General features: G+C 38.8%; 9 protein-coding genes and 2 long non-coding RNA genes across 13 annotated transcripts; 7 read left to right on the top strand and 4 right to left on the bottom strand.

The window, feature by feature from the left end:
• Positions 1 to 12,257: 12,257 nt before the first annotated feature.
• Positions 12,258 to 38,204, bottom strand: LOC135440832 (uncharacterized). Its single transcript, XR_010438360.1, has 3 exons — positions 38,092 to 38,204; positions 12,719 to 12,957; positions 12,258 to 12,624 (listed from the first exon to the last, which is right to left on the bottom strand). It is a non-coding gene; the product is annotated as an uncharacterized LOC135440832 (long non-coding RNA).
• Positions 30,939 to 32,185, bottom strand: LOC135440835 (casein kinase I-like). Its single transcript, XM_064700210.1, has one exon. The coding sequence runs from the start codon at positions 32,005 to 32,007 to the stop codon at positions 31,018 to 31,020; it is 990 nt and encodes a 329-aa protein (XP_064556280.1). The 5' UTR covers positions 32,008 to 32,185; the 3' UTR covers positions 30,939 to 31,017.
• LOC135440844 (uncharacterized) lies at positions 32,099 to 36,977 on the top strand. The gene is made up of 2 exons (XM_064700222.1): positions 32,099 to 32,473; positions 36,399 to 36,977. The coding sequence occupies exons 1-2, from the start codon at positions 32,209 to 32,211 to the stop codon at positions 36,455 to 36,457; spliced, it is 324 nt and encodes a 107-aa protein (XP_064556292.1). The 5' UTR covers positions 32,099 to 32,208; the 3' UTR covers positions 36,458 to 36,977.
• Positions 32,608 to 36,290, bottom strand: LOC135440853 (uncharacterized). 2 transcript variants are annotated; one of them, XR_010438361.1, is made up of 3 exons: positions 35,962 to 36,257; positions 34,294 to 35,903; positions 32,608 to 34,228 (listed from the first exon to the last, which is right to left on the bottom strand). It is a non-coding gene; the product is annotated as an uncharacterized LOC135440853 (long non-coding RNA). The 2 variants fall into 2 exon arrangements; XR_010438362.1 differs by having other exon boundaries at positions 32,608 to 35,915; positions 35,962 to 36,290.
• On the top strand, positions 37,897 to 38,967 carry LOC135440821 (probable proteasome subunit beta type-2). Its single transcript, XM_064700189.1, has 2 exons — positions 37,897 to 38,076; positions 38,139 to 38,967. Exons 1-2 carry the CDS (start codon positions 37,986 to 37,988, stop codon positions 38,735 to 38,737), a joined length of 690 nt encoding a protein of 229 aa, XP_064556259.1. The 5' UTR covers positions 37,897 to 37,985; the 3' UTR covers positions 38,738 to 38,967.
• Positions 38,968 to 39,418: 451 nt separating this feature from the next.
• Positions 39,419 to 40,628, top strand: Or23a (Odorant receptor 23a). Its single transcript, XM_064700313.1, has 2 exons — positions 39,419 to 40,149; positions 40,208 to 40,628. Exons 1-2 carry the CDS (start codon positions 39,419 to 39,421, stop codon positions 40,626 to 40,628), a joined length of 1,152 nt encoding a protein of 383 aa, XP_064556383.1.
• A 554-nt stretch (positions 40,629 to 41,182) lies between these two features.
• On the top strand, positions 41,183 to 42,032 carry LOC135440886 (probable proteasome subunit beta type-2). Its single transcript, XM_064700288.1, has 2 exons — positions 41,183 to 41,357; positions 41,424 to 42,032. Exons 1-2 carry the CDS (start codon positions 41,261 to 41,263, stop codon positions 41,996 to 41,998), a joined length of 672 nt encoding a protein of 223 aa, XP_064556358.1. The 5' UTR covers positions 41,183 to 41,260; the 3' UTR covers positions 41,999 to 42,032.
• A 10,923-nt stretch (positions 42,033 to 52,955) lies between these two features.
• On the top strand, positions 52,956 to 54,706 carry LOC135440812 (uncharacterized). The gene is made up of 2 exons (XM_064700178.1): positions 52,956 to 53,099; positions 53,152 to 54,706. Exons 1-2 carry the CDS (start codon positions 53,080 to 53,082, stop codon positions 54,689 to 54,691), a joined length of 1,560 nt encoding a protein of 519 aa, XP_064556248.1. The 5' UTR covers positions 52,956 to 53,079; the 3' UTR covers positions 54,692 to 54,706.
• Positions 54,707 to 61,444: 6,738 nt separating this feature from the next.
• On the top strand, positions 61,445 to 64,869 carry LOC135440893 (gustatory receptor 23a-like). Its single transcript, XM_064700301.1, has 3 exons — positions 61,445 to 62,317; positions 64,542 to 64,700; positions 64,762 to 64,869. The coding sequence occupies exons 1-3, from the start codon at positions 61,445 to 61,447 to the stop codon at positions 64,867 to 64,869; spliced, it is 1,140 nt and encodes a 379-aa protein (XP_064556371.1).
• A 1,951-nt stretch (positions 64,870 to 66,820) lies between these two features.
• LOC135440873 (uncharacterized) lies at positions 66,821 to 67,373 on the top strand. 2 transcript variants are annotated; one of them, XM_064700257.1, is made up of 2 exons: positions 66,821 to 66,980; positions 67,043 to 67,370. In XM_064700257.1, the coding sequence occupies exons 1-2, from the start codon at positions 66,939 to 66,941 to the stop codon at positions 67,337 to 67,339; spliced, it is 339 nt and encodes a 112-aa protein (XP_064556327.1). In that variant the 5' UTR covers positions 66,821 to 66,938; the 3' UTR covers positions 67,340 to 67,370. The 2 variants fall into 2 exon arrangements, with proteins under 2 accessions (XP_064556327.1, XP_064556337.1); XM_064700267.1 differs by having other exon boundaries at positions 66,826 to 66,980; positions 67,031 to 67,373.
• Positions 67,368 to 67,992, bottom strand: LOC135440864 (uncharacterized). Its single transcript, XM_064700245.1, has 2 exons — positions 67,813 to 67,992; positions 67,368 to 67,758 (listed from the first exon to the last, which is right to left on the bottom strand). Exons 1-2 carry the CDS (start codon positions 67,946 to 67,948, stop codon positions 67,421 to 67,423), a joined length of 474 nt encoding a protein of 157 aa, XP_064556315.1. The 5' UTR covers positions 67,949 to 67,992; the 3' UTR covers positions 67,368 to 67,420.
• Between the last annotated feature and the right edge of the window lie 2,425 nt (positions 67,993 to 70,417).

Here is a 70,417-nt window from a genome sequence, read left to right as displayed (position 1 = left end):
AATCGGGGTCGGTTCGAAAATCAAAACTTTTTTGATGATTTTTGTTCAATATTTCGGGTAAATATATTCTGATTTTGAAATATTATACCTTGTTAAATTCGTACGGATCTCGACTATCAACTGGCATTCAAACAAATTTAAAACCGAGGGGTGAAAAAAAGTGGTTGACCAAAAACCGATTCGTTTGTAAACTCAACCGTTTTTGATGATTTTTTAGAATATCTCGGCCAAAAAATGTCCGATTTGGGAATTTTATACCATTTTGGACTCGTGAGGATCAGTACTATCGATTGGCATCAAAAAAAAGAAAATCTAATTTTTGACCCAAAATCGTCAAAATGGCAAGGGGTTACATCATGTTGTTTCTAAAAATCGGGGTCGGTTCGAAAATTAAAACTTTTTTGATGATTTTTGTTCAATATTTCGGGTAAATATTGTCTGATTTTGAAATATTATACCTTTTTAAATTCGTACGGATCTCGACTATCAATTGGCATTCAAACAAATTAAAAATCGATGGGTGAAAAAAAGTGGTTGACCAAAAACCGATTCGTTTGTAAACTCAACCTTTTGTGATGATTTTTTAGAATATCTCGGCCAAAAAATGTCCGATTTGGGAATTTTATACCATTTTGGACTCGTAAGGATCAGTACTATCGATTGGCATCAGAAAAATGAAAATCTAAATTTTCACCCAAAATCGACAAAATGGCAACGGGTTACATCATGTTGTTTTTTTCTAAAAATCGGGGTCGGTTCGAAAATCAAAACTTTTCGATGATTTTTGTTCAATATTTCGGGTAAATATTGTCTGATTTTGAAATATTATACCTTGTTAAATTCGTACGGATCCGACTATCAACTGGCATTCAAACAAATTTAAAACCGAGGGGTGACAACATGTGGTTGACCAAAAACCGATTCGTTTGTAAACTCAACCTTTTCGATGATTTTTTACAATATTTCGGGTAAATATATTCTGATTTTGAAATATTATACCTTGTTAAATTCGTACGGATCTCGACTATCAACTGGCATTCAAACAAATTTAAAACCGAGGGGTGAAAAAAAGTGGTTGACCAAAAACCGATTCTGTTTGTAAACTCAACCGTTTTTGATGATTTTTTAGAATATCTCGGCCAAAAAATGTCCGATTTGGGAATTTTATACCATTTTGGACTCGTGAGGATCAGTACTATCGATTGGCATCAAAAAAAAGAAAATCTAATTTTGGACCCAAAATCGTCAAAATGGCAAGTAGTTACATCATGTTTTTTCTAAAAATCGGGGTCGGTTCGAAAATTAAAACTTTTTTGATGATTTTTGTTCAATATTTCGGGTAAATATTGTCTGATTTTGAAATATTATACCTTTTTAAATTTGTACGGATCCCTACTATCAATTGGCATTCAAACAAATTAAAAATCGATGGGTGAAAAAAAGTGGTTGACCAAAAACCGATTCGTTTGTAAACTCAACCGTTTTTGATGATTTTTTAGAATATCTCGGCCAAAAAATGTCCGATTTGGGAATTTTATACCATTTTGGACTCGTGAGGATCAGTACTATCGATTGGCATCAAAAAAAAGAAAATCTAATTTTTGACCCAAAATCGTCAAAATGGCAAGGGGTTACATCATGTTGTTTCTAAAAATTGGGGTCGGTTCGAAAATTAAAACTTTTTTGATGATTTTTGTTCAATATTTCGGGTAAATATTGTCTGATTTTGAAATATTATACCTTTTTAAATTCGTACGGATCTCGACTATCAATTGGCATTCAAACAAATTAAAAATCGATTGGTGAAAAAAAGTGGTTGACCAAAAACCGATTCGTTTGTAAACTTAACCTTTTGTGATAATTTTTTAGAATATCTCGGCCAAATAATATCCGATTTGGGAATTTTATACCATTTTGGACTCGTCAAGGATCAGTACTATCGATTGGCATCAAAAAAAAGAAAATCTAATTTTGGACCCAAAATCGTCAAAATGGCAAGGGGTTACATCATGTTGTTTCTAAAAATTGGGGTCGGTTCGAAAATTAAAACTTTTTTGATGATTTTTGTTCAATATTTCGGGTAAATATTGTCTGATTTTGAAATATTTTACCTTTTTAAATTCGTACGGATCTCGACTATCAATTGGCATTCAAACAAATTAAAAATCGATGGGTGAAAAAAAGTGGTTGACCAAAAACCGATTCGTTTGTAAACTCAACCGTTTTTGATGATTTTTTAGAATATCTCGGCCAAAAAATGTCCGATTTGGGAATTTTATACCATTTTGGACTCGTGAGGATCAGTACTATCGATTGGCATCAGAAAAATGAAAATCTAAATTTTCACCCAAAATCGACAAAATGGCAACGGGTTACATCATGTTTTTTTCTAAAAATCGGGGTCGGTTCGAAAATCAAAACTTTTCGATGATTTTTGTTCAATATTTCGGGTAAATATTGTCTGATTTTGAAATATTACCATATTACCTTTTTAAATTCGTACGGATCTCGACTATCAACTGGCATTCAAACAAATTTAAAACCGAGGGGTGAAAAAAAGTGGTTGACCAAAAACCGATTCGTTTGTAAACTCAACCGTTTTTGATGATTTTTTAGAATATCTCGGCCAAAAAATGTCCGATTTGGGAATTTTGTACCATTTTGGACTCGTGAGGATCAGTACTATCGATTGGCATCAAAAAAAAAGAAAATATAATTTTTGACCCAAAATCGTCAAAATGGCAAGGGGTTACATCATGTTGTTTCTAAAAATTGGGGTCTGTTCGAAAATCAAAACTTTTTTGATGATTTTTGTTCAATATTTCGGGTAAATATTGTCTGATTTTGAAATATTATACCTTTTTAAATTCGTACGGATCTCGACTATCAATTGGCATTCAAACAAATTAAAAATCGATGGGTGAAAAAAAGTGGTTGACCAAAAACCGATTCGTTTGTAAACTCAACCTTTTGTGATGATTTTTTAGAATATCTCGGCCAAATAATATCCGATTTGGGAATTTTATACCATTTTGGACTCGTAAGGATCAGTACTATCGATTGGCATCAAAAAAAAAGAAAATCTAATTTTTGACCCAAAATCGTCAAAATGGCAAGTAGTTACATCATGTTTTTTCTAAAAATCGGGGTCGGTTCGAAAATCAAAACTTTTTTGATGATTTTTGTTCAATATTTCGGGTAAATATTGTCTGATTTTGAAATATTATACCTTTTTAATTGTGTACGGATCCCTACTATCAATTGGCATTCAAACAAATTAAAAATCGATTGGTGAAAAAAAGTGGTTGACCAAAAACCGATTCGTTTGTAAACTCAACCTTTTGTGATGATTTTTTAGAATATCTCGGCCAAAAAATGTCCGATTTGGGAATTTTATACCATTTTGGACTCGTAAGGATCAGTACTATCGATTGGCATCAAAAAAAAGAAAATCTAATTTTTGACCCAAAATCGTCAAAATGGCAAGTGGTTACATCATGTTTTTTCTAAAAATCGGGGTCGGTTCGAAAATCAAAACTTTTTTGATGATTTTTGTTCAATATTTCGGGTAAATATTGTCTGATTTTGAAATATTATACCTTTTTAAATTTGTACGGATCCCTACTATCAATTGGCATTCAAACAAATTAAAAATCGATGGGTGAAAAAAAGTGGTTGACCAAAAACCGATTCGTTTGTAAACTCAACCTTTTGTGATGATTTTTTAGAATATCTCGGCCAAAAAATGTCCGATTTGGGAATTTTATACCATTTTGGACTCGTAAGGAGCAGTACTATCGATTGGCATCAAAAAAAAAGAAAATCTAATTTTTGACCCAAAATCGTCAAAATGGCAAGGGGTTACATCATGTTGTTTCTAAAAATTGGGGTCGGTTCGAAAATTAAAACTTTTTTGATGATTTTTGTTCAATATTTCGGGTAAATATTGTCTGATTTTGAAATATTTTACCTTTTTAAATTCGTACGGATCTCGACTATCAATTGGCATTCAAACAAATTAAAAATCGATGGGTGAAAAAAAGTGGTTGACCAAAAACCGATTCGTTTGTAAACTCAACCTTTTTTGATGATTTTTTAGAATATCTCGGCCAAATAAAGTCCGATTTGGGAATTTTATACCATTTTGGCCTCGTGGGGATCAGTACTATCGATTGGCATCAGAAAAATGAAAATCTAAATTTTCACCCAAAATCGACAAAATGGCAAGGGGTTACATCATGTTTTTTTCTAAAAATCGGGGTCGGTTCGAAAATCAAAACTTTTCGATGATTTTTGTTCAATATTTCGGGTAAATATATTCTGATTTTGAAATATTATACCTTGTTAAATTCGTACGGATCCCTACTATCAGTACGGATCCCTACTATCAACTGGCATTCAAACAAATTTAGAACCGAGGGGTGAAAAAAAGTGGTTGACCAAAAACCGATTCGTTTGTAAACTCAACCGTTTTTGATGATTTTTTAGAATATCTCGGCCAAAAAATGTCCGATTTGGGAATTTTATACCATTTTGGACTCGTAAGGATCAGTACTATCGATTGGCATCAAAAAAAAGAAAATCTAATTTTTGACCCAAAATCGTCAAAATGGCAAGTGGTTACATCATGTTTTTTCTAAAAATCGGGGTCTGTTCGAAAATCAAAACTTTTTCGATGATTTTTGTTCAATATTTCGGGTAAATATTGTCTGATTTTGAAATATTATACCTTTTTAAATTCGTACGGATCTCGACTATCAATTGGCATTCAAACAAATTTAAAACCGAGGGGTGAAAAAAAATGGTTGACCAAAAACCGATTCGTTTGTAAACTCAACCGTTTTTGATGATTTTTTAGAATATCTCGGCCAAAAAATGTCCGATTTGGGAATTTTGTACCATTTTGGACTCGTCAAGGATCAGTACTATCGATTGGCATCAAAAAAAAGAAAATCTAATTTTCGACCCAAAATCGTCAAAATGGCAAGTGGTTACATCATGTTTTTTCTAAAAATCGGGGTCTGTTCGAAAATCAAAACTTTTTCGATGATTTTTGTTCAATATTTCGGGTAAATATTGTCTGATTTTGAAATATTATACCTTTTTAAATTCGTACGGATCTCGACTATCAATTGGCATTCAAACAAATTTAAAACCGAGGGGTGAAAAAAAATGGTTGACCAAAAACCGATTCGTTTGTAAACTCAACCGTTTTTGATGATTTTTTAGAATATCTCGGCCAAAAAATGTCCGATTTGGGAATTTTGTACCATTTTGGACTCGTCAAGGATCAGTACTATCGATTGGCATCAAAAAAAAGAAAATCTAATTTTCGACCCAAAATCGTCAAAATGGCAAGTGGTTACATCATGTTTTTTCTAAAAATCGGGGTCGGTTCGAAAATTAAAACTTTTTTGATGATTTTTGTTCAATATTTCGGGTAAATATTGTCTGATTTTGAAATATTATACCTTTTTAAATTCGTACGGATCTCGACTATCAATTGGCATTCAAACAAATTAAAAATCGATGGGTGAAAAAAAGTGGTTGACCAAAAACCGATTCGTTTGTAAACTCAACCTTTTTTGATGATTTTTTAGAATATCTCGGCCAAAAAATGTCCGATTTGGGAATTTTGTACCATTTTGGACTCGTAAGGACCAGTACTATCGATTGGCATCAAAAAAAAGAAAATCTAATTTTTAACCCAAAATCGTCAAAATGGCAAGTGGTTACATCATGTTTTTTCTAAAAATCGGGGTCGGTTCGAAAATTAAAACTTTTTTGATGATTTTTGTTCAATATTTCGGGTAAATATTGTCTGATTTTGAAATATTATACCTTTTTAAATTCGTACGGATCTCGACTATCAATTGGCATTCAAACAAATTAAAAATCGATGGGTGAAAAAAAGTGGTTGACCAAAAACCGATTCGTTTGTAAACTCAACCTTTTTTGATGTTTTTTTTATAATATCTCGGCCAAATAATGTCCGATTTGGGAATTTTATACCATTTTGGACTCGTAAAGATCAGTACTATCGATTGGCATCAAAAAAAAGAAAATCTAATTTTTGAAAATCGTCGAAAACCAAAATCGTCAAAATGGCAAGGGGTTACATCATGTTTTTTTCTAAAAATCGGGGTCGGTTCGAAAATTAAACCTTTTTTCATGATTTTTGTTCAATATTTCGGGTAAATATTGTCTGATTTTGAAATATTATACCTTTTTAAATTCGTACGGATCTCGACTATCAATTGGCATTCAAACAAACTAAAAATCGATGGGTGTAAAAAAAGTGGTTGACCAAAAACCGATTCGTTTGTAAACTCAACCTTTTTTAATGTTTTTTTAGAATATCTCGGCCAAATAATGTCCGATTTGGGAATTTTATACCATATTGGACTTGTAAGGATCAGTACTATCGATTGGCATCAAAAAAAAAGAAAATCTAATATTTGACCCAAAATCGTCAAAATGGCAAGTAGTTACATCATGTTTTTTCTAAAAATCGGGGTCGGTTCGAAAATCAAAACTTTTTTGATGATTTTTGTTCAATATTTCGTGTAAATATTGTATGATTTTTAAATATTATACCTTTTTAAAATCGTACGGATTCCTACTATCAATTGGCATTCAAACAAATTAAAAATCGATGAGTGAAAAAAAGTGGTTGACCAAAAACCGATTCGTTTGTAAACTCAACCGTTTTTGATGATTTTTTAGAATATCTCTGCCAAATAATGTCCGATTTGGGAATTTTATACCATTTTGGACTCGTGAGGATCAGTACTATCGATTGGCATCAATAAAAAGAAAATCTAATTTTTGAAAATCGTCGAAAACCAAAATCGTCAAAATGGCAAGGGGTTACATCATGTTTTTTCGATTCGAAAATTAAAACTTTTTTGATGATTTTTGTTCAATATTTCGGGTAAATATTGTCTGATTTTGAAATATTATACCTTTTTAAATTCGTACGGATTCCTACTATCAATTAGCATTCAAACAAATTTAAAACCGATGGGTGAAAAAAAGTGGTTGACCAAAAACCGATTCGTTTGTAAACTCAACCTTTTTTGATGATTTTTTAGAATATCTCGGCCAAAAAATGTCCGATTTGGGAATTTTATACCATTTTGGACTCGTAAGGATCAGTACTATCGATTGGCAACAGAAAAATGAAAATCTAATTTTTGACCCAAAATCGACAAAATGGCAAGTAGTTACATCATGTTTTTTCTAAAAATCGGGGTCGGTTCGAAAATCAAAACTTTTTTGATGATTTTTGTTCAATATTTCGGGTAAATATTGTCTGATTTTGAAATATTTTACCTTTTTAAATTCGTACGGATCCCCTCTATCAATTGGCATTCAAACAAATTAAAAATCGATGGGTGAAAATAAGTGGTTGACCAAAAACCGATTCGTTTGTAAACTCAACCGTTTTTGATGATTTTTTAGAATATCTCGGCCAAATAATGTCAGATTTGGGAATTTTATACCATTTTGGACTCGTAAGGATCAGTACTATCGATTGGCATCAATAAAAAGAAAATCTAATTTTTGAAAATCGTCGAAAACCAAAATCGTCAAAATGGCAAGGGGTTACATCATGTTTTTTCTAAAAATCGGGGTCGGTTCGAAAATTAAAACTTTTTTGATGATTTTTGTTCAATATTTCGGGTAAATATTGTCTGATTTTGAAATATTATACCTTTTTAAATTCGTACGGATTCCTACTATCAATTAGCATTCAAACAAATTTAAAACCGATGGGTGAAAAAAAGTGGTTGACCAAAAACCGATTCGTTTGTAAACTCAACCTTTTTTGATGATTTTTTAGAATATCTCGGCCAAAAAATGTCCGATTTGGGAATTTTATACCATTTTGGACTCGTAAGGATCAGTACTATCGATTGGCATCAATAAAAAGAAAATCTAATTTTTGAAAATCGTTGAAAACCAAAATCGTCAAAATGGCAAGGGGTTACATCATGTTTATTCTAAAAATCGGGGTCGGTTCGAAAATCAAAACTTTTTTGATGATTTTTGTTCAATATTTCGGGTAAATATTGTCTGATTTTGAAATATTATACCTTTTTAAATTCGAACGGATCCCTACTATCAATTGGCATTCAAACAAATTAAAAATCGATGGGTGAAAAAAAGTGGTTGACCAAAAACCGATTCGTTTGTAAACTCAACCTTTCTTGATGATTTTTTGGAATATCTCGGCCAAATAATATCCGATTTGGGAATTTTATACAATTTTGGACTCGTTAGGATCAGTACTATCGATTGGTATCAAAACAATGAAATTCTAAATTTTGACATGGGGTATAATTTATATGTGCAAATGTATGTAACAGCCAGAAGGTAGCATCTCCAACCCTATAAAGTATATATATATTCTTGATCAGCAACAATAGCCAAGTCAATCTAGCATTTGTATTGCCTACCAATTAAGGCCACAATTTTAATGCAATTAATATTTTTAAAATGTACAAATTTTCTATAGCACAATAAGATCTGCTGTTGAAAATTTCTTCAAGTTCGGTTAAGCAACACAAAAGTTATTAAAGAGAAGTGTGTTGTATATATAAATATTTGCCGCAGCTTGGGCAAATTGCAAGAATTTCTGTATACATGTACACATGAATTTTATCAACAACAGCATTACAATTGCGTTGGTATTGTTTTCTGTGCTGGGTGTATGTGCTGCTATTTAAATTGTTTTTTTTTTTTTTCAGTAGTGATCAGTTGGGTAGAGGCGGCGGCAAGTAGCGTGGTATTTTACGAGTTCGAGCCCCATCGAGGGAACTATATTTGAATATTATTGTTATTATCCCCTAGTCGGGAACTCCCGAATAGAGCCTCTTACTTGTTAAGCTTGAGTCCTTATAATTATTTGCTAAGATCAACTGATTTCGATAGATATTTGTTCTTGACTGGCGTCTACTATCAGGGTTCTTTTCTAAACATTTGGGATAAACATTAAATTAATATTCGAGTGCATAAAATGTACGTGACAGGTACAATATTCATATTTTTAAGACTTCACAATAGGTTGAACGGTTGATTCCATCTCACACATTATTGGATTCGAATCGAATGATTTACCCCTGATACGCTGATGGCAAACAGTTTCAATATGAGTTCCTCAACACTGAGAGGAATACTGAAATATACACGCATACATACACACACACACACACACACACCAATAGATAGGAGTGGGTTCATTGTCGAATATTTCACGAATTGAGCTGTCATGCAAATGTGCCATTTCTGTTTTTGAAGTTGACAGCGTCAAAATTGCTGGATACATCGGCATGGAAAGGCTTTGAGGGGTTGGCCATAGAAAGGGAGAGTGGATGTGGCAATGGGTTTTTCGGTTGTGGAGATTGATTTGTCATGGTTGCGTTGCGCTGTGCTGCGTTGCGTTGCGCTTTCCCTGGCTCATTGTTGTGCGGATGTTGCCGCAATTGTCAGTTGCATCAATCATTACCACATGACAGTGACTGGAGCGAGCCATAGATGAGTTGCATGCCCCAGCATGGAGCTACAAACTGCGTGGTGCGGCAAATGTATAACTGTGTGTGTGGGTGTGTGTGTGTAGCTATTGAGACAGTATATTTTTACACATAATACGCTAATAACTCAACTGTCCGGGCGAACAGCTGAAAGCATAAGAAATGGCAAAAGTTTTATTGAAAGTGCCACACAATTTGTTTGTATATTAAAATTATCATATAATTCTCAAAAAGTTTTCTTGAAAATGAGCTCAAGCCCCCCCCATTATGGGCCACTCGCCCTCTGCTCACTTCTGTCTGGTGCCTTCTGCGTGACTTTTGCCTTTTCTGGGGGCCTTCGCTTTCGTGTCGACCGCCCCGATGGCATTTGAATTACATTTGTGTAATTTTGCGGAAAAAAACTTTTTTATTTGCTAATTTTGTTAAATTAGAACAGAAAATAAAAGAGAATTGTGAATGACTTTATGAAGTGCACCCAAAAGTATCTATAACAGAAACGAAGCTTGCGGCAAAAATAATTACAGGGACACATGTAATATGCAATTCTCTTTAGTTAGGCAAGAACAAAGTGGAAACACAATATGCTATGACATAATGAAAATCGAGTTAATATTCTTTTTATAATGCTAGTCAAATAGAACTTGTTGGCCAGAAATAGCAGAAAATATTTAACTTTAAGTATAACAGCAACAAACAGCAGGGAAGGGGAACCACAGCGAGGAGGCCCTGATGAACAACAGAGTAAAAGCTAAAATATTAAATATTAAGTGTACACAGTCACTTAAATAAATCATATTCTATGTCTTAACTTGCTTCTTCAGCCTTTAATTAAGTATACGAAGTGTTTCCTACAAATCGAAAAAATCTAATAAAGCCTATACTATAATAGTAACAACTTGTTTTTAAATTATTAAATTAAAATAGTTTCAACTTCTGTAAGATTTAAGGACAGCTCAATCTTAAAAAATTTTACGTTCACAAATGTGGAAATCCAAGTTCAAGAATCGCATGGGAGGCACTGGTTGAGAAGGTGAATCCAAGAACCGAAATTTTTGTTGGGTGTGCAGCCAAGGTCTACACAATTGATCATATTGCATGTCCTTTCTTTCTATAATAATATGCATTTTCGTTTTTATTTTAAACAAAGCTATATTTACACGGTCACAGTTCTCAGCCGAATTGTGCTTTTATTTCCACTCAAAGTACATATATGTATTTCTGATTATTGTAATTATCTGCTTTGGGGGCTTAAGCGTTGTTCAACATGGTCGTGGACGTCTTTCAACCTTTGGTGTTGACCTTACAGGTTTCCAGACGAAGTATCTTTAAGAGACAGATTCCCTTAACAAATGATTTCTATTAATAGCCATTTTTATGCTTATTTGTATTTCCCAATCACTTGTCAGCTTGCTGTCCGAATTTCATCTACTCAGAGTATCCAGTACACATGCGGTCAGGCCATAAGCGGATTTATCTTATGGCATCGCACTCTCCTTATGAGGTTTTCTATCTGCTACCCATAAATAGCCAATGGCAGAGTGGACCATTCGTGGGCGGGGAAGCATTTACCCCACAATTTGCGGTGGCGAATTTAATTGCAATTAACTAAATACCCACAAACTGTACTTTGCTGGAGCACAATGAATATGTATTCCATTAAATCAACATTAATTTATATAATGTATTGTGCCCCAACTATTGTTATGGGTTTCTTTTTTCTTCACAGCTCCCATGTAAATGACATGGGGTGGGCTTTTGTTATTCTCCGTGTTTGTACCCTCTAGCCGAAAAGTGTGTGTAAAAAGGGAGGCATGACGTTTTGTAATTGTACTTAATAAGCAGCGAATGCATTGGACACATCTAGGAAACTTAAAAAGCTTAGACTAAAAAGATGATTGAATAAAAAGCTACACCTTTTGTTTATTATTATTATTCAGATGTTTGATTCTTCTTTTAACAACCTAAGAGATCAATAAAAGCACAACTTTGTAAAACACTAATTACTATAACACAGGGTGTCTGCTTGTCGATTATTCTAGCCTTAAGCTTTCTTGTATTGTTTTTTTTTTCCTTTTTGTCGGCTTTCAGTTGTGCGTAAATTGTAATAAACACATGTACGGCAACTAATACATTGGCATATGGTGGGGCCTTCGAATAATTGATATTGATGGTTGTAATCTTAGTTAATCCCTAATTACAAACAAATGAATACATTCGAAATGTGCGTGTGGAGGTATTTCTACCCACACACAAGCACAAACACATTTGCTTGTACATATTTAAATGGGGCGTCCCACTCATCTGATATAAAGCGAATATTATGCTGAAATAATTCTTATATCAAATAGCGAAGGCAGCATGCGCAGAACCTAACCTCTGACCTAGGAGTTCATCGACCCACACACTTTTATAAATCGCTAAAAACTCCCTCGTATGCCTTTCTCTGCTGCCCCTCGTGAGAACACAAATCGCAGAGGCGAATGAATATAATTTCCTAATTAGTCCGATTGCAACGAATACTCAGGAATGTCGTGTGTGCGACAGAGTTAATGATGATGCTGTCTATCCATTAATTAGTCACTGGCATCGGCTTTTGCTCTAATTGAACAAACATTGGCTATGAATAATTAAATAAGCCGGAGTGTTCAAATTAATACGACACTTCCAGAAATTCCCCTGGATCGAGGAATACAAAATACATAATTCGTTCAAGTATCTAAGTGGGAACATGCTTTAATTCAAGTTCAGATTAGTTTCATCAATTGTAGGTGACCTTTGTGTAGAACTATGTCAGATCCATGTTGACTTTCTCTTTTATTATGTATTTTAAACTCGAATTTCAAAAATAAAGGAATGTGCGAATAGGTAAGAGTATCGCTTAAATTGTAGAATGGGTCTGATACCTCGATATTAGATAAATATTCCAATATTGAGCAGTTATCGGGCGAACTGTCGCTGTCTCTCGTCCATTTGAGCAGCTCAAAAAAACTTGACTTCTTGAAAGATGTGAGAAACCATCCCGTTTTAATTGGAGATCTAATTGCAGTCTCTCGGCCATACAGTAAGCAAATTAACGATCTGGACCTATCTGTAAGGAAAGTGGAAACTTATTATTTTAGTGTTGGCGAAGAATACTACAATAAAGAAAAGTTTATAAGAAACAAATAGAACAGATAAATTACCGTTTATAGGTAGAACTGTCCACTAATTTTCCTTTTGTTCCAAACGGCAGCAAAACGTAGAAGAAAATCCAGTTTTGTTATTAAGTTGTGAAATCCATTCTTTAGCCAACATGGGTGTTATCGGTTTTAAATATTGTTACATGTCGTTAAATGGTTCAAAATTATCGAATAATATTGTTGCCAGTGATTTCGATAGACGAGGGTTTACACAAACGGTATATTCGTTGAATTATTAATTCCTAAAATAAAGAATTAGGTCTTATAATCTCGTTTATTCAAATTTAAAAATTAAAGGTTTCATATATATAACAATGCTCTTTGTGATTTATTTATTATATTTATGATAATACTGCCAAGTTTGACAAGTTCTCATCAGGGCAAATTCGACACTTGTGTCCTATCTATCTATATGGATATGGGAGCCTAAATCTATATATAGAGCTGCCAGATACTTGCCGATAAAAAGGTGCTAATCGTTTATGATAAACTACTAAGAATCAAGTTCTCAATATTCTATACACTTGTCAAACCATAAAGTAAGAGGAAAGGTCTCGGCTCTGTCATGGAGGGTGTGCTGGGGGAGGGGTCATCAATAAAACAATCAATATACTGACAGCAGACAATCCCCTCGGTCAAATAGACAAGCGGTCGCCAATGGGGCCATTCATAAATTGACACATTATCAAAATTTATGGAAGCGGCGGCGCAGATACAAAGGCGTGATATGAGTTACATTCCAAAAGGGGTGGCCATAGGGGCTAGGGGTGGCTGCAAACAAATAACAGTAGAAAATTAATGATGCGACACATTGCAACAACAGCAGCAGCAGCAGTAGAAATGGCAAAAACAATGGCCAGCAACAGAAGCAACAGTTGCTAAACAAAAACAAAAAGAAAACCCAAAGAAAAGGCAATAAACGGTTGCGGCAGGGGGGTGGCATAACGGATGCAACCCCCCGGCGGGCAACACATTGAGGGATGTCGAGCCACGGTTCAACGTGTGGCCTGGCAAGTGCTCGAAAAAAAATATATGTACACATACATATAACGCCCGCTTGGGCATCCGGGCATCCGGTGCGTCATAGCACAGTCTCTCTGACCGCCGGGCGGGGGATGCTGGCCTGGCCAACGAGTGGTGGCTTTTTTTTTTTATGGCGGGTGGTGAAAGTACGAATTTTGCGCGTCAAGTGTTGTGATTTCTTGCGACGTCGTTTGCTGATGTTTTTATTAAATTTTGGGCACAAATTTTTTAATAAACTGGCATTCAGTAATGAAACGCAACGGCAAAACAGTAGCAACCCCTAAAGAGGACGCCTCCCCCTGGAGTGGTATGGCGAAACGCCCCAGCAATTGCGCCTGATGGAAATTATTTGTTTTGGCTTTGTTGTGGTCCAAGGGATGGTTATCGCTGTTTGATGTATTCATTCAGTGTGCGTGTGTCTGTGTGTAGGTGTATGTGTGTGAATTCGGGCAAAAGTTTTGTGGGTATAAATTTCAACTTGCTGCAAATAATTGCGACGTGAGCGGCACAAGTCACCAGAAGTCACTTTGGCAGACGGATGACGTGATGCGGCGAGAGGGAGTGTGGGGTACTGTAAAAGGTATGCCGCTGTGTGGGGGAGCGGGTGGGAAGGGTGGTAAGGGGGTTCGGATGCCGTGTGAAATGTCACTTCAATTGCGAGTCTACAAATGTTGTTCACCTTTTTACACGTAGAGAGCATCAACGTCAACAACTTTTTAACAATGAAGGGCTGTTGCAGCAGGGATATGCGGGAGCGGGCAGAGGAGCAGAGGTGGTCCCAGACAATGGTTTACTTATTCATGCTGCAAAGTTGTAGATGGCTGCGAGGAGCCGAGAATGCCAACAACTTCCGCAAAAATCATCCTTAGACGACGCTGTTTGACATTTCGGCCTGAATTATTTAAACGCTGCACTCTGGCAGGTTTCAACTCTAGCTCTGTATTTCGACCATCCTCTATCCCTCTCACTCTCTCTCTCTTTCTTTCTCTCGCAAACACCCTTTCGTCCTCTCTCCTATTGTATTTGTTGCAGTGCACTAAAAAATGCCCTGGGAATCGATGTTAAAAGTAAACTTTTTTCTAGTTCAGTTTTCATTTTGCATTTGCCTTTGTTCAGCATAGTTTTTTCCCCTGCTTTATTTTATCATTTTTATTTTTTGGGATGGTTCTTCTTTTATTTAATCAACAACTGACATCGCTACTGTCGTTGTCCGCTCGTGTGACAGTCCCCCTAGCGGGCTTGCCCCCGCCTCAGGCTTTTCAATGCTAGTGACAGTTGCACAACCGTTGAGCACATAATCCCCGCTGGCCGAATCGTAAAAGCTCCGCAGATTCACATGCATATTATACGTAGATTTGTCGCATTTATATATATTTATATACATATAAATATATTTGAATATGTGTGTATGTATATAATGCCTACATATATGCATTTGGCAGGCGTTCGAAATCAGTGTGCACAGGTTTGAAAGTGATTTGGGAACTGGGAGCGGAGCTTTGAATGGGGATCTACTGTTGGTCCACACTAAGTCCACATTCGCTGCGATTCGACGTTGACAATCGGAAATCCTTGTGGCCTTAAGGACACTTAAGCAAAGTGCATTTTGCCAACTAGTTTCACAGTTCATTTCAATTGCTCAGGTTGATGTAAGTAAGTGCAACTTTAAATATGAAAAATAATTAAAATGCCCGGCAGTAAGAATCAAGAATGGATTATTTCTGTTATTGAATATGAAAGAGATTAATTATAATTAATTAAACAACAAGGTTAGCCTGTTGGCATACAAATGTCTTAATCGCTATCAATATCCTACCGATATTTAATACAATGTTCAATCAATCAAATTGAAATTCCCTTCGGTGCACACAGCTTTCTCACTTATGGATCAGGAACATGTTAGAAAATAGAAGGTGCTCCCTTGAAACTTAAGCAGCATACTTTGATGTATCATATATGCTTTCTTAAAATTACAAACATTCACGATTTCTTTGCTAATGCTATAGCAGAATTTGCAAACATTTTACCTCAATTCCACCTGTATTTCTGGGTCGCCTTCAAAACCGTAATCAAATTAAATAACAAAATATGAAGATCTTTATATTATCCACTCTCATTTTAGCAACTACTCCGACTCCTAATTGAGCTTTATGTATTCATTTCTTGTGCTCGTCTCCCGCAGGCATTGTGCTCAGGTTCATCAGCGCAAAAGAACTCGAGCAACTCAACAGCTAGAGACTCCCCGTGGGTGTCCATTCTGAGCAGGTCCTTAAAGCCCTCATCCCTAGCGTAATTAGTTGGCAAAATGTTAGAGATCTCGAAAATGTACGTAAATTGTTTAATTGTTGCGCAAAAGGAACTGAATAATCTGCTCAAATTTCATTCATTACTTGTCTTCGCATCGGCTTCTTTTGTTTTTTACTCCAGAGCAGCCAACCCCTTAGCTCTGGCCTGGGCTTGGCGGTTGGGCTCTTGTGCATGCTGAGAGTCGGCGTCATAGAAGCCACTTCATTTGCATAAATGAATTCTGCAAATTTTGAGTAGCACTCGACGTGCTTCACGCCCCCCTCCAGCACTTGGCCACAATCTCAAATGTATTGAAATTGCTGTTCCCTATTTTCCCACAGCCTATCTGTGTATCTGTCGGATGCCTGTGCAGTGGCTGCTGTTGATGTTGCTGTTGCTCTACTCATCTTGTGCTTATCCATAAACCGCAATTCAATGCGTAGGCCAAACAAATTGATATGAAAGGCAGCGTTTCCTCCTTTTGTTCTCATCTGCTCTCGACTCGACTCGACTCAACTTGAGTTTGTTTACGAGTGGCTCGCATCACGCATACGCAGTGTTGTGCGGCTGCTGTTTGGGCTTTCTATTTAATTAACATGTGAACTTCGGATCGTATGCGTATTCAATGTTGCCAATCAAGTGTGCACTGCTCTTCAGCATCATTTTCGCCCCTTCTCTGTATTTTGTATGTGCTTTTACTGCGCTGCCACTTGCTATTCAGAATTCACAATTTGCGAAAGACAGCAAAAGTCCATTGAAATTCTCCGTGCATGGATTCAGCCCTTTTAAATTAATCCACAATTTGTCTCATCGATTCGACTGCATTAATCAACTGCGCAATGCGCTTTATGACTACGTGGATATTTTTAACTTCAACTCGGACTATTTTCATTTACCCCACGTGGCAACACCTTTCGCATGGCCGCGGGATACCCAACTTTTATCATTATGATGCGCAAATGGGCCAAACTTTGCATCATGTACCGCAGCGTAAATTAGTTACGTTCTAAGCGATTTAGTTTTGTTGATTAAACTTTTTGCATAAACGTTTTGACCGTGCCCGGGGGTGCACCCATAAATAAATTATCAAACATTTTGCATGTTTTTAAATATCCCTCATACGACGAGTTTAACACGTGTTTTGACTAAGCTTAGACTATTTAATTATTGTAAATGATTTAATTTATGGGAAAAGCCCTTATCCGCAAAAGTCTTATTGCCTTATATATCTAATGCTTGATGCATTCAGAAATTTGGCCTAGGAGAAGAATTCTTAGTCTAGACAAAGTTCGGGTAAGAATAACGCACAATTTCCCAAGCCAATTAACTTCAGTTGAGCTGATACCATATGCAGCTGAGCTCATATCTAGTAAGCTACAATCCATTGTTGGCCTTAATTGCTGCTGATTCAGGAGCCTTTTTAATAACGCTTCGCTGGAGAAGAATTACATATTTGTGTGGAAACCGCGAGGCTAACCTCAAGCAAAGTTTCGCAGCAATTAAACATTAATTACGAAACCTCAAAGAGGCACATTAGTGGCCGCTGTTGCAACGAGGAAACGAGCAAAGGACTCCAAGCCCAAACCTGAACCGAGTCAACTGCAGAGGCGCCTCGAATTATGCTACATAATATAAGCACGAGTTTGAGTACCGGCATGAGCATGGGTATGAGTATGAGTATAAGCACGTGTACGAGTACCCGGTATTATATTATTTGGGTGTGTGCGGCTGTGTGTAGCACTCGTCGGTGCAGCGGCAAACTAATTACGCGCCTCTTTAAGAAATTAAATGCATTTGGGCCTTGTCAACATGCAACACCAACTGGCAACACCAGCAGCCAACAGCCAACAACCGACGACCGACGACCGACAACAACAATCAAGGAGCGTTCCTTTTGCCAATTTGAGTGCACACTCAGCGACTGGGTGAGGACATAATTGCCACTTGGCACTGGTCCTTGAGGAATGTTTCTTTGGTGTGCTGAAAAATCAAAAGAGTTGTCTCGCAATTAAAATATTTCAAACGTTAAATAAGCCCAGGACCTTCACACAGAGCGAAAGCGAATGAGCGCAGCAACAAAAGTGTTTTATTTATTTATTTATTTTTTTAATGTTTCTCTTTCCTTAATTTTTTGTTGGACGCAAAGCAAGTTGAGGCCATTAAATAATTAAGACAAAAACGTTGAGAATTCAACGTAAAGACAATTAGAGAATCAATTATTTCAATTATTTCTCGGGCTGCAAGTTCTAAATAAAACATACAGTATACTGGGGCTAACTGAGAAGTATTTGACCCAAGTCGGAATATTAACTATTATATTGTTTTGTATTTAAAAGATTGCTAAGCGGTTTCTGTATTAATCAAGTTAATTGCAGCTTAAATAAATAAATTTATTTTAAATTCATTTTTAAAAATTGGAACTATATCGAATGTGAATTAACCAAGGCCATTCTGCTTTTTCCTGGCTTGATTGAAATCTTTTCAGCCAGCCCTCGCATATCATATGGGAAACGGGCATATGCATAGGAGTATTTGTGATAGTTTAGAATTTTGAGCGGAGAAGTACAATTTGGAAAATTACATTTAAATAATTGAAATAACAAATGTTTTGCCTGTAGACAATTTTGACAACGTTTTATGTGTCTAACGAGGTCGCTCAATTTGATGAGATCCAAGGCCCGATGAATTATGCATGCAAAAAACAAAACTAACTGCGGGCGGACAGTGCAGGGGCGGGGATAAAGAAGCAACCATCCATTCACAAGGACGCACACACACACACAAACACACACACACACACTGACAAATGTAAGTGCCACATGTTTGTACTTGTTTTGACATAAAGCAGGGGCCGGGGCAGGGCGCGGAGTGAGCTGTTTTGGCTGTCTTAGGTGGCTTTAAACATATGTACGTTTAATATAGCACCCAGGACACACAATGCTTTGGCATTTGCTGTGCCAGCTGTGGGTAATTTGTAAACGTCAAAAGGCAAACATCGTGTCCTGCCTGCTGCCTGCTGCCAGCTGCCTCCTGGCTGACTGCCTGCTGCCATGTCAGGAGATCAGAATGAATTCGCACGTGCCCAGAATATGGAGCAGTTGTAGATGCTTCTTTCATTTTAAATACAATTTATTGTGCATGCCAGCCAAAAACTAAAACTAAAACTAAACGAACCGAGCACTGAGAGCACTAGAGCCTCACATAATCCACATTTGCGTCGTGGCCTTTTAATATTTCATGTGGCCTGCTTTTGACCTCAACTACACATGAATTGGTAGCACAAATAAGTATGTTTATTAATAAAATGGGCCACAAAAGAAGAAGCGCCCAAAACGCTTCAGTCTAAACAGAGGTTGACTATAAGATATCCTGTACCCATGGCGTTGAGTGCAGAAAAGAGCATGATTAATAATTAAATTAATTCTTATAAGATCTTTTGCTGCAATTTTACGACTTTCATAAAAAGCTTTAAGGAGATTCTTAAGATTGTTTGTAAAGCTATCAAATGACCCTATGATAACCTGATTACATACTACTCAGTCTTAAAGTGGCTGAGATCAAATAGTCGAGTATATAGTCGATTTGAATGTTGTTGCTCAAGTTGGATTTTAGTATTTATTTATCCACTTTTATGTACCCGGTTTTATGATTGCAAAAATATGCGTCATACAAAGTGCTTGGGGCCTTGATCAAAATGCCCAAAAACAAAAAAAAAAAATAGTGACATTTGTTGAAAGGCATTTGGGCAGAAACTATTCCCCATATTCTTGGCCCACTACTCAGCTACGATGTGTGCGCTGCTGTCAGTTGGCTCACGTTCCGTACGTGTTCAATTTTAATAATACGATGCATTCTATGCCTATGCCTCAAATTCATAATTTACTGCTCGAAATGTGCGCCATCAAAAGCCTAGCAAATTGACATATGAAAAATATTGGCATTTAACCGAACGTCTGCCAAGAGTTTGTAAAGCTCTAAAAGTGCTTTCAGTATTATAAAGTAATAACATAATTCATAATGTAGAAAGTTTTGTGATTGTGCCTGTGGCCGATGTAGGATAACAGATCTTGCACATATGAACATGAAAATCGAAGAAGCAGGAAGAAGCATCTCCTACCCCATAATAAGTATATGATTAATAAGCACGACCAGCTGAGTTGATCCGTTCTTTATGATATGACGATCTTAAAAGTTGAACTTCTGGATACATTTTCTTCTATATCATTCACAGACTGTGTTTGTCATTTTTTGATATCGCCTCCCACTCATATTACATTGCTAAATGCTTTAAAATCATAGCTCGGAGATTATTAAAGCGGTATACATCAGATTAAGTATGTGGGTCGTGTACTTCCAGCACAGCACTTTTAGTAATTTTCCTTAATATAGCTCTAGCAGTAAGACTTCTGTCCTTTATGGGCTTAAATACACGTCTCTCTCTCTCTCTCTATCTCTCTTTCTGTGGTAACACATTTTCATAACATAATGCCCTTAGGAAGCGGGGAAAGAGGAATAGGTTAATCTTACATTTTGGATGGCATTAAGCTCTATGAATATGCTGTATCACAAGCTCCGTCACGTTGCCGGATATTAACAGAGCCTCGTGGCACATGCAAATGAAATACAGTGCAAACATAATCGCAACTGTGGCGTTGACATTAGGTTAATAGCAATTGCAAGCACATAAACATCGTATTACAACAGTCCCAGCCTTACACACACACGCGCACTCACACACGCGCACTCACACACACACACTCGCACACACGCAGCAGCAGACATCATCTTAATGCATTTGCCCCCTAAAGATGGAGGTGTGTGAGGATGTGGAATCTCTCGCCTGCCGCACATTTGTCCATTGTTTGCCCTAGGTGCATTTTGTCAAGTGTTTGGGGTGTTAGGATGAGGTCTCCTGCAGCTGGCACACTTGGCACGTTCGCCTTTGTGAGCCCGGCTGCCTGTTTGGCAACATGTACAGACGAGTGGCCACTTGAAGATAACTTCTGTCGCCCCAGCATTTGTGGCCCGCAGGCAGCCAGAGCGCCGTGCTGTGCCTATGCAAGTTTACCTTAACCTGGCCCTGCCTCTGCCCCTATCCCTGTCCCTGCCCCTGCCACAACCACAGCGCCTAAACAATAACAATGTTTCCCACTTGAACTGCGTAATCGCGCCTTTGTAGAATGCTTCAAGTTAGTGCTTAAAATTTGCATTTTTAATGAAACGGCAACACAAATAACCCCAATGGCTATATAAAGTCGATCAATTTATGCATACAAGCCCAACTTTAAATGGACGCCTGACAGCAGGCAAACTACACGTAAATTGGTTTCCCTTGTTGCGTAATTAAATTTGTATTTTATGTGGCCCAGCGACAAATGAGCCCATAAAGCTGGCTAAAACAGAAGCAGAAGCCGAAGCAGAAGCCAAGGCACGGACTCATCGTGAAACAAAAATTTTATGTCACGTCATTTGCCAGGGGCCAAGGGCAAAAGTGATTAAAACTTAGACGCAGTGCAGCAAAAATTAATAAAGTTAAGTGTCAGGCGACATAAAAATGCCAATCGATGGTCATTGCCCATAAGACAACACATGGCCCAAAGTCCGCCCTCTGGGAGCGGCATTCAAATGGACTCCAGCGACTCAACCAACCATTTCGTATCTGTGGCAATTTGTTTATCACATTTAACGAACATAAATATTGAATTTATTAATTAAAGAAATGACGCCAACGACAGCGGTTGACATCGAATCCAGCAAACAAAAAAAAAGTTTTTTCATATTTTTAAAGTAATCCAGAAGACTGCGAGTAGTCGAGCTTGTCCGACAATGAGATACCCCGTACAAATATATTAGCTAATATATTACAAATATATGTGCATATTTTAGTCTTTAAATACAATTAGTATACCATCAGTAAGGTCAATTACACTTTATAAAAATCAACGTTAAGCATGTTAACTTGAAAGTCTATCACTTTTTCATTTATTGATAAATTTTAACAATCAAACGCTTATCCGAAGCGAATAAAATAAATCATTTAAAATGAGATGCTAATCCGTCTAGCAAATTGGTTTTCATTTTTTCTGGGTTTTTAAAGTCAACATATTATGAAAACATATGCCTTTTTTTAATTTTAGTAATAAATGTTATTTTGTCTTATTATAAATTAATGAATATATATATATTATTTTGTCTTATTATAAATTAATGAATATATACATATTTTTTTGTAAGATTTGTTAAAGTCAGTTACGATTTAATAATATGTTTATGAAAAATTTGTTTCGTTTTCTTGTAAACACCTCGGCCCCAAAATTAGCTAAACAATTCGGCTCCGTCAAAATCGGTTGTAAAAAATGTAATTCTGCTGCATAGTGTAATTTTAATTATTTTGGCTAAGGGGCATTTTTAACATTATTTTAGCTTTGTTTGATTTCAGGAGTTTTTTTTCATGATATCATTACATTTCGCCTCACTCTTTTTTGAAAACGGGACGTTCAGGAAACATAATTAAGTCTACCGGTAGACGGCTTGACCTGCTTGACCGTTTTCTTATAGCTACCTTCTCAAAGCTTTAAGGAATTGGTATTTAGCTTTGCGCTTAAAAAGACTTATCTTTTTTTTTGTAATCACAGAGCAAAGCTAGGGGAGAAAATATTTGTAGCAATTGTGCTTGGCTTTCTGTAGATGTTTTATATGCCACAAAAAAAAAACTGGAAGTTGTCAAACAGGATAAGGACTGACCAAATTCTCTTAGCCAATAATTTAATTAAGTCATGCTATCATTCATTAGTGTTTTGCTAGATGGCACTTCAACGCCTTTTTTGTGTTTTTCCCTGACTTTTTTTGGGTATTCTTTTGGCAGCTTACCTGCCTCTAGCAGAGCTTAGTATCAAGACCCGTGCTTATATTTTAGTTTACTTGCTTTTCATTTGTATTTACTCGCCAGAAATCACTTTCATAGCTCATCACCGCAAAACCAAAATGAAGCCTCAACCGCCACGCCCCGGACAACAACATTATAAATACTTATGGGCAAGGTCGAAAGTCAGCTTCTCATGCTTGTTGGGGCCCATTTAGTGGGAGGGCAGCTGATGGCGGCGATGACTGACAACTTAATTGTATTGCTGGACAAACAAGTTTCCATTTTGGGGAGCGCTTAACGAGCAGGTTAAAGTCGCGGCCAACTTTCAACGAGCCGCATCCAATGCCAATGACAACACCATTAATAATTCAATTTGTTGTGTGTTGGTAAAGGAACTTGGCTCGAAGCGCCCACGTTTTGTTGGCCGCGTTGAGTTGTTGTTGTCTCAATATTTGGCAATTACTTTCAGTTTCGCTTAGTTGGCGGCAGGTGCACGGCGGCCCCTTATACCGACACTTACTGGTAAGCGATATCCTTAATCTATTTAACCTGCATGTCAGTCGGGGTCTCAGGGTCTGGAAGTCAGCCTGCCAGCGGCAGTCGCAATCTAAATTACCTAAGCTTCTGCGACACCGCAGGATGTGTCGCATATCCTGTACCTCATGAAGACCAGGGTTGGGGTAACTGAAACTGAAGTATCGTTTTAATAAGCGTTTCGCATGTCTTGTGCTTGTTTTCACTTTTTGGTTAATGGGCCACAAGTTGGCCATTGTAAAGTTGCCAGCAGTGCCGACATTATGCTAACTGCTTCCCATTCTGGCCCATAAGATGTTAACCCCGAACCTTTTTATCCAGGAAATGACCGTTCAAACGACCGCTCCTTACCCCACATGCTGTTTAACTGCTCATGTGTGTGTGTGTGTGTGTGTGCGTGCGCGCGCGTGTGTGCGTGTATTTAATGTGCTTCGAGTATGTGCTTATATTCTAAAGAGCAATATGTTGTCTCCCATGATATTTCATAGTATTCATGAACTGGAAACGACTACATGAATGCATGTTTAGTGAGTTATCATATTTTTTGGGTCTGATCTCTTGAGTAGGTGCTTAGAATTTGAATAGCTCCTTGAGTTTTGAGTATAAAAAAAGAAGCAGAACGACTGCGGATGGTATTCCATTAAATCGCAAACTAAAACTATTGAATAAACAAATATTTTTTTCCTTTTTAAAGATTAAAATTAAAAATAAGTATTTTTCAAGCAAATATTCAAGGAAAATTAAAAAATAATTTGAACTCGTTATTTTTTTTTTCTATCTTATAATAGTTATGGTTGCAGTTCTTATAAGCTCTGGGATTTGGTTAAAAAACAGTATTTCCATATAGATTTTTATCGGTTTCATGGAAACGCGGAAAGTTTTCGATGAGTGAAAAATAATTGCTACTGTGCGAGCACTAGGAGACCGATGGACTGTAGGACAGGCAAAGATTTTCTAAGCTATGGATGCTTACAAAAAATATGTGTACCTCATCCTGTGGGTGGTGCTCTCAATGGGTTCAGAGAACAACTTAAATGTACTTTCAGTTGCCAGCAGACAGCCACTAAAAAAATTGGGCTCGTCATGTGTCATAAAGCTTAAAATATAAAAATATTGTTCATTTATCTATACATACTATACATACTATACATACTATAATTCTCAACTGGCTTAAGCGCATACAAAGCTGCTAATTTCCTTGAGTAGGTTGTAGGACATTTGCAAACTGGCTTGTGTTGCATTTGATGTACTTAATTGGATAATTGAATAGAGGAAGATAATCATTTTGCTAGTAATCGATTTACACATGAAGTCCGATGCAAGCTGTTCCACCCTTTACTCTAATTCTTAACTAGTTTAAGCGCTTGCACAGTTGCTGCTTTTACTCTGTGTATTTTGGGAGAGGCGCAAGCTGACGTCCTATATAAGTGGACAATTGAATAGTGTTAGGTAAGTGTATATTTGTAGTTGATTCACTAATTAAATCCAATAAAAGTTGTCAAACATAACCTCAATTTGCACGTATGCCATTTGTCTAGTATTTTCGCACTGGTTTCTTGACTATTCACAAATATTACGGACTCGGCTCCTCCTCATCCCTTAATAGATGCTTGGTATTTATGCGTTGCTAAGTGACCAGCAATTTCAAGTATTTCATGTTGTTGTTGGGGCATTCACGTGCCAATCAAATGCTAAAAGCATCGACTTAACGGCATCACGTTGCATTTGTATTGGGCTAAGTGGCCATTTATTTGTGTGGGCAAAAACTTCAAGAAATGCGCTTTAATGTGTGTGTGGGTGTGTGTGCGTGTGTGTGTACAACTCAATCTGTCTGCGGGGCAAGGGGCTGAGCTGGGCTGGTTGGCTGGGGTAATGCGTTGGGCAATTTGTAAATGTAACTGGCAGATAGAAATCCGCTGAGAATGCGTTCATTTCCGACAGGCGGCAGAGGCACATAATCAAAATTAAAATAAGAATCTCATCGCTCAGGCGCAGACATAAAGACACCGCACACCGGTAGGGGCTAGTGAGGAGGGGAGGTGGGATGACTACTGGGCTGCAGATACATTCATTCAGATATGACACACAGAACAAACGAGCCAAACAAATTACACTTTTTTCTACTTTATTGCCGGCAATTTATTCGCTGGCTAAATTGAAATACTCGTACACACACAATTTACCTGCAGACGTCGTGGCAGCGTTTGGCGGCCGCGTTGTCCTTGCCACAGTACTCTGCTCAGCCATTGACTGTGGACTCGCACTTAGCGAACCGTTCACGTTCACGTTCGCCAGCCGACAGTGACATCATCTGATGGCGCAGACAAAAGTCATTTCGAGTCAACGATTCATAAGCCGCAACTACATTTACTGGCCACTGCCAGAAGCTAGACATTAGCCTTTGATGATATGACTAATGAAACCAGAGCAAAGTCAGGCTAGGCCAGAGTGCTTGACTTGGTCATATTCTGTGCCAAGACTTAACATCTAATTACTAGGAAAGTGGCAGGAGAGCTAAAAATATATGCATATGTGCATATAGTACATAGTACCACAAGATCATATATACATACTTATACATATGGCATCTTATAGCCCTATAGTCAGGGCTTCAGACCCAAGCAATTTATCGATGGTGCGGTTACTGGGTAAAGCCAGCTCCCTGACTTTTGATTCGCTTCATGAACCTGGTTGTGCTCGCACAAGAAATTATTTTCTAGTTGAATTATAATTATATATAAATTTTAAATTCTACTGATAATATTGCATATAGAAGATTACATAAATTGAATAGTAAAGGTCTAAGTTGTTTATGCTTTGAGGCTGAGTCCTCCTTAAAAGTTTTGTATTTTGTTTCGATTCGCCTTTTTGTTTTGTTAGTGGAATCCGTGTAGGCTACTATTCTATGCGGCTTGTTGCCTTGCTTATACTACCCGTTAATCTGCGTATAGGGTATAACGAAGTTTGCTAAATCAAGTTCCCGCTGTGGCTGGGAATAGAGCTGGCGAAGGTCTGATTTTAATTTAGATAAAGTGTGCTATGGAAATCAACAGCAATGGCATTTGGCATACCTCCACTTGGTTTATCCAAGCTCACATCAGTAGCACAAAACTAAACACTCCATAAACACACAAATCCTAGCAGGTGGGGCCAGGTAAAGCTGTAAATAGCGCGCTTTCATGTAGATAATTAATCACTGGGCACTGCTAACAATTTTCTGCGAGTTATTTGCAACCGCTTTTTGCATTTTGCTATCCGTGAAAAGTTTCGCTCGCTTTTGGTTTGGGTTTCGGATTTGCGTTCGCTTCGTGTTGGAGTTTGAGTTGGGGCTTGCGGCTTGTTTTGTGGCCAATCTAAATGCAGTTTTATGCAAATTTATTTCTGATCTTATCGCACAATTTTCAAGTTCTCAGCCGTGGCGGGAGCATTGTGTAGTTTTCAATTTATTGCTTAAGCTTTCGTGGCAGGCGCGGAAATGAAATCAATTATCCGCCCTGTTGGCCATTCGATGCACGAAAGGAAATCGAAATTATACGAATTAACTGAATGCCATTAAACATTTCACCCGGCTCTGAGCAGTAAGAGCTTTAGCTTTGCCTACGGGAAATTAAAATACTGCCATCACTCCGTTCGATTCGATTTAGCCATGGTAATCTATCGGAATGTTTACGTAACGGTTAATGAGAGCCAGAGAACCTGACGTTTATATTCACAAAATCAAATGTTCTACTTTTAACTTAATTTAATATTCGTGAAAGAAATTACAATTATTATTATTTTATTCTATTCCGCATATTAGGTTGAATAGTAAACGGAAAACTTTCGAATTGCTTAAGCTGTTTGGTGTTTAAGGGGATTTTAATACATATATATGTACACAATTTTAAAACTTTGGAAAGCGGTTAACTTTTGGGAAATACATTTGGTCCGGGAAAAAGCGGCTAACACCTGACAGCAAATACGCTTTGTAAATGTGCATATTATATACAATCGGGTATTTACACTTTTTCAGTGCTTTTTGCTGCCTCCTCCATGCATTTTGATAAGCAATCGATTCTAACTACTTGAAGATGAAAATTGGCAACGAAAACTATTTGAACACACTATTTGCGCACACATGCATAACTAATCTGGAACTGGAGTGGAATGGACCGGGCAGGCTGTGGAGTGGAGTGAGTGTGTTGGAGTGGTGCTCGTGCATAAGGACGTGGCAGTTGCAAATAGCAAAATATTTAAATGTAACTCAATTTGGAACGCAATATTGCGCTGGAAACCACTGCAAAATGCAGGACAACAGCAAGGAGAAGACAGCAAGTGTGCCCTTCTACCATAATAACAAGATATTTTTATTTGATTTATTTATAAGTGCAATTTGTGCACATTTCTTTTGCAACGCTGCCAGTCTCCAATGCCTTTTGAACTGTGATGCACACACATACATGTACACACATATACGAATAAAAGGCGTGGTCCTGCGACTGCAGGCAAATGCAATGTTTTATTGACGATGGGCAATTCAATTTGCAAAGTCTGTAATGTGTTTCGATGTCAATATGAAAGCAAAAATATTAATCAATAATCAATTGAATTCAATTGAAGACAGTCTGAGGTTCATTCATAATATAATGAGTAATATAACATTACGAACAACCACACAATATGTAAACAATCAAATATAAGATTTAAAATATTGAAAACATAGAAACTTAAATGTTAAACAACTTGAAGTCAGAATAGGGAACTTATGAAAAAAGAACACATGGTGGAAATGACAAAGATCCAGATTCGAATTATTATGTGGGTGGCAGCAAAACGTATACTTAATATCTGGTGTATTTGAATAAGAATAATGTTATGAATAACTAGAACCATAAAATATTATTTACATTAGGCTGGCCGGTTTGAGATTGATGTTGATTATTTTTATACAAATAAAACAACAACATACTATCTGTGTGGTACTTAATATAGGGGGAAACAGAATATAGCCTCCTGTATGCAGGCTGTAATTTTTTCGTTACTTGACGCTTGCAATTCTCAACAAGTTAAAGCTTCGAAGAAAGGACAAGTCGATAGCAAAATAAAGACTTACCTTGTGGTTGCCTAATTAAAAACATAAGAAAAGTAAAATTAATAAATAATAATTAGGATTTCATAATAATTAAGAACATTATGAAAAGTAATCTCAAGTACAGATCGGACAACGAATATTAAATGAATCAAAATAGTTAAGCTCGAAGTAAAATGAAAATATATTTTCTGTTAATATTTTTCTTAAACGCACACCTAAAAAATTGACCTGACAATATCCAGATGATTTTTTTGCTTATCTATGCACACACCTTCAGAAAAATGTTAACTGTTTGGGGCTGCTCGAAACGGTGTGAATAAACGCAAGAGAAATATAAATGCGGACACCTTATCAAAAATGGCAGCAATCAGCACGCTCAGTTAGCACCTCATTATAGGCTCAACGGCAGGAAGGGTGCAGGCAGCCAAATTCATTGCTGACCAGCCCATACACACACAAATTCACACACACACACACGCGCACACACACACACATGTTAAGCGTGGCAGCAAAAAACATTTCGTCTTTTGCGGCCAGCCCAGTGGCTGTTGCTGTAGCCGTCGAAGCGGGTTTGCTACACGCCCGTCAAAGCCAAGTGGCGTGTCAATTGGCCATTAACATGGGGTCCTGTCCGATAAATATAAGCACACAGCAAGCAGCTCTTCAGGCAGGCCTTGCCCTGATTGATGCTGAAAGTGTGTAGCCAGTTATCCCACCTGTCTAAGTATGCTCGTATTTTCTGGTATTGCCTGGCGGTCAGTTTGAAAAATATATTTCAACTTAAGGGTTGGCTGTCGTGTTGTCAGAGGAATTGCTGCAAGCTAATATCCCAAGCGTGATACGAAAAATTTTAATTAAAAAATTATATGCGGCAACACTTGAAAATTTGTAAGAAAATGCTCATTAAAAGTTTTCACCTGGTGAGATGCTCAAAAGCGCAAATCTCGACACTAATTTTCTTTTTCATGTAATTATGTGCAGCAACAAAAAATATAGAGAAATAACTTATTATGAAATTAGAAAACATGACTGACAAATACCCTATACGCATTTTGATTTATAATATAGATTGGAATATGCTAACACATATTTTTAATCGTATAATTTTCTGATTATTATATACTCATTGATTCTTAATAAACTAAACCCATTTAATAAATGAAAATGTATTTATAAATATTTAAGACAATGTGTGCTGGTAATTTAAAATATTAATATATTGGAAAATGTAAATCATTTCATTATTATTTTTAATTATTTACTACGGCATTCCTTAATTGAATATGCATACCTTCCCTTGGATTCGAACTGGCATTCTTCGATCTACCTTAAGAATCTCTGACGTAGTTTGACAACGAGAATAAAGAGAATTGTTAAATATTTTTACGCAATTATTATTGTGTTTCAATGGAAGTTGAACCCTGATGCTCGTTAGCTCCCCTGAAGATCAACGAGAATGAGACAAAGAAAGATATACAATATGTACCAGGGAGGTGCCTGTTTTATCTTACGTCCCACACATACTAGTCATCAAGATACCCTCTTCCCCTCTACATTTACAGGGTGTTAAAACCTTGCTCTTGTGCTGCATGCAATTGTTTTTTCATCGCCTTACACCCACTTGTGTTGTGGCAAGCCAGGCAGGGACTGTTAGCACAAAATGATTTCACTCTTGACATGATTTGTGAGTTGGCCATGCGTTGGAGTTGATCTAAAGCTCTATTAACTTTTAGACGTCGTAAGCCTACAGAAATAAAATTGAGATCAAAATTTAATTAAAAAAAAAAAAAAACAGCAGAATAGTAAATTTATAATTATGGCTGATTATACAAACATCTTCAGATGCCGCCGAATGGTTGTCGTATTGGAGACAACCCTGCCTGCCTGTCGAGGAAGCCGAAACCACACCCAACTGGAAGAATCATACCACAGCCGGAATTAATGTGTGCCTAGACATACATTTTAATAAATCGTCATACAGATAAACTGTGCAGCAATTGACGTTTTATGGGCGAGATTGGGTTTAAGCAGATCTGCAGCTATTATGTCGTGTTATGTGCAACCAGGTCCCAATGGAGCTGGGTTGGGGGAGGATTTCGGATGGGAAAGTCAGAGAACTGCAGGCTAAATCAAAAGTGTCTGTTCGGTGTCAGTTTAATTGCAAACGTAAATTGGATGCTGCCATTTACAACGTTTTCATTTGCTACGAATGCTCCAGCTGCAATGTTGGCTCTGACAGACATTTCTGGCAGTTGCTTCGAGTCCTGTGCACGACCAGGACGACGCCCACCCATCCACACACACACACACACACACACAAAATGCAAACGTTGCACAAATCTGAGTTGTGTTAATTGGACTCATTTTGGAAAAGTTGGAATTGTCTATTTCGAATTGGCAGCTCGGACGTTTGACAGGCTGTAAAATGGATTGCAACCAGAAAATCCTGGCCATAAGAAAAGTCCTCATTTATTACAACACACACACTCTCTCTCTCTCTCAGAATATAATTATATGCAAAAATCAATTATAAACAGACTCGTCGGGCTCCTGCTCCTCGTTGTCAATTGCCTTATTCTCGTTACTGCTCTGATCCTTAATCGATTGTATTGTATGCCAGTCATAAACACCATCATTCTCATATTTGAGGCGATTGAATAAATCGCTGAAGCTGCGCCGCAGGCCCAGATAGTTCGGCTGTTTCTCGAATCTTATATTGCGACAATAGATCAGGTACGAGGCAAACTCATCCGGAAAGCCTTTGCAAAGCTCCTCCGGCTTGATCGACTGTTTCTTCTCGGCCAACATCTCGTACTTCTGATGTTTCGGCCCCGATAGACCCTGCCAGGGCAAGCTGCCGCGCAGAAAGTAGATGAGCACATAGCCCAGAGCCTCCATATCATCGCGACGGGCTAGCTCAAAGCCCAGAAGTGCATTGATCGAGGCGTAGCGCGCGGTGCCCGTCATCCTATTACCCCACTTAAAGGGTATATGCTCGTTCAGTGCGGAGTTGTAGTATCTTTTAGCCAGACCGAAGTCAATTATGTACAATTGATTGTTAGAGCTGCCGACGCCCATCGCAAAGTTATCGGGCTTGATGTCGCGATGCAGAAAGCTCTTCTGATGCACAAACTCAATCCGTTCGATCATCTGGAAAGCCAGCATGAGCACCGTCTTAAGCGAGAAGCGGCGCGAACAGTAGTTGAACAGATCCTCCAGCGACGGGCCGAGCAGCTCCATGACCATCACATTGTATTTGGGCTCAGTAAAAAAATCATGCACACGCGGTATCCCAATGCCCGAATGCAGAAATTTATATAGTTTGAACTCAAAAAGTAGCTGCGGATGATTCGCCCCAATATGCTCCAGTTTGAGTGCTACGCGCCGGCCATCCGTCTCGTCCTCGGCCATGAAGATGTCGCCAAAGGTTCCATTGCCGATTTTGTTGATGATACGGTATTGGCGTATATAAACGACATCCTCGCTCCCATTACTAGTCGGCTGGCCAAACATGGTAAGTGGAAGGAAGAGCAGCGATTGTCCGATGTCCAATTTGCACGCTTTTTCTTTGATTCTCTGCTGCTCAACGGAGTTGCAGCTGCTTTTGCTATCGTTTCTATTTCTGTTTGTTTCCCAAAATTATCGATTGTTTTTATCGTCATTATTTTTCGTATCGTTGCGTTTGCTGGCGTTCTCATTGTCAACGTTTCCACTATGCCGCGGCATTTCAACGATATGCGTTCCAGCCATGAGAGGCGTATACAGCAACTCGAGCAGGAGGTTCTTGATTGTTGCCGAGAACTTAATAAGCTAAAGAAGGAGAAACAATTTCTAGAGAATCAAGATCAGTTCATCAATTATATGAAGACGGAGACGCATCTAATCTGGAAATTCGACATGAGCGAGTTTCCGGTGAAAAACATCAAACTGGAGCTTAAGAATAGATGCGTCAAATTGCAAGCCTATCGCAAGCAAACAGGTCAGTTTATGGAAGTCTATAGAAAGTTCCTGTTACCAGACATTGTTGACATCGATCTGAGCGCTAAAATGGCCATCAATGGTATTCTGACCATACAGGCTCCATTAAGGGCGACAGCTGACTCAACTTCTACCTCAGCTAGAAAAGGGGGTTGACTTTATTTTCTAATAAATGTTTTGATATATTTTTGTTAACACAAATGGCTTTGGGTCTCCGAGTTATTCAGCTCATTGGTGTGGCTCTGATCAGAGCGGTGCCCAGCATTTCAGACCGGGTTCCGCACGGCAGCATGGGTTGGCACGTGCTGGGCATATGGGGAATGGCTGGGCCTCTGGAACGCATGGAAACAGACTAATTTGCGGCGTTGGCTGCTGAAATTGTAGTTGAGCATTCAATCGTTGTTCGCTCCTCAACGCTTCCAGAAGCTCTCTTTTCAGATCCTCCACATACGATGGACGGCAGTCGCAATTCGCATTCTGATCACTGCTAAGCTTCGGACAACACAAATTGCCACATGCTTCTTGATTTTTCCACAGGGGATTTGAGGTGCAGACCAATTCCTCCTTGTCATAGTTTGGTACAGTTGCTGGTTGTGGAGAATTTACAGTGCACTGGGCAACCGATTTACACGATTGGATTTCCTTTAAACATTTGCAGCAACACGATTCTTCCTGATTGGTAGACTCTTGGCAGGCGTCCATAGCTCTGCCCCTATATGGTGTGCATTCCAGGCAAGCACGACTATCAGCGATATTTCTGCTGCATTGTTGATTTGGCTCAACTATGTTAAAAGATATGGTACTGGTTTTCTTACAGCCAGTTTTCGGTTGCTCGCATTTAGATGTGGAAAGTATGGGCTTTGGCGTAAGGATGCTTTTTATGCAGGTAGTGCTGCTTTTAGGAGTTGTTGCTTTGCATTGATTGGAGCGTACGCTCATAAAGTCATTTTCCGTACAAGCAATACTCGTACAGCTTAAACAAGGCGAAGGTGGAATGGACTCCGACACGGTTACTCTACAGTTGCTTCTAGAGTTACAGGGCAATGGGGGTCTTGATATGGTTAGGTTACACTTACTTCCCGAGCACACGGGGTTGCATGCAGAATTCGTTTTGATGGGACAAGTCGAAGGTATCATGTGGCAAGAGCAATCGCAGTTGGGCTGTTCCGATACTGAAGGCTTAATACATTTCGATGTAAGTCCACTGGGATAACAACAAGGTATTTTTTGGAGGGAGCAGCAAGGCTTCGGCATATCCGATACTGCCACACAACTGTTGGTTCTTGAAGCCAACTGGCATCTTGGTCCACTATGGCATTTCGACTCCAACTGGCATCTGTCTGCGATATTGGTTCTCGACTCCAACTGGCATCTTGGTACACTGCATGTTTTGCAATCGGGTTCGACCAATGTTGTTGTGATTGTGGGCGGTTGGACCAAGTTCCCGCTGGTGGTGCAAATAGTTAGGCGTAAATTTATAGTACTAGGCACAGTTGGATTTTCCTTTTTGGAACAGATAGAGCAACAAGATCTCCGCGCAACAACCTTCGGTTCCAAGCAACAAGGTGTAGGTGCCTCAGCATTATTTGGGCAGCTATTAGTGCAGCATCCAAGATCCTTATTTGCATCGTTATTAGTAGGGCAACAGAAGCTAGGGGCAACATCCGCATTGGCACATCCACAAGAGCTGGGTGCTTCAGCACATGCTGCTTTTTGAAGAAAAACAGGACCTTGACACGATGGCTCGTCCAAATTTCTGCAATATTCACTGCAGCATTTAGAAACTGCCTCGTTTTCACACTCAAACTTAGAGTTATTTACCTTCGGACGATACGTGGTGCATGACATGCAGGACAGTTCGTCACCACATCTCTTCGAGCATCTATTTTTGTATACCGTTGGGTAAGCGGCGCATCTTGTTTTCCGGATCGATGTGCCGCAACAGCTGGGTTTTCTGGGGCAGTTTGGATACCGCCCACTCCTTACACCACATGATATGCTGCTGAAAGAGTTGCAGCAATCAACGCAGGGTTTGCTATGCATACTGTTCAGATTGCAGACTGAAGCCTCACCCATGCAACCGTATCGCGGATTGTACCTCCGGCAGCATTTTAGACGAGACTTGCATTTGGACCGTTTGAAAAATCCAGAGACCTTTTGCTTAAGCGACTTCTGGTTGCATTTTCGAGGCACGTCACAAAACTGTGAATGACTGGGCCGCGTTAAAGGATTATAGCCATGACATGACTTCTGACAGCTACTTGGAGGCCAAGGCTCAATGTATGTTTTGACCGGCCTTTGTGGGTAGTTCATGCTATAGATATCACAACCCGAGTCTGAGCGGTTCAGCTCCGGCTCAAATTCACAGTTTGAGATATATTTTCGCTTCATTCTCTTATAGGGGATTTCAACAGCCGAAGCACGAGAGCATGATTCGTATTCTGGATAACAATATCTTTGTTTGGGCATTGCTGAACATTTTCTTGCTTTTTTTAATATGTTATATGGTATCTCACAATCCTTAGCGAAAAAGTCAACAGATTTCGTTCGAGCGGGTGGACATCTATACATCTCAGGATCTTCATAATAATCATAATCGTAATCATTACATCTATTGGGCTTTGGGTAATAGTAATTTCCAGCCCTTGGAATTGCCGTATTGTAATAGTCCCACCCAGAACCGTACTGTACTGGCGAATACATTGCCTCGGGGTTATAATAGTTGTATTCATTACAAGCTGGCATATAATAAGGATCTGTATAACCAGAAGCTTGCCTCTTTTCTTTGTAAGGAGCTTTGTTTAATAGCTTATTATGAGTATACTCAATACGCCCAGAGGGATTTAATCTGTATGATTTATCAGTCACCTTCGTCGGGAAGTCACAGTTATAAAAAGCATTATAAAAGTTATTGTTTCCTTCATAGTACTTTTCGTGTCGCACCTTCTTTGAATGATCCCTTTCGCGAGAGCGCTCTCTATTATAGCCAAATTCGGGGAATGGGTCCTTTAACGTTTCTTCTAATAGCTCCCGTTTAGGTTTTCTGTGAGTCCGTTCATTGTATTGCTTATAAATTAGAGGATTATAATTTCTTTCGTACGAGTTCAAGTTTAATCGGCTTGGGCATTCGTAAGACTCCATGAGGTTTCGCCTGTGCGGTAATTGACTTGTCCGTTTATTATTGTACTTTGGACAACGCTCAGGCTTATAGGGTTCCCTTAGACTTTTGGTCTTTTGTTTATAGCTAAGGTGATCCAAGCTCGTAATCGACCTCCTACGTGTTGAATTTGACCGTCTACAATATTGGTCCAACCCACTCACAAAACTACGACTTTCGGCAAAAAATTTGTTTGGCACCGCAAAAGACATCGAACTATCCTTATTGTATTTATCTTCTACAGCTCCAAATAGACCTCCGCCTGGGTTTCGCCCTAGAATGCAATCTATGATGAATGGAGTGTCCAAGCTATCAAATATTAATTAACTCACTATTTTGATCTGGTGTAACGACCTTGTCAAAATTATTGTTACGATTTTGTACAACCTCCGAGATTTCCATACTAAAACACATGGATATTCTTTTCATTTGGTCCTCGTCTTCCTCCTCCTCCGAGTGCATGAAGCGCATGCTGCTTCGATTTTCCATTTTAGATGACACAACAAGGAGAACCGCACAACCTCATGGGCCCACCAGCCCAAGCTTTGCTAACATTAACTAACAATTTTTGCGCACATTTGTTTTTCGTGCTTATATGCTTAGAATCCTAATAACACTTATCGATATATCGATATGTTTCATTCCATCGTTCCACATATACGAGAACTTGCAAATCGGTTTGCTCAGTTTAAAGAGTTACTCCATCCTAGGTTAGCGCTTGCGTATTTATTTGTACACATGTTTCTTAGATTATTATTTGTATTTTCAGTCCAACTGCCATGTCGGTTATATCTCGAGCTACACAAACCGAACCTGCGGATCGTCTGACAGCTATACAATTGCGCTTGGAAGAACTGAAAAGCGCCTTGCCGGAATACACCGACTTGACAGCGAATCGTGTAGTGAAATTTTTGCCAAAACCAAAAGTGGAAAGAAAGAGGCTATACACTAAAAAAGAAAGATCTACAATCTTTATTGGCCCCAACCTGACAAGAGTCGATCGGACCGCCTTTCAGCGCATAAATTGGGATTGTTACTCGCTGGCAACGCGGGCTCTGTTGGACGCAGTCTTCGACAAGCAGACTCTGGCCACAAGGAATATTTCGGGCATAAAGCTGGGCTCAATGGGCCGCATGAGGTCCACGGATTATATACTGGATCCGCTGAAGGTCAGCGATATTGTGCAGCTGGTGCAGCACAAGTGCAAGGTCAGCGAAACGGTCATTCGAAAAATAATCACCATCAAATGCTCGGATACAGCCAATACCAAGCGCTTTAAAAATATTATATAGGATATCACAATGGATAGTTCTGTAAAAGTAAAGATTAAAATATTGTTTGGCTCTCATCTGCGGCTTTATGCTGGCGTTTAATTGCAGCGTAAATTATTTTATAATGATTGAAAAGGCAACAACAAAGAGATTGGACGTCATTATTATTTTAAGAGTCCTAGAAAATATGCTCTCAATTGCGGAAATATATTTCCATTTCAAAAATAGATGCGATAATTACACAGAAATGCGCGCATTTTCATCACATTAAAATCTCAAACAATAGAGACAGTAAAATGCAGCGCCCGAATAATGAAAAACCAAAACCCAATGCCGAATGCCTGAAAGCGTGTTCAAGTGCGGAAAAGCTGAAAATTATTGTGAAATGAAAGTGCTTTTTAAGTATTCTCCCCCAGCGCTTTTTTTATTCAGAATGAGCCACTCGTTTCCCGATGGAAGCGAATGCAGTTTCGCGACAGGCGGCAATCGCAATTGCCACAGGCAATGACCATTACGATAGAGCTGGGTGGGATTATCTAGCTTAAATTGTAAACTTTACGTGCAATCAACCCATCAGGTGTAGCCATACTCATATCGATATTAATCCATCTTATTCGAGTTCATATTGTGTAATGCCTTTCATTAATATTGCAAAATATATTAGAAATAATTATTTTGTGAGCTATCTTTACTTAAGGCATATCTTTCGTTTATATTTTAATAATATTGTGAATTCTAGAGTTCGCTTTACTTAGTTCAGCATATAATACTAAACCTTGAGCCTGTTTATATAATATATTGTACATATAACAGAGTATATTGACCACGAAGAATATTGAAGTCAGAAGAAGCTCTATACCTTAAGGACTGAGTGAAATAATAATAATATATAAATACCTGTTTTCTAGCTCGTCATATTTATTCCCATACAAATAGTAAACTGATTTTCATTTCTGAGTAGTTTTAAGCTCAAGTAGTTTTTGTTTAAGCCATCAACTAATTCCGACCTTCATATCGTGTTCACTTTTGCCCAAATCCCGATTATTTTATATTTTTATATTTCTTAACTTTAACATCCAAGCATAATGGAAACAGTCTTGGGAATAAAGGGAAAGGATTTTGTCATGCTTGCTTCCGACACAATGCTGGCAAAATCTATATTTTTTTTAAAGGACAGTAAGTATGCCATACCTGGTTTGCAGGGTGCTGAGCAGCTAAGCAGCGGTTGTTCCTTGCAGACAACACAAAAATACGCCCCATTTCAAGCAATAGCATGATGGCGGTTGTTGGCAATAACGGCGACACCTTGCACTTTGCCGATTTCATAGCAACAAATATTTCGCTCTATGAAATCAGAAATGGCTACGACATGGACACGCCAACAGTTGTTCACTTCACACGCAACCATATCCTTGACAATATACGTAACAAAGTAAGCTCTCGGGTTGCAATGCTGCTGGCCGGCTACGATTCCGAGTTTGGACCGAATTTGTGTTTTATAGACGCCCAAGGTACTACAATGCCACTCAACTATTCCGGGCATGGACTGGGCCATCCGATATGCACCAGCATCTTTCATATGATGTGGAAACCAGATCTGACATTCCAAGAGGGATGCGACATAGTTCGCAGGTGTGTCGTGGAGATCCAAAACCGATTGGTCATCAATCTGCGCAACTTTGATGTCTTTGTTGTCGACAAGGACGGAGTCCGCGAGCTGCCGCCATTCTGTGCAATGCCAATAGGTGCTCCTATGCCCCTACTTACTCCTTTACCAATAAGCAATGAGCATGTGCCAAAGCCTGTTTTGAAACAAGAGAAAAAAGAAGACAGTTGAATTTAATACTTTCTATAAAAACTGCCCCAAAAGGTCTGTCAAATTGATTGACCCCCACCTCTCTAGATGTCGGTATCATTTAACTTTGGCTGAACTGTGCCATATGGAACTAATTTCACAATTAAATTATATATATATATCTTTGATTTCATAGCACCGCAGATCAAATACCCTTAATTACTTGGCAATGTTTTCAACACAACGTTTTTCTAATACAACTTTTAAATTTCCATTTCCGCGAGCTATTTGGCGTGCTCGCGCCGTTCTTAAAAAAGAGTTATTCTCTACGTTAATCTTCTAAAACCTTGGAAGATCCAAAAAGCTAGCCTGAATCCTCTATATATAAATATTTATGGCTTGCAATATTTTCAGTAGAATTGTTTTATAAAAATTATAGAGAAAAAGTTGATTGAAACCGAAAGCTTAACTGCCGAGAAATTGTTTCTGCTAATGAGCTCAAAGTAAAAGTACCCTCTGGAAGCGAACGTGTTACAAAACTATAATACCCTCTGGAAGGGTATAAGAAGGCTTTTCGCAATTAAACGTCCCAAGGCTTGGCTTTGATGTCGATAATTGCGCGAATTGCCGTTAAATGCTGTCCACACAGATGTCCAGGTATAAAAGCGGCGAGTTTTGTTCCCATTGGTTTTACATTTGGCTCGAAAGGACAACGCACAAGTTATGTCAGTCAACGGCCACAAACGGAGCGTCTACTTCGACATTATTTGGTGGGCGTGGCGCTTGTTGGGCGCAGTTGAGCTGAATGCCAGAAGTCTGGGCAGCTATCGCTTCTGGAGAGCCGTGGCCTTAAATGCCATCGTCACAGCAGCTTTCCCGGTGATGCTTATTTTGACGACGCTAAGCTTTGAGCTGCCGCTGGATAATCTGATGAACTTTAACATTTCGCTCACTTCGATGGCCACCTCTGTGAAGTTTTTGATCTATGTCAAGCAGCTGAGGAAAATTCCCGAGATCGAGCGGGTGCTGGCCAAATTGGACAAACGCGTGAACACAGACGAGCAGCGGGCCTACCATGCGAAGATGAGCCGAGTGTTGAGCATTATATCCAAATTGTATAAATTGAGCTATGGCCTGATTGGCATCAACTCGATTGTATCCGTTGTTTTTCGCGAGCAACGCTCTTTGCCCTTTCCGGCCTGGTTTCCATTGGACTGGACCAATTCGCTGAGCAATTACATCATTGCCCTGATGCATCAAGTTCTCGCGATATCCATGCAAATCCTGCAGAACTTTGTCGATGATTTATTTCCGCCCTTGGTGCTCATTCCCATTGCTGGCCATTGCGAGCAGCTCGTCCTGCGCCTCTCAGTTATTGGCTACGACCAAAGCGATCAGCGCAGCAACGAGAAGAGGCTCATCAAATGCATCCGGGATCATCAGATGATCTGTAGGTAAGTTGCTCAATTGTTGATTACTTAATCTGTTCTAACTCTTGCCGTTTGCTGGCAGGCTGCACCAGCTCGCCATGGAGGTCATCTCGTGGCCATTACTGGTCCAGTTCATTGTGATTTCCATTGATGTGGGCGCCGCCTTGTGCGCCCTGCTCTTTTATGTGGAGAGCATGCAGGAGCGTCTTTACTATACGTCCTTTATTTTTGCGCTAGCCCTGCAAATATTTCCCGTTTGTTATTATGGCACCCTAGTCGAATATTCATTTGGACGTTTGCACTATGCGGCTTACAGCAGCAACTGGGTCGATCAGAGCATTGCCTATCGAAAGAATGTGATTATCTTTGCAGAGCGAACACGGAAGCTGCCGAAACAACTTGCCGGCAACTTTATACCAATTGCGCTAACCACTTTTCTAGCCAACTGTAAGGCGGCCTATTCCTTCTGTACTCTGATCGCAGACAATGGGACCGATAAATAGAAGCTATCAAGACAGCTTTAAAATCACATTAAAGCTTTAATTAATGCTTAATCAATATATTAATAATATATATATCAGAGCTTTTCGAAAAACGTTTTAGATGTCACGGAAAGCTTTCTTGGAGCTTTAATATCTTGACCGCACACAATAGTATGTTGCTACATTAAAGCTTTACTTACAGGCACAGAAATGCACTAATCAAATCGCATTTGATTACTTTTTTTTCTTAAATATATGGTAAATAAGCTTCTTAGTATTTATATGGGATCAAATGAAAAAGCTTTCCAAAGCCTCGACCAGAGCGAATTTTTGGGTTTAAATATTTTAAAATGAGCTTTATTTTTAAACCCTATTACTTACTCTCTTTTTCTCCCTTGCTCTCTCTCACTATCTCTTGCTTCCTCTTTGTCTTTCTCTTTCTGCCTTTTCTATTCTCTCTCCCTTTCTCTTGATATTATTTATTGAGACACTTTCACTAAACTTAAAAGAAGTCCCAAATTAGAATTTACTTGAAGCTGTTATGAGATTAACTGTATCGAGTTATCAATATGATTTCATTCACATTTACGTATTAAATTTGTAGCTTAAACTATTTGCTTTTTTGGGGACAAATATCAAAATTAAACTTCACGATGGCAATGGAAACGATTTTGGGCATAAAGGGTACGGATTTTGTGATGCTTGCTTGTGATACAATGCAGGCAAAGTCTGTGATCTTTATGAAAGATGGTAAACGAAAAGCACTCTCAGCACATATATATGAACCTAGTATATTGTAAAACCATGTTTAAACAGATCAGTCAAAAATTCATCGCCTCTCAGAGTTTTCAATGTTGGCCGCGGTGGGTGATGGCGGCGACACACTACAGTTTACCGATTATATAGCCAAGCACTTGCAACTATATAAGATATCCAATAACTACCATCTGACTCCGCGCGGCACAGCGCACTTCACGCGCAAGAATCTGGCGGACTATATAAGAACAAATACCAGATATCAGGTATCAATGCTAATGGCTGGCTACGATGTCATCGAGGGACCCGATCTGCACTATATAGACTCATATGGCGCCGCAATGCCCATCAATCATGCTGGCCACGGCCTGGGCAGCCTGTTCTGCGGCAGCATCTTCCAGCGATATTGGACAGAGGAGCTTAAGCAGGCCCAGGCCTACGATATATTGAAAATGTGCGTGGCCGAGATCCAGAAGCGTTTGATCATCAATTTGCGCAACTTTGATGTGTTCGTTGTGGACAGGAATGGGACCCGTCAGCTGGAATCGATCAATCCGGCCTCCTTTGACGCTGATATGTTATGTCTTTCGCTATCTGCTAGTATTCAAAATTTGGGTAAAAAGTCTTTAAGATAGATCTTAGTATGGCAGATACATGCACATATGTCTATCACATCGCAAGCTTTAATGGGTAAAGATAAACGTTGTGGAGATTAGTTGATGCCTTAAGTTTTATGAATGAGCAAAGTCCGAAGTCTGAGTATCAGACAAGCAAAAAGCCACAGGAAACTATAAAAAGTCTTTGTTAGGCCGTCTGCCATCTATCAATCAGAAAGAGCCTGAGGGCAATTAGTGCTTATGAAGGAAAATGGGAAACGCATTTCCACAGCTCCGGGCAGCTGAATAACGCAAATTGTGTGACGATCTTATTTATTTGGAAACTACCTATACATGTATTTAGCACCCCAATAAGCCATACCAAATGGTGGCCAAATAGGATACCAAAACTCCACTTTTTAGGGGTAAGGGACGGCAAACCCAATTTTATTGGGCATCTGCCGCTTATCATCTCAATAAATTTGGTACCTTTACAGTATCTGGATACTGATTTCCCGGTAAGGCAGAATTTCTGCGGACTGCACAATAATAGGCTGGTGTTAGCCGTACTCTCCCCAGTTATTTTCTTCGTGGGAAATTTTGAATGCTCCCGTTCTATGGTATTTTATGAAAAAATCGGAACTTACGCTCATAAAACCTAGCCCCTTAGCATATTCTCATTTTCATCAATCAATCAATCAATCAATTTGTCAGTCATACAGCTAGGGCAGACAGTTTCAAAATACAGGTGCTTATAATAATATTAAGTCTTTCAGGTAAACATATATATGTATGTTATTATATTAGACGCATGTCTAATATACTTATATACATGCGTATTATGTACATGCGTATCTGAATGTCTAGCACATTAAATGCTGTTTAACTTTTATCGATTAAAACTTTTAATGGTTAGAGATACAACCTCGATGGGATTAGTTGGATAGAGGGGCCGTGGTGATATAACTGAGAACATTCTATGGTTGGCTGCGTTCATGTATTAGCATATGTGGCCTGCCTGCCTGCCAGTACGAGGATTTGTTTGTGCAACAATGGGTAAAGTTGCACATAGATCAACACACACACACACACACGTACACATGCATGCTGTGGCACATGGTAACGTCAACTATTGCAAATCGGAAGCAGAAAAGCCAACATGTCTCTATTTCGCCATTTGAACACAGCAGTCAGTCATGCAGTCGGACGGACAGACGGCAAAACTCATAAAAATGTGCACAGCTTGCAACAAAATGCAGTTGCAAGGAACGTCTGCGTCTGGCATTGTTGTTGCCAGCTATCGAGTGTGGGTTTACGTGTGGATGGTGGAGCCAGGAATTGGCCGTCAGCGATTTTTATTTGTTTGCAGCCGACGTTGCTATCACTAATTGGCCGCACATGCCAAAGTGCCACTCGGCGAGATGTATCCCTCGCCTGAAGTGAGTCGCTGTGTGCAGCTGGCAAATGAAAGACCGATGAAAATGAAAAAAAAAAAATTGAATGCAAATAAAGTAAAAGTTAGATAGATATACAACAAATCTGTAAACCAGCGAGTTATATCAATCCAATGTACCTAATCGAACAAAAAATCATGGTTCGCGCATGAAATCCCCAATGATTTAAGCATACAGTTGGTGATTACATAATAAAATTGAATTACTGATGGAAATATTTAACGAATGAATGACATACATATTTAATTGACAGAAATTAAACGAGATGTCGAACATTTTCGTGTGCATAACTCTCAACTTTATCATATTGTTATTATTATTAGTATTATGATTATTCTTATTATAATTATTTTTATTATAATTATAATTAAAATTATTTTTATTACAACTTTACTTGATGTTGTTTTTGTTGTCATTTGTCTGTTGGGCTAGGAATTTCGACAATTCCTTTTCCACGAACTGCAATTCCTACCAGCTATGAGTCGAAAAATATATCTCCGGGAAAAGTGAGTAATATTTTAATATTTAACAGAAAAGGCAAATCGAACGGACATATTTCGGCTCATTCTTTAAAATTACTCATACGTCTACCCAATTTTAATCATTTCGAGATAAAATGCAAAAATATTATAGCACGTTGTTAACGATTTGAATTAAACAGATATGTTTAATAAGTATTCAAATTTTTCCAAATGCCCAAAATATATGTTTGGCTATATATCAATTACTGATTGCATTAAAGGAAAAACAAATATATAATTAGAAATTATAACTTTAGAGTGTCGGTTTCTTAAAATTAAATATGAGTACACAATAATGAGTATTTTATTGTCACCTGTAAGCAGGAGACTTAACATCATAAAAATAAGTAACTCCTCTTTGAATTTGTGAGAATCGCATAGTGGGGCAACTTTTAAAGGCATAATTTTTTGTTTTTATTGCCTTTTGTTTATACAATCATGAGTCTTTAAATTTTCACAATAATCTTTGCAAATAAACTTTAACTTGATCAGATATTAAACAAAAATGGTTTCATCTAATTGTTTTCCATCCAGTTTACAATTTTGTCGGGTGGACTTTTCCATGAATCCCTTCTATGCACACTTGCATCACATAAGGTAACTTACAATAAACACCTGGGCTTCCTTTCTCTTACCAACTGTGATCACCAATTAGTCAGTCAATCAGTCTGTCAATCCATTTGACAGGACAAACAGCTTATAAAGAGTATTCACATAGGCTGAAAACTCCATTGAAATATGGTATATGTTATCTGGAAAGAGTTAAACTTTGTTGATTTATGCCCAGGAACAGACCTACATATTTAGGTTTAAGCACCTTCTTACAATGTAAACAAATTTCAACTCGAGTCACTTGAGGTACTTCGGTTAAATTAATGCGTTTCTCGCACCTTCTGAAGAATACTTGTGTACATGGCAAAAACTTTTGGTTTCTTCTTGAACTAAGCGCTTAGATAATGCGCTTGTAATGCCTCCCAACCACCACCACACACACCCCCTCATGTCATCCCCTTTTTATGCACGGCATTCGCAGGCACGACATGCCAGCAATTTGTGACGTTTAAGGACGCAACTTGGAGGCAGCGACTTCTTGACAGGACATTAACTTGCACATGGATAAGTTGAAGTGGAAGACAGTGCCAACTGTCTAACTGTTTTGTGTCTCTATGTGTGTGTGCGCTTGTGTGTGTGTGTTGTGTCATATGACTGCTCTGATGATGATTCATGATGATGATCTTTGCCTTTGCCATTGCCATTGCTTGCAGTTTTTGCCTTGGCCATTTTCCTTGTCATTTTTCACTCGCAAATGTTGTGTGTGTGTGAGTGTTCGGCTGTGGAATGTATTCTACGACTGATAGCAGTGTCTGCCTTCCGACCTGCCCGCCGGCCGCCTTTTTCGACAGCCTATTAGTTTTTATTATTTGTTGCAATTAGTTTTCGGCCTCGACAGGGCCCCGGCTGAGGCACGGTACGGCACGGCCCGACGCGGCTCGGCTTTTATGACACTTTTGTGCGCATTTTTCAACGAAATGAGCGTCATCTGTTGCCGCTGGGCTGCTGTTTTTCTCGCTGCCATTGACAAAAGCCAAACAACAGCAACAGCAACAGCAAAAGCAACAAGAACAACGACAATAAGTGCGAGCTGCCTGATATCTATGATAAATTATGGCCAAAAGTCAAAGTCATCAATCAGCGGACCATGTTTTATTTGCCTCGCTCGTGGCCATTTGCCATTTGTGTAGTATGCACAACGTTTGACTGACGGAGCCACGCCTACGCCTACGCCGACGCCGACGCCAGGGCCTACGCCAAGGTTTCTGTTAAGGAGGGAAGACACTGTACATCTGCTAGCCAAAAGGATTAAATATAAATCGCCAGTGCATTGTGTAGCTCAGGTGTCGCACATTTCGATTTAATTTTCATTAAAATTCAGGCATTAAATATGCAAAAGGTAAACTGCGGCAACCGACCGCTCTGGGCCCCCACCGCATCGACCTGACCGAAGCCCATTAAAATTCCTTAAAGACCCGGCCAGAACACGCCTTGGCACGACTCCTTTTCATTTTCGAGTGCTTATTAATATTGCAAAGCACCAGAGCCAGGATTTGCGGACATTATGATGCGGTGAATGCGAATTTATGCGACTCGTTGCCCAACCACCGCCCAGCCCTGCTGGCTGCAGCTATAAAATTCTCTCGCCCATCTTTTGCCTTTTTAATTATGCATTTTTATCTGGCAACAGTTTCCGAGTGGCCCAAGCAAAGCCATTTTGGCAGCTATTTTTGCCACTTAGCTATATCAACGGCACATCTATTGCAATAACAACTCTTCACTGCTGTTCCACATGGCGTATGCGCAATTTATGAATCGAGCTCTCAGCGCATTGCATTGATCAGCTCTGAACAGCCCTCGAGTTGAGTGAGCGTCCTCGTCAGTGCTTTGCACTTGTGCAATGCCCCCCTCAGCCACATTCAGTGCACACGGTAGCTGCCGCCTGTCAAGTTGTAGACGAAAAATCCTTGACATGCATTGATGCCGTCAACCGCAGTTATCTGGCACTCACAATTATAATCAGTTGGAGTTGAAATAAGTTCCATTTTGGGAATTATTAACCGGATGGTAATTGAATGGCCTTTAATCAGAAATCTGGATAAAGAGTGTATCAATGAGACAGGGATATATATGTATATTATATATCTTCTCCTTTTTCATTATTTTATAGATCCAATCTTCCATTCTTCCCCTCCGTATATCTATTACAACCCTTTCAGCTTTGTATTATCTCGCACACAGTGTAAGAACTTGAGCTAAAACCTGCTTGCCCTATCCCCTGGACACGTACTTGAATCAAGCTTAAAATGAATTGAAACCTTTTTTACCTCAACACCTACGCAATTTACCTACACTGTGCCATCCCGTGGTCCCTCCTGGCCGTTGGCGCATGTTTTAGATATGCAATGCGGATGCCTTTGGGAAATTAACGGTACATTTTAAGAGCACCGTCAACGCTCGCTTAAATGTCTTCCATTGTGGCAAGACTTCAGGGAGTGTTGCGCAATCAGCAGAATTTGCACACTTTAAAGGTGTGTGTCGTCAACTGGAGATTGAGCATAAGAAAATAGGTGAGAAGGTAGAGAAACCTGCAGAAAGGAAGAACGAAAGCTTAAGAAATATTTGGGAATGCATTTACATTTTGGCAGATCGGTTCTCAACCTAAATCATGTTGCTTTCAAGGAAATTAGAGAACAGAAATTAAATAAATCTGGAAATCAACGATTAAAATGGTAGAAATAATAATTTAAAAAAAAAATGAGGTCTGTCACCCGCAGATAAACTGTCTAAGTCATTTTAAAAAATCAACAGTCAAGATTCGTGTTCGTATTAGCAGGCAAGTGTTTGAATGTAGGGTTGTTTATGCCGCAGACCAGTCATATTTGAAAATATACTTACTAAATTATAGTTGAAAATAAATTAAATGTCTAATCAAATGCAGCTTGACATTATGCTCAGCAATAGTTTTGCGAGTGCAATCTCAAATAAATGAAAAAATATACAACATTCTCAAGAAAATTAGATCGCTGCGAATTGGAAGATCAAGATCCTGCAAACCGTCCTCGCCAACCTTAATTGCATGCACATAAGCAAATATCGTGGGTGGATTCATTTTGTTTTTAATTTATTTCTCAATTGCACCAAAGTGAAATGCTTTTCTACTTTTTATTTTATACAGATGTTAAATATCGGCATAAAATATATTTAGCTCACTTCCTCCAGAAAAGTCGTTTAGCTCAGGGTAGAGAAAATATTCTGCTTGTTTTCAGTCAAATCGAGCTAACTGTTGTTCAATTAATATTACCCTTTATGGGCAGGGATTCATAGTTTACGCTCTTTTAAATATTTTATTATATAGGGCTATGATTTTTAAGCGAGTTTATAGCAATAAATGGCACACATTATTCGCGGTATACCTTCGACGGCACTTAAATCTGTCATGTAAATGTGAAGTTGAAAATTACATCATGTTACGCCAGGCCAGAGCCGATAAACAGCCTATAAATCACTCACTTTGATCTCATCGATATTTTGCCAGGGCAACAATTTTATTTCGTTGCATTTTGGTGCGCATAAATCAAGTTGCATGTGGAGTGCTGCGCGGGGTGTGCAACCCAATCACCCGACTTGCAACAATGCCAGCTTTAAATACCAACGACGGCATAATTTATGATAGTACGCAGATTCCACAGAGTCGCATCGACCGGAGACAGATGTGACATCAACAATGACCAGGACCTCTGGGCGCGAATGGAGTGTCGAATTTTGATAAAGGCTGCCGGAATTTGAAAACATCTATCAAAAGTTCCATTATATGGTAGAAAGTCTATAAAACGTTTCAACGAATATGTTGGAAAACATTAAGCAAGTTGGCAGCCCTTAGAATGCAACGCTATCAACGGGGATTAGTAACACTTTAAATTGGTGTTCCTTTAAAAATTACCATATATATTATATTATATTAAATATATTAACTCCAAGCTAGTTGCCAGCTCCCAAATAATTAAGATATCTTCATCAGAGCATACATAATATAGAACCCCTTTAATTAAGCCCATTTATTGGTTTCAACCACATGGTTAACAAGTTGTCAGCTTCATTCTTTTGACTAAGCTCCATTTAATGCAACAAAATCAAAACTTAAAATTGGTATGACTATAAAGAATATAATAATTACTTACTTGAAGCTATACACAATCGGGATTACCAATTGCACGATTCTATCTTGTAGGCAAGTTGGCAGCTCTCCCATTGGCAGGATCACATATATTTGTGCACATGGAATATTCTATGTACTCGTAGTCCTGTGTGCGAGTGTGTTTGAGCTGAAATATAGAAAAAGTTGCAGTTGAACTTTTCAGCATTTGTCAGAGAGTCAGAGGATTTGTTTGCCTTTGGGGGCTGGCCAAAGCCAACAATTTTGCTGGCTGGTCCGCTCCTTCCGACGTAGTTTTGTATTTGTTTGTTTATTTTACGTTCGCCCCACTATTTGTTTTCTTTCCAATTTTGTAATTTCAAACTTTTTCTATTGATTTCTTGGCACGCATGAGCACCTTCAGCAACAGCACCGATGACGACAGCAATTGCTACTACGAGTCCTGCGGATGGATGCGAACGGATGTGGATGCGGGTGATTCGAAGACAGCAACTTGCAAAGTTCTTAGAGTACAGGGGGGAAGGGGGGGGGGGGGGCAAGAGACGAGCACTCAATTTAAGTTGTGGGCGAATGGGATTGCCTTGTAGCTGCAGCTGCAGCTCCTTCGTCTTGACCATGCGTGGAAATGCACAATTTAAAAGAAAACAAAAAAAAATAAGCTAGAAAGATAGAGAGAAACTTTCTAATGCACTTAACACTCTATTTCGAAGCCAAAAACTGTCAGCGCCACTTTTCAACATTTATTAATGTGTCAATCGGAAGGAAACTTGCCCCTGCCCTCTACACCCATGTGAACCTTTATATTTTCCACAGAAATTCTTAAATAATTCATATTAAGCGAACAAAATATATCTCACCTCAAGCGAAAATCTTAAATAAATAAAAACTAGATAGTTAAGCGGCTTACAGGATCATCTCAAATTAATGACTCAATGACATGTGAAGATCTCGTTTATAATATATTTTAAAAACTCAGCTGTGAAAGCAAATTAATTCTGTAATAAATGATTTATTATCCTCAAACTGAAATATCAAAGTGGACTGAAAGTTCTGGGCTTGTTTCTAAACAACAAATTTTACCATATTTATATATATTTTCGACGCATAAATTTCAGTGTAATTTTTTCGAACCCTAAATAGTTTTTCTACTACAATTTTGTTGTTGTTCTGCATTAATATACTATAATTAGATCCTTTTGTTTTTTGTTACTTTTCAAGTGTACAACAATATAAAAATAAAGTCTGTAAAATTCTTTTTTGTTTTTATACTTTTTTTAAATAAACTGTCCACACCATTTCCCTGTGGTATATACAAAATATATGACTTCATTTAAAAAACTTGATACTAAATTTTTTTTTAATTTTAAGTTAATTTTAAGCACCTTTTTCATGCAAGCTAAAAGCTTTCCCAACAGTTGAGTATTAATATTCTAATGTTTTGTTGCCATTTGCAGCTCGCAGCGTGACTCGCTGCAACTTTAATGCTCAGCGAGTGTTCATCAAATATTCCAACAAATTATAAAAGCAAAAGTCGCAGCACAAAACGATTACATGACTCGAACCCCCAGTGGAAATCAGCCACAGAGGGCAGCCAACCAACTGCGGAGTAATTCCTCGAAATGCTCGTCTCCCCGCCTAATGGCGATTAGGTAAATGAAAACATTGCGTGCTGGCGACATTTTATATGCGAGTGCTTGTCGGGCACAGGGCGCCGCTTTATTTGCTATATTTCATGCCTGCCTGCACTTATCTCCAATTGTTCATCACACCCACCCGGCAGAGGCACCCATTGGGTCAACTGCGGCTGGGACTGGGAATGGGACTGGGACTGGAACTGGGACTAGGATTAAAACCGAAACTCTGGGGCTGGCCAAATGTCATTTCAGTTGGCAGCGAGCTTCGATTCAACTTTACGTCCTAATTACTCGCACAACACAAAAACGCCACTTCAATTTGAATTAAAATGAGTGGGCAACACCACGACGCAAGAGGCAGACCATGGGATTTACCCATCGCCCATGGTGGGTCACAGCTGGCGCCACAGTTTTTAATTACCGCCTACACAAAATTACCGCTCCGTCTACCAGTCCAACCACGAAAAAATCTATTAATTGCCGACTGTGTGGGGCGTCGCTTGTAATGGTTTATAATCGATTTAAGCAGCGCCATTATGGGGCCCCATTCTAAATTGCAATTTCGACTGTGACAAATGGGATTTATGTTGTACAACTTTTTAGATTGTTAGGACAGCGGACTATGAAGTTATGCCCGCAGTATATAACATCCTTTTAAAACACCTTTGCATTCGCTCCGCTAAACGTCTTGAAAACTGTACTGATTTGAAAAAGGGGTGCATCTATATACTATGTTTTCTAAGTAATAAGAAGTATATTGGTCTTGTGTACTCTTGGCCTGTTTGTCAAGCCAAAAATACCTTTCTTGGGTGAGTGTCTTCAAACTCCCTTTGACCAACTTTTAACTGCTTTGAACAGTGTCGATTATTATTGTTTTTTCTTCTCCATATTGATCTAAACATTACTTATATAGATAGGGGGGAAAAAAAATATGTTCTTTGGACCAAAATAAAAATAAAGGGGCGATTACATAGATTTGTGGAAATTTTATCGGACTTAAAAATGCCTAAATTGGTCGCAAATTACACTACCAACTTTGGAGTCACTTGCCTTTTCACCAGGTAATTTGTTGTAAGATTTTAATATCAAAATAAAAAAAGTAAAACAAAACCTTTAAAAAAACTAGGTAACTAGGTGAAATTATTTCATTTTGTATCTGTACCAAATAAACTTTATTGTATACGTGAAGAGAAAAAACAAGTTAATTTTTAAAGTCTTTTAGTTTTTAGCTTTAGAGGCTATTGAAGAGATTGAAGAAAATATCTCGAAATCAAAAACAAACTAAGAAATGTATTTTTAAGCACCTAGTCAAAGAAAGCTTTTGTTCCTTCTTCTATTTATTAATTTTCAAAGAAATCTTTTTGTTCCTGCTTCGAATATTAAATTTTTTTATTTAAGTAAATTTTAGATTTTAGAATTGAAAGTGTACAAAAATGTTTTCTTTCTGCTTTTTCTTCCTACTTTTCCAGCATATTCCAAAAATAACCTAATTTATTCTCTTGAGTGTAAGATATATATATGGGGTATACAATAGCTAGTCCAACACACTAAATATACATAATTTGTAGCACTTCCGCCTAAGGATTTGGTATGATATAATTCACCTTTTCATTGATTACATGAGAATCAATCGAAATTCTGCCGCATTGGTTTATCCATTGGGTTGCGGTTCGCTCCCCTTTCAAAGTGAACTTCCAATTAGAGGCTGTTGCTTGTAGCAGTTGACCATCAAAATCAGTCTAGTATAAGAGACATATTCCTTTCTCTCACTCGCCCTCTGTTGTCGTCCCTTTGTCTCCATGTGCACCACCAGCATGGATGGACTGAGGTTAGCTCGTTATTGTTGCCACTGGCTTCCCCGTCAATTGCAGCTGACTGCACCACAAAATTCAACGCAATTTGTAAAATGAAATCGATTCAATTGATTGTTGACTTCGCCAAACACACACATAAACACACACACACACACACACACACACATGTGGCATTGTGTGTCCCTTATAAAGCAATGGATGCCATCCTGCAGGAAGCAAGTGCCAGCTACGGTGACAGGTGTCTGGGGGTGAACGTGTTCAATGTTGTTGTCCTTTGCCGGCCTTTATTCAGTGTGTGTGTGTGAGTTTTGCACTTTGCTTGATTAAATTTCAATATTTACTAAAATGTCGCTGAACTCTTTTTGACAGCTCTGTAAATTTCATAACCAGAATGGACATAAAATATGGTCAACAGTGTGTAAATTTGAACATGACAAGGACATAAAAGGACATAAGTGAAATGAAGAGAAGCCATTCGATTTTTTCCCCAATCGCAATTTGCTATAGTTTGTCAAGTGTTTACAAGAGTTTCATTAAAGCGCAGTCTCAGATCAAAGTATAATTTCACATGTCAAATGCAAATGTTTTGATGCAGTTTATCTGAGTTAAATGGAATTTTTGCTTTTCGAAAAATATTTATACACTTTTTCATTTGTCGATAAATATAATTGATGGCTTTTGGAGATATCCCTTACAGACAGGGACCGGATGAATATTGCTAGGGCTCGAATATTGATGTGTATTAACCAACAGAAACTCATGCAATTAAAAAATATATATTTAAAATGAGATCCTGTTAGTTTTCTCAAAACATATGCATACATATTTCATTAGGTTCTTTAAAAACGTTGATTTTACTATCACAATTGACAGCTAATATTTAAATTTACACTTTTGTCTAGTCACTTTAATTTGGTGTCTCACAAATATATAAATAATTTGCGTATTTGGTGCCTACTAGTTGCTTTGAGCAGGTAGAATTATTAAATATGGATCCTATTGCAGATAGGTAAGTTGTATTTTTAAAAATTCGGAGCTGGGCCCTACTAATCGTACATCAGTGTGTGTGCTGATAACGATAATGAAAAGGTTGACGCTGTTCTCGATAATAATAATGGCGAGGAAACAACAGCTCTTTGTTTAGAAATAAATGAGGTTCCAAGTAGTAGCAAAGACGAAGATCAAAATGAAAAGATTGAAGGCTTAATCAAAATTGAATTGCATGAGGAAATGGATTTTCCAGGACATGTTAAAGACGAAGCTCAAAATGCAAAGCTTGGAGAGTTGACTCAGCTGGAGTTTCATGAGGAATTCGATTATCCAAGTCTTATTGAAGAAGCTCGAAATGAAAATATTGAGGACTTGGTACAGTTTGAATTGCATGGGGAATTTGATTATACAAGTCGTATCAAAGATGAAGCTCACGATGAAAAGATCAGAGAGTTGATCCAGATTGAGTTTAACGAAAATCCGTATGATATAAAAGAAAAGGCACAAGATGAAAGTATGAAAGATTTGGTTAATGATGACAGTCCTTGGTACGAAGAGGAGGAACCAGTCCATAAATTTGGCAACTCGAAGCAAGTAGAATCCGAGTATACTGACTTAGACTGGGACTTTAGTTTTGGCAATACCAAAAGTGATGACGATATAATTGGAGATTTTGTCAAAATTGACTTTCCCAAGGAAGAAGATGGAAGCGTGAGCGGTATCTACAGCGGCGATGTTGATTTATCTAAAATGGAAAAACTTTTCGAGACATCCGATATACTTTCCTTGAAGGAAACTCTCGAGCTAAACGGCTACGAAGATGCGCATGAAAATCCTTTATGCTCCGATACCCAATCTGTCGAAGCTAGTTGCTGCGTTGACAATGAAACACCCATAATACCCGACTTTGAAATTGATTATGATAACATTTATGAGAACATCGCAAATGCGAGCAAAATTGAAAAGCACCTGCAGCTGCTCTATAGACCCTTCACCTGCCTCGTAGACGTCAGCTGCCGTTTCAGCCTGTACGAGCTGGCGATTCTGTTGGATGACGCCCGCTATGAGCCTGCCCATCATCCGGCATTGTTTGTCCGCCTACGTAATCCTAGTGCCGAGATAAAGATATACTCTGGCGGCAAAATAGCCTCCATGGCCCTGACAGCAGCTTCGGCACGCACAGCTCTGCTAAAGGTAATCCGCATGGTCGAGGAGCTTGACTACAAGACGGACATCACGCATTTTAGTAAGAATAATGTGCACGCCTCCTTTTGCCTGCCCTTCAAAATCGATCTGGAAATGCTGTGCGAATTGCATAGCGAACAGATTTCCGGTAATCGGGATGTGCGACCCTTCATAACCTACAAAATCGATGGGACCGCAATCAGATTCGCCGTGTTCCCCAATGGCTATGTGCTCGTCCTGCACTCCAAGCAGCACAGCGAGACTCGAGCGGCTATAGCTGGCTTCCTACCGATCTTGGCGCAGTTTCAGAACGGCTATCTAACACCCTCTGAGAAGTACGGCACCCTGTGTGGCGATATATCGTTTAAGCTGCTGTGGGAACGCAAGCTCGAGGAGGATAACGAGGGTGTTTTACTCTATTCTTAGGGGCTGCTTTCCTACAGCATTTCCTTTTTTTTTTTTAAAAATGCTGTGAACATTTGTCATAAACCAAACTTGTGTTGTACGTGCACTGTTTACACTCTGAAGTTTGGGGCCCACTCGCCAACTTGTTTAAATACGTGATTTATTTACCATCCAGCTGCTGCGACTGCGACTGCGAATGCTGCTGCGACTGCTGCGGGGCCATCACTGTACTGGCTGGTTGGTGCTGGTAACTGAATATAGGGCTATGCACAACACGAAAGCCACGCCAAAGTTGCCAAACACAACCAGCAACACACAGCACACACAGCACACACACTCACACCTCCACAAATAGAAGAACAACATACAAATTGCAACAGAAGTTGCCGCAGAAGTTGCAACAACTGAAGCTGCAACAGGCGCATACATAAATAACACAACACTCTGCGCAACACAATAAGTTGAAGAAGATGTCACATTATGCGGGCACAAAACTTGCACCAAATTCGTTTTAGACGTGCTAAAAGCACCTACTACTCGCCCATAACTGGGAAAGAGATCATTAGAGATCTTATCTCAGTCGGAATCCAGACTATTTAGCGACATGTTGGAGCGCTTAGGCATTTAAACTAGTAGGGCTTATTAGTTGAGGTTCGTGGAGTAGGTTTTGATTGGACTAGGCAATATTGATGAGATAGTACATAAGATGCCAGACAATAAGTTCTGGGCTTACCAAGAGCTGAACAGTTACAGATTTGGCGTGTTGCCGTCTTTTCTTGGTTTCCTCGTGACAGCTTCGCCAATTAAGCAGTAAGAGATTTATCATTTTTTATATTATAGAGAACTTCGAGCATGAAGATATATTATACAACTCTATTAAACCTGTCGTTCTGTTTCTCTGTCTCTCTGTCGGTCCCATCAATGTCAGCTGCTTTTCAATTTGGCGATAAATTTGTTCCCGACTATTTGAAAATCTACTTAACTGTTTGTATATTTAAAATTTTGCTATTGATTTTTTCGTATTCGTTGAAAGACCTTTTTGTACCAAAATTACCTCATTCTTAAAAATTTTAATAATTCGCGCCACCAAACCTCAATTTTCAAGATATTTCCTGTATATTTGGTCATCTGACTAATCAAAAATCAAATAATCAAAGCATAACCGTTTGCATTAGTTGAGCCCACAAATGTTGCTCTACATTTTTGTAGCTAATCTAAGATTATGTAATCAACATTAATTAGTAAATAATAATCTGCGTAATAAAATAAATATCGAAATCAAACCGCTGATTAGCAGAAAGCATTTATTTATTTATGCATTTTTCTCTATCGCATAATGCGCAGTTCTTTATTGCGCATAACAAACATAAATAAATTGTAGATAAGTTTCCATTTGAAAATGTTCAACAATTGCATGTAATGCGGTCCGTTTTGGTATTAGTCTTTGGTCATTAAATGTTGGCAAGTTGCCAACTTGCCGACACTCCGACCGTCCGACAGTCCGACTGTCCGACCATCGACGCCCATTTTAGTCGCATCATTTGGCGCCAGGCGTTCAAATAGGAATTGCAAAAAATAAAATTATTGTAGCATATCGGTTAAGCATTGCTGAACACGTACGATATTATGGCACATACGAGTAGGAAAAAAGAGGAAAAAATTTATATATAATTCCCCGACAGCAATTTTACACAGAGACCAAACAATGCATTGGGACATGCCCCATATGTTGTTTCTGTTTCAAATGGCCTTTATAATGTTAAAAGGGACAAATTAAAACAAGAAGCAAGATATACGAGCATGTGACATGCTGAAATTAAAATAATTGCGTCTGTTATACCATCCGATTCTATTCTAAACAAGTGGAAATGTTTTAGTCGGACAACACTGGCTGCACAATACTCTGTTTTTGAAGTATTTCGGCCTTTTCTGTGCTGTCCAATTAAGCTCTGTTAATAATTCATAAGAAATTTTAATAGGTGCAAAAGTATCGAAATTGTAATATATAAATATATATATTCTCTACATGCTGATTGTTTCGACCAGATCATCTCTTATAAGAGACAGCATCAACACAGTAAAAGGGCTAGACTAGAAAGATGAAGAGATTTCAAAGATGGAAACTTCCACGATTTCAAAACATTTCACATTTCCTAAGACCTTGAAATCTAATATACTCTTTTTTATCAAGTTTCTAATTAAAGCTGTTTACCTTTTAATTCTTCACTTCGTGTCACGAGCACACGATGAAATCCGACCAAAGTGATTTAAAAAGATTTCTCAGAATGCAAGATCATAGAATAAGACATAAGCTCAGGTTATGCTAGGTTAGATTATTGAAGCCGTTCGACCCGGAGATACTTAATTTAATCGAAAAGAATATTCATAAATTTTCAAATTATTTTGTTTAATGCGGTTGGCATGTGTTGGCATTTGATCGAAAAAAGTTTTGAAATTAGAATCTACCTTTCTTGGAGAAGATTTCACGAAATGCACATTAAGGAGCTTCAATACATTTTTACATAATTTATTAATAATATATAACTTAATTATATAAAATAAATAAATATAACTAAATAAAATATTATAATAAATTATAAATATTAAAAAAAGTTTACATTAAACAGAAGTAGATGAGACGGGATCCAGTTAGGACTTTTAATAATAGAAAAGTGACAAATGGATTTTGTCTTAATATTTAATTCGTTGCAAATTAAGAATCGAATAAAAGATTACTTTATGAGATGAGAGAAAAGTTAGGAATAAATTAGTTCAATTTATTGTTTGTTCCATGCTCATATGAACTAACAATATGAACATTCGGCATGCGGTGTCACGTTTCAGATGACTGAACGATACTTGGAAACAAGTGCGTAATATGCAAGGAGCATGTTGTTCATACTAGCTGCTGCTACTTGATATGTGTAGCACATATGTACATATACGCATACATATACATATACCCAAACATATACACATATATGTAAATATACTGTATATATAGCATACATATGGGGCTGCGTCGTGTCGAAGGGCTGTGACCAGGGCCGAAACGCCAAAAAGTTGCTTCAATTTAATTTGACTTTGATCGCCAGCTGACGCAGTTGGTGTCATCCCCATGTCAAGTACTCGTCCTCCGGCTTGCATATATGGAAATCGGCCATATTAGATGGGAGCATGTCGCATTTTGTTTATGGATATGCTCGCAGCATCCGCGCAAGCTGTGCGCGAATTACAAAACGACTCAAATATCGTATCCAGAACATTTTGTAATTTCAATCAATGAAATTTATGAAAATTGTATGAACAGTTGAATAGATATTTATCCCAATATTTTTTATCTTGTTTTTGCAACGTTCTTTTTCATTCATTTTTTTTTAGGCACTTAAACGTAATACTCTTTTACACTTGAGTTAGTTTATGGAAAATTTCATTTTTATAGCATTGCGTTTATGAAATAAGACAGTAAGATATATTTTTTTGCCCCATTAAGATTATTGTTGCTCTGTGTGTGTTGTGTTTTTTTGTTTTTCATCTACTCTGCGAGTCTTTAAAATGTAAATACATAAACACAAAGTTGTGTATCTGATGTCGAATGTGGGTTGTGTTTTATTGCCAAAAGTGCTGCGAAGTAGCTGAAAACTTCATAAATCACAAAAGTTTGTTTGGCCATGAAAAGGCTTAAGGGTTTATCAAAATGAAAATTTATTGGTGCTCAAATACTTGGAATTTTAGATTTATGTATTTTCGTTTCCCTTGTCACTGGCCTTAGGAAATACGCATAACATCGATTTCTTGTAGCATAAAAACGAGCAACAAACTCGAAAAGAGATTTGCTCGAACAGAAACAAAATCTCAGTTTTGCGCAATTTCCATCACAATATTAATGCAATTCCCTCCTTATCGTAGCAGTAGAAAATTGCTGTTAATTTCAATTTACGAGACAATTTCAGAAATGCTTCGCTGCAATGCAGGCCAATTTGGCCAGGTAAACGATACCAATTACACGTATTCATTACAATTGAGTCCGATTGCGGGTCAGTTATGCTGCAGCGATACAAATACAAACAACTAAGTATGCATTTTTTGTTAGATTTTAAGTTGCTTCCGTTGCTGTGCCCTGTGCACATTAAAAATAACTAGAAGGGGTATGATAGAAAGAAACTTATTTCGACCTCCTCTCGATTATTTCTAGCCACACATTCGGAAAGAGAATCTTCGAAATCAATCAAAGATAAGGTTTGTTTGTGGTAAAAAGTTTTCTGCTAAAAATAAGAATTTCTTACAAACGATTTAAAACTCAATGCCAATTCTTCTGGAAACAGCTAAGAAAGTGTATTAATAAATCATGTGAATGGAATGAAAAGTAAATTAGAGCCTTTCACTATTGGTAATCAAAATCAATTCCATTTCTCTATAATAATGCCAACTAGCTTAAAACAGTAATTGAAATATATCCCAGAATAAATACCCCCAAATCTCCAGAGATTTCCGTGCCAGACCTGACTACAGCGTATCTCCTAGTCGAGCACTCTCAGCTGTTATACTCTTACTTGCTTTTAGCATCATTTTTCAAAGCGACTGCGTTTCCTGCAGCATTTCTGTTGCCAAGTGAAGCAGCTGGCATTAATTTTCATTTAAATTCCGCTTGTTAAATATGCAAAACTCTCTTTGTGGTCCAGTTGGGCAGCACGGAACCCGCAGCCCAGGCACCAGAACATTTTCTCACCAATCTCTGACAGTTGCCTGTTAACGAACCAGTTGCCATTTCGAGTTATTATTAAAATTGCAATGCTCCGTTCTCCACACCGTGGCCGAGTGTGTGATGTAAAATCTTTGTGGCTTCTCACAAAGTTGCAATTGCGAACAATTTCTTTTTGTGTCTTTGTAGAATTGCTGCAATGTTTGTGGCCACAGTCTGTGATAAAGTATTTATGGAAATCTTAATGAAATGATAAGAGTCTCACATTAAGCAAGCTCTACATAAAACTGTGTATTTCCGGGCACATCTGATTGCATGTAAATCGAAACTGTGGGCGACCGAACTTTTACGAACTATTTTTCCATAAATTGTACCCATTAATAATTGCTTAAAAGAGTGTAACCGACTTGGTAATCGGCTTCGTACTCAATTCAAATATCTTTGGGGGAAATTCATTTCAAAAGTATTTCATATGGCTTGTAAAATCACTACGGTCCAGTGGCACGCAACGGTTTCGGGCTCTAATTTCTTTTTTTTATAATTCCAAGACGTAGTTGGGGACAGGACGTGTGAAAGGACGGGAAACAGGTGAGAGAGTAGTATTAATATAATAAATATACCGCGCAAAGCCGGGTAATAGTGAAATATTTTGTATGCATTCGAACACATATGTAAGCTATGCTCTGGTAAAGGGTAACTTCTAGATGCTTTTTCAGCTGTTCTACTTGGGCATTAATTATGAATAAATACTTATTCGCAACTCCCAGCAGCTAGTATATAAGTATTTGGGAATTATGCATTTTGAGCGCAATTATAAATGCAGTGGGTGACTTGGGTGTCGAGCACAGGAGCCGTGGCAACAACTGTTCAACCTAATCTTCAAAGCAACCACAACCCTTTCTAGTTGCCATCCAAGTAGAGAAAAAAGTGGATAATTTTTAGCTTTGAACGCAGAGTCCCCCTTCGGCTAGAATACATAATTCATAAACCGGCAGCCATTTGAACTGCGCCCACAACGCTTCTCCGCAAGGGAGCGATAGACAAGGACAAATGGATACAGATACAGTGTGCGAAAGGGTTAGAGCAAACTTTGACGGTTCAACTTTTTAATCGGATTCCAGAGCTCGATTGCCACCACATCAGCAGCTACCATCGGCACTTTCTCAGCGGTTTGCTAAGAAATTTCGACAAAAAGTGCCTCGGGCCACGAAGTTTGCCTATTCCCACAATTTGAAATAGAGAAATTTTGTAATATTTACCCCAGCCCTGAGATGCGAACAGAATTATCTTATGCATGTAAAGCAGAAATAAGCTGAGAATATATTTTGTGCAAGAAAATGCACTTACTACTTAGAAGATATTTGCTGCCAGCATGTTAGCCTGACGATTTCACAAAATGGTGCAGAAACCAAAAAAAAGTACAATTGCAGTGCATTAACTTGAAATGATCCTAGAGTGAAACAGCAAATTGAGCTTCTGATTTCAAGAGTCATTTACTTAGATACCCTTTTGCAGGTTTTTATATTTGTATCACGAAATTTATAACACATATATATTCTTGATCGGTATCAACAGCCGGGTTCTATACAAATGGGTCTTTTAATTTGAAAGCTATCATTACGTAGCTTTGAATTTCAGTTTCAGGCAGAAAATATGTCAGAATCGATCTGATCAGGGATCACTTTATCATGTAGCTGACATAAGATTTCTCGGTCAAGAATTAAGTTAATTGATGTTCCTTTAAATGTATCTCGTCTGAAGTCAATAATCGCAATACACATCTACTACTACAACTCAAGCTACAATATCTTGTTGGCCTAAAAACACGTCTCTACTAGGGTATTTAGTTTTCGTTTTTTCTTGTCGGTATTGAACTTAGCTAATTTTTAGCTTCCCCATACATATGATCCATTATTCGAACGTTCGATTGACAAACGCATTTACCCTGTCATGCAACTTAATTGTTTATATGATTTATTGGTTTACTCAAAGCCCGATTGAATATGTTTAAGTCTTGAAAGTGTATTTGAGCTGTGCGGCACAGTGTGGATTGAAAGTTCTTAAGCTGCGGCATGAATTCGCTGGAGTGTGTAACCGCGCGCTGCCTGTTGGGCATCTACTGGTGGATGGGTCTGGTGCCCCTGCCGCTGAGCTCCCAGCTCATGTGGTTGCTGCTCGCTTTGCTTGTGCGTTGCATTTGGTTTGCCTACTATCTGAAGATGCTTTGGATCGGTGTCTCTTATTTTTGGGATGATGATGGACTGAGCATCAGCTACATGAGTGGAACGGCTCTTTTCATAGGCTACTCATTGCTCGGTCTGCTGATACAGGTGGAGAGCGCACTTAAGCATCGAACCTACGAGCGCTTGGACAATTTGCGAGTTCAGTTGCAACTGCGGATGCAGCGTCTGGGCATGTCGCGGGGCTGTCGCCGAGCCTGGAGCCTGCTGCTGCTGCTGGGCACACAGATCGGCAGCGATGTGGCCAGGTCCTGGGCCAATGCACATTATAGCATATCGCCGGTACACATTATCTCCTTGCCCCAGAAGTGGCTGCTGCGCCTACGCTACGTCCAGCTGCTGTGGCAGGTCATGGAGCTGAACCAGCGTGCCCGCCAGCTGCGCCACTCGCTCCTCGGCCTGGCCGCTGGCAATGACCTCTGGCAGCCGTACGGCTCTCAGGAATGGCAGCAGCTGCAGACGCTGCGACTCAGCTATGACCGCATCTACGAGTGCTACGAGGCCTTCAGCGACTGTTACGGCTGGGGCATGCTGGGGCTGCAGATGATGTGCGGCCTGGAGTTCGTGTCCAATGCCTACTGGATAATCACGGAGGCCTACATGTCGCAGCGGATATACATGCTTATCTACAATGGCAACACCTGCTTTGCCATGGGCACGCTTGTTGTAGCGCTCTTCTGGTATGGCGACGCAAGTGCCAATAATGTGAGTATAAGCTAGAGCTAGCGAGATCAGAGATGATTATGCTGTATAATAAAACTACAGCCCCCCACCATTAAGCCCACACTCCTCAAAGTACAAATCATCTCAGACCCTATTATTACCTAATGATCTGTAAGCAAAAGAAACCCGAGAGAGAAGGGCTATTTTCGGCACTCCGAAGATTTAATACTTTTGCAGACCCAACCTTTTGCTCGTTTCTAAGAAGAACGGGGATAGTTAATAGGTAATGCCGAGTATGGTTAAGATATCTTGAAAAACAAAAAATTTTTCATACAACTTAATTTTCTACCGATTGTTCCTATGGCAGCTATATGGTATAGTGGTCCGATCTCAATAAGATTTCGCATAAATATAGAAAACATAGTGAAACTTATAAATAGCGACTTTGGTCAAAGTATCTTGAAAAATAAAAAAGTTGTTTATACAAGAACCTACTTTTCGACCGATCGTTCCTATGGCAGCTATATGATCTAGTGGTCCGATCCAGCTGGTTCCGACATATGTACTGCGTGCAACAGAAAGAGACACTTCTGCAAAGTTTCATCACGATAGCAATTAAACTGAGAGACTAGTTCGCATAGAAACAGACGGACAGACAGACGGACATCGCTATATCGACTCGGCTCGATACTGATCAAGAATATATATACTTTATGGGGTCGGAGATATCTCCTTCTATGCGTTACACGTTTCACGACAAAATTATAATATCTGCATCTGCAAGGGTATAAAAAGCTCTTTATGTGGCGCTAGATTTTTTGAGGAAACAGCTACTTTTCAAGTTCCTAATAAAAAGAATTAACTTTAATTTGTATAGCATACTTGTGGGGAAAACCTGGATATGCATCCCGTATATTTTGTTCTTTTATTTTATTTAGATTTAGTTTCACGACAATTTAGTATTCTTTTCAGCTTGAATTTGTAGGATTAGGTGCCCATAAAAAGGTTCGCCTGCGCTGACTGGCGGGCATTCCATTGAAGACAAATCCCTCTCTTGTTCTATTGTAGGTCTCAACAAATCCGCCACAAACAACAGTTGGAGTATTTATTAAAACACCTTTTAAAGAAGTATTGTGTTAGGGTACCTGGACTTATGCTTTGATATTCTTGTCGCTGTCCTGCTGAGCCACCTAATTGATCCGATAATCGCTGTGAGAATGGAAAATAAACCTAAAATTACTCCAATAATTATGACAGTGATGAATGGGTTGACCTGTGACCTGTGACCTGTGAGCATGACTGACACAGCAGAAGCTGACTCTTTCTGTCTGGTCTTCGCACCCAGTTAACAGTAGACATGCAGCTCTTGAGTGGATCGGTGTTGGCGAGGGAACTCTTTCACCTGGTGCTGTGTTTATTTGGCGTGCGATGGAATGCGCGGCTGCATCGGCTGCAGTTCGTGCCCTTTGGCTTTTGGTTCTGCTGGCTTGTCGTGATTTGGTTAGGTGCTGCAAAGTATATGTCAACATTTCCGTATTGCAAACTCGAGTGTCTGATCGCACTCGCGATGTTTATCACGCCGACCCTGGCACATGGCATCATTTTGCTGAACACCTTTCTGCAGCGACGCACACATCGTCAGCTCGAGCTGCGCTTGGATGTGTCCCGTCTGGAAGCACAGAACCAGCGAAATGTGTTGCTGCGTGTATCTGGCATCTTCGTGCCCTTTCTGGTGGTGCAGAGTCTGATCGTCTGGTTCAAGATAGGTCTCGAGTTTCAATGGTACACGCCAATCTTTTGGTTTTCCTCGCCCAGTGCCTGGGCTGTGCAGCTGAAGCTGATTGCGTTTCTCTCTGATGTTCTGGTGGCCAATGAGCGTGTTCTCTGTGTGCAGCAGAGCCTGAAGCAGCTGGCCAGAAAGCCCAACCCCTGCAGACAGTCGCCGAATGTGGTGCCAGTGATCGAATTCAAGGAAATGTACCGAGAACTACATCAACTGTTTGTGCAGCTTAATTTTGCCTATGGCAGCAGTTTGCTTATCATTTTCATAGTATTATTTTTCGACTTTTTGTTCAACTCCTTTTGGCTGGCTAGACACACGCTGACCCGGCTTAAGAGTCCAGCCTATATATACATTCATTTGGGCTTTTTACTCAACCTGGGACTTCTGCTCTCTGTGACCTGTTGGGACTGCCAGCAAAGCGTTAATCATGTGAGGCATAATCCCACATTTGTTTGTTTAATTTCCTAAAATTCTATTCCATAGAGTCGACAGATCGGGTGCTTGATACCCAAGCTAGTGAATCCCATGGGCAGCAAGCGCTACAACGATTTGGTCAGCGAGTTCCTGTTGCAGACTTTGCATCAACGTTTTGTCGTCACGGCCAAGGACTTTTTCAGCCTCAATTTGCATCTGCTGAGCAGTGTCAGTTAACAACTTAACCTTTTTTTGAGGAATAATAAGGGTGTCCCTTCTCTTCTTGCAGATGTTTGCCGCTGTGGTTACTTATCTGGTCATCCTCATACAGTTTATGCTTGCCGAGAAAAGCTCCCAGGCTACACCCAGGCCGGAGAAAATGACATCCAATGACTAAAAAGCTGGTGTGGAATCCGTTAAAATACTTATTATAATAATAGGTCACAGCTAAAAATTATCTCAATACAGAAACTTATTCTTTAAGATTAAGTATGCATAATATTCAGATTTATAATTATATATATTCCCTGATTTGTACACGTTCTCAAGCTTCTCAAGGATAAAAAGGACATGCAAAGAAAGTCAGAGCGAGTTTTTAGTAGTATGTTATTCTCTTTCAAATAAGAAACTTTAGTCAAGAGTACTCGGCTGTTGCTGCTGCTCATGAATATATATACTCCAGCTTTCTTGCTCTAAAATTTGGTCCCCAGTACCCTCGTTTAACTGCAACAAAAAATAAAGCATCACAGATGTGCTTCAGGGCTTATATTCCTACAATTCCCAACCACGTTTAACACAGACTCATTGACATGGTTTGGCTCAAGCTCCAAAGATTGTTAACACAAAGATGCTTGCTGTGTCACCGCGACAGCTCAGCTCAGCTCCTTGTTTTTTTACATTTCTGTGAACTACAGTAGACACTGATGGGAAGGACTTAAAGATAGCGCATCTAGCTGGCGTAGTTACCACATGTGCTTTAATTATTTATGCCGCCCACAGAGCGTTTTTTGGGTTTGGGCGTTTCGAGTGCCCACATGGAACTTAGACTACATCAAGTTTAGTTATTCTTAAGCAGACAAAACTACTTCACGCATATTAAACTGGCATTTCACAGGCTGAAAAACTTTTTCTAATATGCAAATTCATGCCGAATCCTTATGCATGCCACAGAAAGGATAAAGTAGCGCCAGCAGCAGGGGCACATTCTTGAATTAACACGTGCGAGTTCGCATTAATTTGTAAACTGCTCGGGGGACCTGCACCAACCCTAGCGCCTACGCCGCCTGTGTTTTATGAGTTCAGAGACACGAAGAATAGAACAAAAGCCCAGAGATGAGAACAAGCTGGAGGATTGTTTCTAGGCACGAACCCAAACATGTAGCGCATTTACCACATGGCCACTCAGAATGAAAACTGGCGCTCGCCACTTCGTCCTCAAATTAACATAGAGCAACCACCAAACACTCGAATTAGGAGCATCCACCAACTGGAAGGATTAGTGCACTAAAATCAATCGACGACGACTGATCATGTCGAAACAAATTGAGACGCGCACTACAACGGGACAAGATGGCTCTCATTGGGCTCAATACTCAATATGGATGAAAACAACAGGAGCGACGAGATTCTCAATACTTGTTCAAATCGGCGTCAAAACCAAAAAGGAGCACCAAACACATCCGCCAAAATGGCGAGAAGAGACGAGAAATAACCCAATCAATCTTCTAGGCTATTGATCAGCTTAAATATCACTATTTAACAGCTTATAGATGCTTAATGATACCAATACTTGTCGATACTTATCAAAACTTTGCAATATTTATTTTTCCATTTTTTTTAAAGTTTACAAAAATTAAGCCCTTCACACCGAATATGCAAGGTAACATGCATTTTCTATAAACGAAACATGAAAAAAATTGGAAATGAAAATTTTCTCCTAATTCTAAACTGAAATATCAACACAAGTTCAATAAAAAAAATTATTTAGAGGGTTTAGGTTATGCTTTAGAAACATTTAGTAAAGAGGAGTTCTAGTTTGGGAGTTGTAGTTAGTCTATCTTGGAGATTATATTTAATTATTTAAGTAATATTTTTTGTATCCTTTGTTGAGCACAAATTATATAATTCTACATATAATATTGAAATTAAAATATTGCTTTGCTTTTTTTTAATTTATACCGACAAGGTTCTTATCCAGAAAGTCCTAGGAAGCAGCATTACTATTTTAGAAGCCCGGCTCCTGCTTGTTTCGATAGCTTGACCACTCATCCCACTTATTTAATAGTTATAAGCAAAAAAAAAAAAAAAAACCAGGCAACCATTGGACTGCTTGTCAAATTTGGATTGTTTTGCAAGTCATTGCTGGCTGTCAAAGTGCAAGCATTATATTAAAGAACGTACAGGGCGAAGTTGCGAGGCGGAGTTTCTCTTTCTTATCGGGTCGGAATTATATGTGCTAGAAGCAGCATGAATCCCAGCTTTGAAGAAATGTGGAATGGTTCCGGCTCCGTAAGTTGGTGTGAATCTGTGCTAATCGCTTGACTCCTATTTTATTCAAGACATTCTAACAGCCGACGGGCAACGAACTTGATGACGACATATTCGCATCGATGCAACCTTATCGAGTGCCCCTTGCGACAGCCGCGGGCAGCGACGCGCAAATGGCGATGGCCTACAGGAAGGCGCACGCGTGGAACGTTTACGAGGCGACCTACGAAATGGAGATGATCAGCACAAAGACCATTTGCAGGAAGTGCCTGTTGCACGTGAAGGTCTGTCGCACCTATGGCCACAACCTGAAGAAGTACGAGACAGACCTGCAAATGGCCAACACAGCTGAAAGCTGCAGAAGTAGAGACAAGATTTAGAGGGTATTCAAAGAACCCATTTCCTCTCATAATATACAAACTACAATTCTTTATTTATACAAATTAAACTACAAATGGTTCCTAAATCATCTTGGGCTGATTGGGCAGCCGTATGCGTGCCATTTTGCTGGGCGGTGCGCCATTCTCTGCCAGATGGTTGCCCTCCGTTTCGGCCAGGACCTGCTTCAGCTCGGCATTGGCGCCCACCTGGCAGTTGCGCCACGGCGGCAGCAGGAGGCTCGTGGTGGCCGAGGGGGCGGAGAGCGGCTGCACAATGGGTTTGGCCAAAAGCAGCGGCCCGAACTGAAAGTCGTCGGTTTTCTCCATTTTGGCAATACGTAAATCCTTGACATCTATAAAGGTTTTGTTGTTCAGATTGGCAAAGCGACGCGCCTCGACTAGTTGATTCCTGGCCATGGCTGGGGCAAATCATATTCAAACGGAAAATTTTATCGTATAAATTGGCTTCTTACTGTATGATAAATCCAACAGATAACGACGTGCATCTGGCTCGGCCTGAGCACCATAGCATTGCAGCACGTTGTCTATAAAGTTCAGATCGAATCTGAGATTGAGATTAGCCTCAGTTAATTTGTATTTAGAGTCCATGTGCAAAACTGTAGCAGGAACAACTTTGACAGGATGCAAACTCTGCAAGGCACTGTGTTTGAAAGTAATCGATAGGCAGAAGCGTTACCCAACACTGAACCGCACTGTGGCAAACAGTTTTACAGCACTCTCAACTCTGATTCTTTTTAGAAATATTTGCTCGTTGCAAAGGCTAGAAAAGTTTTTGCGGTGTTAAGAGTTAAAGCTAATTGCTTTTTAGAGTGAGCGAATTATTGGCCAATCCAACTTTTTGGACTAATAAAAAGTTGCGTGCATGCATGAATATTTGATTCATTTTACAAAGCATTCAACTTTTTTGATGAATTTTCAATTTGAAGAGGCTTTTGTCTTGCAGCCGAACCCAACGATGAGGCGAATCATTTGCCAAAACTTTTTAAATATTCATAAAATTCCAGCAGACAACTTTCCAAATTTAATTAGTCAAATGAACGAAACGTTCAGCTCAGTTCAGCTCAGATTATGCAGACAATAGAGTTTAGCCCTGGGGCTTAGAGATTTACTACTTATTTAGCATGGGACTCAGCTCAATTTAAAGTTGAAATAGATTTGTAATTAATGCAAAATAAAGCAACTAGCTTACATGTGAGTCGGCGTGCACTTTTCCGATTGCAATACACGGTATGGCAACAAAAAGGTACGAATGGGAACGGCTATCTATGGCAAGCCGAAGTTTAAATACCCTTATAAACTTGCTTCTATACAAAAACTTTATTCCCGATCTTCCTTAACTTCCTAAAGGAAGGTTATAATAAAGTAGTTTTATTAGATCATGTAAGGCAAAAAGAAAGGCACGTACTTGCTGTGTTTGGTGACGGTAACGAAAATGTTTTTCATGGAGGGAACTACATTTTTCTCGGACTGTTTATATGGCAGCTATATGATACAGTAGTTCGATCCAGTCGGCTCCAGCATATGAACTGACAGCAACAGACAGGTGGACACCGTTCTATGAGGATGGCTTTAAGAAATAAAAACTAGTTTGCATAAAAGCTGACAGACAGAGAGACGAATTTGGCTATATGGATCTGGCTGTTGATATTGATCAAGAACATATATAGTTTATGGGGTCGGCGATATCTTCATTCATGTATAACGCATTTAAAGACAAACTAAAATATTTTCTTCAAGAGCATAGCAGCGGGATAGAAAGATATTTGTAAAGGGGAGCTGCATATATCCAAGACCATAAAATTAATCGCACTTTAAAAAGCTGTTGTAAGTCCTATCTTATGTATTTAATGAGCATAAATATAAAATAGGTTTATTTACAACACACATCTTCCCCAATTAAGAAACCCTAAAGTTATTACTAGAATCAAATTGATTTTGAAAGATGAAGCCAATTGTGCACAGCTTACATAATTAGAGAGGCAAAGGGTATCCCTCAGCCGCATACTCCCGACCAGCGCATTATTACATCTTTACATTTACGTTCTATGCTCGTATGGCCGGCAATCTATTGCCATTTGTAGGCTGGCAAATACGTTTTTGCGCCTCGTTCTGCCCATTCGCCATTTACGTTGGCCGCAATGTGCGCTGGCGAAATCGAAGTTTTATGCTAATTTCTGCAACAGCATACAAGCACACACACACACATACATATATAGACACCTACACACAAACACACACACACATGATAAACCGTCCATCTTGTTGCTCTCTGCAGCATTCCATTTCCCTCTGACTGAAAGGGCCTTATCTGTTTGTCGGACGCCTGTCAACACAAGGCATTACAAGGCAATTACGAATTTGTTTATTGCACTGAAATCTGAATTTTCTGCGGCTGTGCCGAGCTTAACCAAAGATCTCAACGATTTACTGAACAACAAGCTCGACTCACCTTTATCTAGTTGTTCAACGCGTTTAAATGTATTTTTCCAATTAAATAGGAACTTACCTAAAAATAAAGTAAAAATAAAAACAATTTAATTTGTGTACTTTATTTATGTTTTTCGAGATCTGTTTAATAATATGTTGACTATTTTGCGCAGCACTGCATTGCAAGCTATACAAATAGTGTTGGAAAACAAACGATAAGCGCATTTTACTCAACACGGAGCCGCACTGTAAATTTCAGTTTTCAGCACTGGCAATTTAAACTTTGAATTTTCACTTGATTTTGGTTTTTGTGACCTTAAGAGTAAAAGCTGATTGCTTTGTAGAGCAGGAGAGAAGTTTAGGTGTGCGTTTTTTTTTTGAAAAAGTCTTAAATAATTGGTATGAAATTTGCTCACAGTTCGAGTTGTCAACTTGAAATTTAGAAAGCTCATCAACCTAGACACTCCACAAGGAAATCAGTTGACTTTTGTGCAATTGTTTGGACAAGAATTTGAAAATTAGGAGCTCTATATTTCTAGGGATTTGAGTGTCGGGCACACGTAGCCCGACCCAATCTAATCAACAGCTGTTATCAAAGTCCACACATGCAGAGCCACAAATTATTGCACA

The sequence above is a fragment of the Drosophila montana genome, unplaced genomic scaffold, assembly GCF_035044405.1.
Source record: "Drosophila montana isolate Dmon_TW-CO22-7 unplaced genomic scaffold, ASM3504440v1 contig_1090_1, whole genome shotgun sequence".
Classification (NCBI taxonomy): domain Eukaryota; kingdom Metazoa; phylum Arthropoda; class Insecta; order Diptera; family Drosophilidae; genus Drosophila; species Drosophila montana.
This window is presented reverse-complemented; position numbering and strand designations above follow the sequence as displayed.

Bases quoted from the DNA above. Each gene is read 5' to 3' on its own strand.
- LOC135440835 (XM_064700210.1), bottom strand. From the start codon at position 32,007: ATGTTTGGCCAGCCGACTAGTAATGGGAGCGAGGATGTCGTTTATATA.
- LOC135440844 (XM_064700222.1), top strand. From the start codon at position 32,209: ATGCCGCGGCATTTCAACGATATGCGTTCCAGCCATGAGAGGCGTATA. The intron at 32,474-36,398 runs GTCAGTTTATGG...TTGTATTTTCAG, and splicing joins AGCCTATCGCAAGCAAACAG to TCCAACTGCCATGTCGGTTA.
- LOC135440821 (XM_064700189.1), top strand. From the start codon at position 37,986: ATGGAAACAGTCTTGGGAATAAAGGGAAAGGATTTTGTCATGCTTGCT. The intron at 38,077-38,138 runs GTAAGTATGCCA...TGTTCCTTGCAG, and splicing joins TATATTTTTTTTAAAGGACA to ACAACACAAAAATACGCCCC.
- Or23a (XM_064700313.1), top strand. From the start codon at position 39,419: ATGTCAGTCAACGGCCACAAACGGAGCGTCTACTTCGACATTATTTGG. The intron at 40,150-40,207 runs GTAAGTTGCTCA...GTTTGCTGGCAG, and splicing joins GATCATCAGATGATCTGTAG to GCTGCACCAGCTCGCCATGG.
- LOC135440886 (XM_064700288.1), top strand. From the start codon at position 41,261: ATGGCAATGGAAACGATTTTGGGCATAAAGGGTACGGATTTTGTGATG. The intron at 41,358-41,423 runs GTAAACGAAAAG...ATGTTTAAACAG, and splicing joins TGTGATCTTTATGAAAGATG to ATCAGTCAAAAATTCATCGC.
- LOC135440812 (XM_064700178.1), top strand. From the start codon at position 53,080: ATGGATCCTATTGCAGATAG. The intron at 53,100-53,151 runs GTAAGTTGTATT...ATCGTACATCAG, and splicing joins ATGGATCCTATTGCAGATAG to TGTGTGTGCTGATAACGATA.
- LOC135440893 (XM_064700301.1), top strand. From the start codon at position 61,445: ATGAATTCGCTGGAGTGTGTAACCGCGCGCTGCCTGTTGGGCATCTAC. The intron at 62,318-64,541 runs GTGAGTATAAGC...TCTATTCCATAG, and splicing joins GCGACGCAAGTGCCAATAAT to AGTCGACAGATCGGGTGCTT. The intron at 64,701-64,761 runs GTCAGTTAACAA...CTCTTCTTGCAG, and splicing joins ATTTGCATCTGCTGAGCAGT to ATGTTTGCCGCTGTGGTTAC.
- LOC135440873 (XM_064700257.1), top strand. From the start codon at position 66,939: ATGAATCCCAGCTTTGAAGAAATGTGGAATGGTTCCGGCTCC. The intron at 66,981-67,042 runs GTAAGTTGGTGT...ACATTCTAACAG, and splicing joins TGTGGAATGGTTCCGGCTCC to CCGACGGGCAACGAACTTGA.
- LOC135440864 (XM_064700245.1), bottom strand. From the start codon at position 67,948: ATGGACTCTAAATACAAATTAACTGAGGCTAATCTCAATCTCAGATTC. The intron at 67,759-67,812 runs GTAAGAAGCCAA...GATTTGCCCCAG, and splicing joins TCTGTTGGATTTATCATACA to CCATGGCCAGGAATCAACTA.